This window comes from Pinus tabuliformis, chromosome 1_1, assembly GCF_031772625.1.
Source record: "Pinus tabuliformis cultivar Carrire ecotype Pingquan chromosome 1_1, CPIR1, whole genome shotgun sequence".
NCBI classification, from domain to species: Eukaryota; Viridiplantae; Streptophyta; class Pinopsida; order Pinales; family Pinaceae; genus Pinus; species Pinus tabuliformis.
Window position 1 is genome coordinate 968,552,447 of NC_142297.1, and position 72,089 is coordinate 968,624,535.

Genomic DNA, 72,089 nt, shown 5'->3' on the forward strand with positions numbered 1-72,089 from the left:
TTTCAACTTTCCTACAATTGACAACATTTTCCCTATCATATCCGAACACACCATAATTAAGTGTTCTATCCTATTGGTCCATTCTAGCACCCCAATACCCTCATGGAAATATCATCTTCTAACATAATTTAGAAACCATCAAACACTTCATGGAACTTTCCTTGGAATAATAGACCATTTCATATCAAAAAGCTCTTAGCTTGTCATTCATTTCGATACCTTGGTACCCGGTATAGGTCCCAAAATGGCTAAGATCTTGGATCTTTGTGACCAAGGCCTACAACCGTGCCATTTTTACCTTTCTTCTCCAAAAAATACACAAAAAAACCTTGCTAAGCATGTTCTTGGCACGAGTCTTGAGACTTTTGGGTCTTCCACATAAATCATCGCGAAAAAATAATTGTTTGCAATGTGTTCCTTATGTTGTGTCATATTTTTTCCATGCCACACAACATTCCAATATTTTGTTTATATTGTATGCCCGATGCTCAGTAACATAGTGCCTTGGTATGGGAGACCTACTATTTCCACATCATCTATCATATGTTGTCCATGTGGTGCCATGTCATATGCCACATCACCTCCTTTCCACGTGTCATCCACAAACACTCCATTTGGTCATCCAAAAAGGCCAAAACTGAGTTCCACGTGCCACCTCCTTAAGCTTCCACATTAGTGATCCCACCAATTTTCGTACACTTCACTGCCACCTATCTACTTACTGGGTTCCACACATACACCTCCTAGCCAAGACAAAAGGTTGAAATCTAGTTCTTTCGGTTAATCATTTAACTTAGTGAGCTACAAAATATCTAGATGCCTCCATATAAATGTGAATAAGGTTGATTCTGATGGCCAATACCCCGAAATGGGGCCCCAAAGGCCCTCAATCCTTAGGCACTATATCATAGCACTTTATGATTGGGGGTTGCGACTAGGTGTCTACTATGTCAGATATTGGGAAATTCCTTAATTTGTATATTTATGACATAGTTGGGATCCAATAATTTGTATTTGTTCCTTGCTTTGGTGGAATGTTGAAGAGGTTAAAGGTGGTTCCCAAAAAAAACCATGTGTTAGAAATTAGGACACTATTGAGGGGGGTTTAATTAGTATTGTAGGAATTTAAATTTTTCTTTCACTTGCAATGAAACTTAGGACACCAATAAAATTTCCAAAAATTTATTTATATGAGCATGAAAAGAAATAAGATATGTATCACAATGAAGACACCCGATTTCTTCAAATATTTCTTTCAATTTCTTCACAAGGAAAGCTACAACTAGTTGTTACAAAGTTCTCTGGCTACAACTAGCAAGAAGAAACTACTCCCTAATTTATCACCTACAACTGAAAGGAGCTACAAACCCTAGGTTTATCAACTACTACTGAAAGGAGATTCAACCCATAAGTATTTACCAACAACTATTGGAATGAGTTACAACCCTTGATTCACAAGCTACAGTTTGCATGACCTCAATTATTCATCTTTCAAACAATTTTCATACTCAAATCATGAAGCCAATCCTTTTTACAACATAAATCAATTGATCTCTTAAATGCTCATAAAAACCACCATTACAACACCTTCAACAATCTCTTATTACTAAACAATTTACCCTCATCTACAATTCCACAACTCTGTTCATCTTGACTTTGCAAATTCGACTTTGCTTATAATGAAATTTGGACTGATATTTTTGGAATTGAAAATCTAGCTCTCTCGAACTTGGAAACTTGCATGGATCTTGTCTTTTTGCATTTTTTATGCTTCTCTCAAGTCATATCAATGTGTTCTTCAACTCTTCAACCACTGCTCTATTGTTTGTTTGAGAAAAGCTGAGTTAAACTGATAAGTTTTGTAATTCTTGATTTTTATCATGATGTAGCTGAGGTTCTTCTAAATTTGGCATATTACCATATTTATCCAATTTTCCAAATCTACCTCCAATTCTCGTCCATGCTGCTAGATTCTTCTAACTCATTCATGCCTTTATTTTAGAGCTTTTGTGCTCTGCTGTTATGTTTGGAATAATTGCCAAATTCAAGTTGTCGAATCATACATGCCAAATATGGTGTATAGCTCAAAAATTATAAGTTGTTGACTCATCCATCCCAAATCCTAAAGGATTTATATAAAAAAATTGCCAAATTAACCTTTGTGGGCTCTCTTTATGTTATAGCACTGAGGGATTATTTTTCATTACAAACTCCTCTATGCTCTAGGTTTCAACAACACATAAAATCTCCACAAAATCGTTTCTGACATGCCTTCCATCACTTGAAATAATGTTTCCTGTCAACACTTTTCCTGTTTCCCAGGCCCATTATCCTGACTATTTCTTCCTTTGCACCTTTGTTATTCCTCTGGAGATTTATATTCCAGGATTTTTTCCTTTCGAGATTTTTTTCTTCTAGGATTTTCTTCCAGGAATTTTTTCGTCTAGGTAGTTTCTTCTGAGATTTCCTTCTGAATTCCTTCTAGAATTTACTTTTGGATTTTTACCGAGATTTACTTTTGGGTAAGTGCTTATTTGCAAGTCCTTCCTGACTATCATCATGTTGATGTCACCAATGCTACATGGAACCATCTAAGTGGTGACATGTGTCAATAATATTTTTCTCACTTGGGTACCTAAAATGATTAAATATGCATGCCATGTGTCCCTCCTATACATTATGCTCATGTCATCTCCAATCAATCAAATGTTGCCATGCATCCTGTTAGAGAGGAGAGAGAAAGGGTATGATCCTTGCATTTTGCAACCATTTTTCTTTATAAAGTTTTTAATAAAACCTTTGGGTTCAAGAATTTTTATACCTCTTTCACTGCCCTAGCTTCCTGGCTCTTAATTTCCCAAACCATTATCAATTGCTTTTTATATTTATCTTTCGGGGAAGGACCTTTCGGTTTGACCAAAGAATGGGTGTTATAAACTCTTGGAAAGTGAGGGGTTTTTTGAGTCATGTATGGTTTGTATATGATTTCAAAGGATGTACCAGTCTTGCGTATAGGTGGTTGAAAGTGTGGCTTGGCGAGGACACAGACAGTGTGTTGGATGTGTTAATGCTTCTGGTAGAGTACATTCGTGTTGGATTCAAAGGAATGCATCCAAGAAAATATCGATGGATGGAGAAGGAAAAAGTGAGGGAGAAATTTCCTCACTTACCAATTGACTAAAAAGTATTTTGGTGGTCCAAAAGCTCTTAGTGAGGAGGATTGATCTAGGTGGATATTCAGAAAAGTACCAATTGCATGACAAAAGGCTCAAAACTCAAAGTGGTAGAATCTAGATAAGCTTAGCATCGGATCAAAGAGCTCGTCATCCTAATTCCAACAATGTGAATGACACTCAAATTCGAGTCCAGATGACAAAGTTAGAGCAAGTCAAATTTTGAGTTTGACTTGTCTAGGTAGCAGGGAGAAGATGACATGGAAAAGTTTCAGTGAATAAGGGAGCGCCACATGGTAGGATGGCACTAGACACCACATATCGCATATCGGTGAAAAGGAGGATCACTTAAAGAAGAATCAATCCCTGGCCTTCCCAGATGTGATTGCGATATTGCATATCGTAGGCCAGAGGAGTTATGAATTAGCCCCAGTAGGACTTAGTTGCAATGTGATATACATCACATATCACAATCGAATGAAAAGGTGCTTGCAGTGTGGTTCGGGGGAAAAGTGTTGATTGCAATTTCGTGGTGGGTGTCAATTGCGATACTGTGATAAGGGGCCCGAACCTGAAATTTTATACAGTGTGATTAATAAACCCGACGAGTCTGCAGGTGTTGTAGAGTGCTAACCATTGCACTGAGGTTTTCACGCTGATTGCGATAATGCAACAGGAGTGCCTGATGTGAAGATATTATGTTATATGGTGAATCTTCTTGTCGAGTCCATAATTATTGCAGGATGTTGTGTCTGGGCATTGGATTGTTCGCCAATAAGCTAGAATTGCATATGAACCCGCTGCTGAGAGTCATGCGTCGTTGAAATGGGTTGTTGGATAGTGGCTTACTATTGTAGAAGGGTGGTTGTCGTGAATCCTTCAGGCCTGCTCCCACTTGCTAACCTTGGGTATTATGTTGAAACTGCCCCGATTTTGAGGGATGCCACCATGATCTTATATATATGACTGTTGTGTTGGAGAAAGGAGGGGAGGACTAGCCGAATACATAGATTTTGTTGCATACAACAGATCTTGACCCTGGCAGTAGGCCAAAACCTTGCCTTGAGCAGCAGGGAGGTTTTGAGAAGGTTGCAGAAGGCCCGATTGTCCAAATTGAGAGTTTGGATAGGCATTTTTGCACTATTTTTCCTCAGGAGTTTGGTGGTTTTGTCTATTTTCAAAGCTGGGCTCTCCATTCACTGCCCATACATCAGCTTGGAGGTATAAGGGTTGAAATTTCTTGTTGCTATAATTTTATCTCTTTTATGCCACTAATAAAAAGAAGGCCTCCCCACTATTGAGCAGGGCTCGTAGATGTAGTCCAAATTGGACAAACTCCGTAATAAAATAATTCTATCATGGTTTCTTGTGTTCTTCTGATTATTTTCACATTGTTTATGTGTTTTTAAGTTCCATGGTTAATTAACTCTGTTATATGTAATTCTGATGCATCTGTAAGTCAAAGATCTTGGATCATGAGGTATCATGCACATCAAATGGAGATTGTATGCGAAAGTTATGACCCAAGGAAGTTGATGTACCATATTACCCCAATGGGGCCCATAGTTTTGGTGCTTCATATCCTAGGGTTAGTTTTTTGGATATTTAAGGCTTTCCATTATTTCTCAATAACAAATAGGCCTTTGAGCCTCATTGTAACATAGTTCAGAGGCATGTAGCCACCACATCATCTCTCAAAAATAAGCTACCATTACCCGAGCTAGTTTATTTCCATTTTGTATGTAAGCATATTTCAATTGTTTGATATTCATGAAATGAAGTTTTATTTTGTTTGCATATTTGTATTTATGTTTATATCTATATTCTATTTCATTCCTGCATAAGTCTGGATCATCCATCTTTATATGTTGAATGCTTGTTGGATGCCTTTCTTCCTCTTGAGGAAGATATAGTGGAGGGAGGAAAGAGGAACTACTCCTAGTCTCTCCCTTAAATGCTCAAAGTGATCGCTTGGGAGAGGTTTGGTAAAAATATCAACTATTCTTTTGTAGATACATACCCTCTTGACTATCCAATTTTCAACTTTCTCTCTCAAGAAATGGTACTTGATTGGAATATGCTTTGTCTTTGAGTGAAAGACATGATTCTTTGACATGTTGATGGCATTTGTATTATCACAAATAATAGGAACAGGTTGATCATAAAACACTTGTACATCCTACAAAGTTTTCTTCATCCACAAGATTTGAGTGCAACAAGAATTTTCTTCTATATATTCTTCTCCAACAATAGATAGTGAGATTGAAGCTTGCTTCTTGCTCAACCATGAAACTAGACATTCTCCAAGAAATAAAGCACCACCACTAGTTCTCTTTCGATCATCAACATCACGTTCCAATTCAACATCAATATAAATAGTTAGTGAAAAATATTTACCTCTTATGTACCAAAGTCCATAGTTTATCATGGATTTGAGATGTATGATAATTCTCTTGGCTGGTAGAAGATGGCTCTATTTGGGGGTTGCTTGAAATCTTCCAACAATACTAATTGCTTGCATAATGTTAGGTCTTGAGGCTTTCAAATATAGGGGGTTTCTATAATATACCTATATTAATTCTAGTATACTTCTAGTTATTCATCAATATTGCAAAGTTTGCAACATGTCACCATTAGTGTGCTTACCAAAGAACACTCCTCCATGCCAAATTTCTTCAATACTTCCTTGGGATATGTTATCACTCAAAAATTTCCCTGGCTATTGAAGGAAATAAATGAGGTAACCTCATAACCTCTTTTAGATTGAGGCTGGCCCTTCAACTCGGAGAGGGATCTCTTCCTAAAAACTCAACTACCTTATGATCACTGTAATAGAAGTTTTTTTCCAATTGAGTTCAGCTGGCCAGGTTTAGATATAGGGATAAGTTGGTTGGGTGATCTTCAAAACCTTTGGGCATGGAGTACAAATATTAGACAAATCAGATCACAACTCCAATGAGCAGGTTGTAAAAAGCATGAAAGTCACAAGTCATTTGATTTTTTCGGAGATTTGGAAGAAAGAGAACTGAAGGAAAACTAGGTTTATAGATGACTAGAATAACACATATTAATGAATGATAATTTGAGAGACGAGCATCAATGAAATCCAATCTCATAAACTAAAATTCTCAGACATGGAAGAAGACAATTATATAATAGAGAAAATACTGACATGGAGAAGCAACACATGAATTTCCTACTAACTTCTCATTAAACATTGTGAATACATTCAAGATTGCTCAAAGATATTTGGACTACAAATGTTTTTGCAATAAAAGCCAACCTCGTTTCATTATTCATAAACTATTTATATAGTGCTTTACATAATAGTTTTCAAAATAATAGTCATCACATAATTATAGAAACAAAGATATTTAAAATTTATTTCAAGTTCATGTATGCAAAGATAAAATTAAAAATATTTTGTCTTTCCTAAAAGAACTGTCGGAAAATATGCTTGTATTTAGGCAAAAATAACTATCTGGTCAACTGCCTCCCTTGAGAGTAGAATAGGTCCTTAAACTGTAGATTAGAATCTATGTTAGCATAACATGTCCCTTTGCAACAATCCATCAAAACTACATCTTCGTTCTTCTTGAATTCTACTGGAAAATCTTTAGCCTTTAAAACTAGAATTGGTTCATTAATGCTGATCTTCTGCCTTTGAAATTGGAGTGACTGTAGTTTTTTCGCAAAACCTGTTGGTTTTCCATTTCAAAATACCGTCTCTGCTTTTATTATGGTTCAATAACTATCGACTCATATGCCTTCCACTTCTCTTTATGGTATTATTGGATAAGTTTCTGCCTTATTATTTCACCTATACTGCTTAGCCCCTTGTGCTTCATGTCGCAGTTGTCGACCCATCCATTTGTTAACACTTATGTGTTACACAATCAAAGCTTTACTCATCAAGAATTAAAGACATTACAAAACAACAAGTTCTGGTATCCTTTGGCCCTTTTCCTTTAGCCCCTTTTTGTATTTCTTCATCATAGGACTGAGGTTTGTGACCTGACACTTAGACTTAAGCCGCTAAGGTGTTTTGTTCATTTCTGAGGGATATTTTCCTTTGTTAAGTGATTTAGCACATGAGGTTATTTAAACTCTTATGACCATGTGATATTCCTAATATCAGAGCCCCTTCTCATCAGAACTTTTCAATCGGAGAAATAACTTTGGAGTTGCGACATTCCCACTTCTCTGATATGAGGTCATCATTTCCATGTGGCACTTCCTCAGTGGTGAAACATGTCACCCTGATTTCCCCCCTTAGGACCCCCAAAACTTCAAAACTATCTACCACATATCCTTCTGTACCACAACTTCATGCTGATGTCAAATGCCACTATAGCTTATTGGGACCAATCATATGCTTCCACGCATCCCGTTAGAAGAGAGAGAAAAGGCCCATCCACCTCTGGTTTCACAATGAAATCCTTTGTTATTTATTTATTAGCCTTCCCTTGTGTTTTAACACTATCGGCATTCCCTATCGTTTTTAAAACTATTGGCCTTCGTATATCACTACTTCTTAAGGTTGTCACATTCTCTTATTCGCCAATATGCCCTGAACCTTCGATGTGCCGATTTGCTAATTCGTCGATTAATGATATGATAAATGCTTTGATATGCTATGTGCCGATATGAAATCATTGATGTGCCATGGTCCTCCGATATGCGATTTTTGATTCACCCCAAACCTCTGATATTCCTTCCTTTCAAAGGCTTCAAACCCTTAAACTTCAATAGGCCATATCTTTTGATCCAGGAGTCCATTTGTGGACTTCCACATATCATTGGAAAGCTTGTTCCGAGAAATTTCTAATGGAGAGGATTTAATGTAGACTTTGAGTCCTTCTTCTTATTTGAAAATTACTACAAACTTCTCTGCTTATTTACTCATATTTCCAAAAAATGTTGTCATCCTTGTTATCAAGAAATTTTCCCTATTTATTACAATTTTAAATATTGACACTACAACTATTAGCATTTTCCAAAAAGGACTAAAAAATGTGAAATATTTATTGTCATAACAATATACTTGCTTTGTGAGATAAAAATTCCTTTGGAACTTTTTTCAGTTTTCAATCCAAGTGTTGGCTTAAGGGGGCCTGACCTAGGTTCAGAGTTGTTCATGCCAACCAAAAAAACCCTAACTGCTGGCCTTTTCGGGAACAACCTACATAGTGTAGGTTGCAGTCTCACCCAAAGTAGTATTGGGGGATGCTAGAACCAGGTTTTTTCATCCAGATATCGTGTGATAAGTAATCTGAAGCCCTTGTAGCTGAGATCTACCTTTGCACATATCAGTGTCTTCCTATGGCTCACTACTGCAACTCTATCCAAATGGCTTTCAGACCTTCGCAAAGGTCTATGATTAGGATTTTCAGACCTAAAAGAAGTAGACTTACAACTTTCGCATAGTAAATAACAACCCTAGATCTGCCTTCATGCAGATCTACCCATTCTGACTAGTTATATTACCAGATCTATCTAATGTCTTCGCGAAACCAGTTCATTACTTATCTTATGCATAGATATTAAAGATTTAATAGATTCACACAGAAGATACACTTTATTTCATATAAAACATATCTTTAAACAACAATGCATAAAATTAAACAAAAGTAAGAACAAGGCACAAATGCAAGATATTTGGTCCAAAATCAGTCTTTATTAGATTCAACATTCAAATTACAAACTCTTCCACCCTATACGCCCAACTGCAGGGGCTTGTGCACTCAAATGAAAACTTGCCAAGGTCTCCACACACTCAGCTGCAGGAGCCTTCCCATTTTGCCTAAGTACAGGAAATAAAGCTTTCCTTCCTTAGCACTTGTCCTTCGTTAAAATTTATGATATCTAGACTTGCTATGACTCAAATATTTATAGCCTTTCTAATACAATACCATGGCATGCGGCCTATGGGTGAGTCTCAAAATTAACCTATCACTTACCCATACAAGGGGCTAAAGCCCCTTTGAATCCTACTTAGCTGTACACTCCGCTTCCAAATTTCACGGAGACTTTACATTCTTTACAAAATGCTACTAAAAAATTGATTAAACTAACCCAAAATTGACCCGAGGGACCCTTTCCCAACAGGCGCCCAACACAAATATGGTGACTCACCCTCGAGTCACTCAGCTAGCTTCTAAACTTTGTGGTGGAGCTCACTGAACTGTTGCTTCAATGCGTTCGGCCCCGCGGTACTCTGTATTGCAGCCTTCTTCACTTCTTCGACTAGATTTTCAGTAGTTGGTCCCTCTACCGCAAGCTGCATCGTCTGATGAGTCTGTTGTAGATCTTTCAGCTTCTCCTGAATTGTCTAAGAAATTTGGCTGGCCTCGTCTGTCCAAGGTTGAATTCGAGCCTTTAACATTGATTCTTTTTTTTTGCAATTCCTGTACTTGTGCTTGTATCAGCTTCCCTTCCTGTAGGCGTGCGAAGAGCTAGACTGGCACCAATGTGCGCACAGTCGCCCTGATCTCATCATACTTCTACTGGGCCTCTATGATTTATGTGCTAAACCTTTGTAGGTTTGGGTCCTCTTGCAAAGTGTCCCATAATTCCATGGCCTGGTTAAAGAGAAAATCACATCCTTTAACTACAATCTCCAAAATATTCATATGTTCCTTAATGGCTACATTACACTGCTCCCTAACCTTTGGCGGAGTAGTTGGCTATAGCTTGCTATAATTATAATATCTTCAGCTGGAAGTCAAATGTGACTCTACCTATCTCTTCTTTTGATTCGCAGACTATAGAATCCAGTTTCCTGATCTTTGTTGTAGCTGTGGCATCTTTTGGAATATTTAACTCTAGGACTGAATTGCATGCTTGTGTGATTTCTGTTTCTATGTTCTGACTTCACGCTTCAAACTCTTCCTTTTCTTTTAGAGCCTAAGCCTCCTTAGCACACATCTGTTCATTGTTTACCCTAAATTCATTGATTACTGCAAGTGCGCACTCCTCTCTGATTCTAAGCTTGTCTGAGACCCCGTGATGCAACGCATGGAGAGTCTAAAGTGGCATCGCAGCTAAGTTCACCCCGATGTCTTTAATTGTGCTTAGCAGAGCACGACCTTCCTCTATTTCCACACATACTGATCCTTCTGTTAAGGAGATGACTAGGAGGTCCAGAGTCCTTTCCATCTCCAACATTTTCTCGCTCCCTTACACCCCGATCACTTGACTTACACTCACTTGAAGCTGACCTGTTTGAATCTGTAGCTTGCACAGATCCTTCTGGATGCTCCCTAGCATCTGCATGTATTGTTGTTCAAATTACTACCACAACTCCATTGTGGTGTCTCTGACTTTGTCCCTAATTTCGTCGAGATCCCCTTCTATGAGGATCATTGGGTCAATGCGTGCTTCTTTATCTTATTTGTGCTTCTTCCTTGGCCTGACAGTTCTCTCCTTACTGCACTTCTTCAATGTGAAGGGAGTTGTTAGGGTCCAACCCTAACCCCCTTATTTATGTAATAGGGTCGAGTCATAGTTATAGCTAGTTAAAGAGTCAATAAAGCCCATATTAATAATTGCAATTGGTTGACCCGCATTTAAAGAAGGGACCACAGTTAGTTGCAAATGGACCATGGTATTAGATAGATGGTATTAATAAGAACCATGGTACTAACCCATGGTATTGCATGCTTGAATCCTATATAAAGGATAGAGACTCCCCTTGAGGAGCGTCGTGTCTTATTTTGTAAGTGAACCTAGCTCTATTGGAGGTTGCCCCCTCGAAGAGGCAAGTGAACATTGCTTTCCTTTCTGAATAATAAAATACATGTTGTTATTTCTTATTGTTCTGTGTTTTGGGTATATTTCTTCACATATTTGGTATTTTGGTATCTTCTCATAGGTCAAGAGCATAACAAGTGGTATCAGAGCACTTTCCAGGGCCAGTGGGATCTCCATTTTTAGCAGTTTTTTTTTTGGCTAGAGATGTGTTTCGGCGTCTTTAAACCACAGGATCTGTCATTGAGCACATAAACCTATAGATTTGGGGAGGCATGCACGTAGGAAATAAAAGAGGTGGTCATGCTTTTTGGACTCCCTTGTAACCCTTGTGGATACCCCTTCGAGTAGTAGCGCATTAGATAGAACCACGCATGGACTATCTTCCAAGTACCCTTTGGGTATATCGGAAGCCCCCTAGGCTCTCTTGAAACCTTGCCATAGATAAATCGTCGGCCGTATTTCTACTACAGTACACCAAGAACAACACTCGGGGAGATTACTCGCGCGTATGATAGGGTAGTCGGGTTGTACGGCTAAGGGTACGGTTGATCCTCCCCGTTTAGTGCCCTGAAAGATTGGGCCAAGTACTACTGTCAGACCCTTATGTATATTGCGATTTGTAGCACCTGACACTCCTTGAGACCATAGTTCCCTTGTCTCTCTCTAGATCATGCATCATCTTTGCCAGATCAGATTTAGCAAGTCAAGTTCTATCGCAGTCACAACAATCAGTTCCACCATTCAGATCTATTAGATCCGTCATTCAGATCTATCAGATCCGCCAATCAGATCTATCAGATCCGCCATTTAGATCTACCAGTTTGGGTTTTGTAGCAGTCGCAACAATCAGATTTTCCATTCAGATCTAGCTGCAGGGGTTTGATCACTGCCAAATTCCTACTCATACTCTGTAGTTGAAGGTTTCTCCGACAGATCTAACTATTTTTGTGGCTCCTATACCTGGGGGCAATTCTCACAGGACATTGGGCAAAATTAACTTTTCTGGGAATTGGCTACTGTAGTATTCCTAAGCGGGGAGTAAAACTCCTTTCGGAGTAAAAAAAAAAAAGTCTGATAGCCTCCCAGGATGCTTATAGGAGACTTAGCCCATCAGAATCAGGTGGACAGGCTAAGCAAGGTGGTACCATTCACTTGTCAGCGTCAAAATTTCGGGTGGTCCCAATTTTTTTTCACAGTAACGACAAGTGCACCGAATCTGTGCATGGTACAAACCAGAGCTCAAGTTATGGCCCATGAGAAGATAGACACCTTTGAACAAAATTTGGAGGCATTAACGAAGCAGATCCAAACCTTAAATGACACAATCACAAAGGGCAAGTCTGGGGAACAATCAGAGGCATATGATTGTCTTGTTGGTCTTTCAATTATCTTGGCAACCCAAATTTTTTGGCATGTATAAATATGATAGATCTTATCCATGCTAGTTGTATTAAGAAAATAAGAAGTCTCCAATTCATTTGGTCTCCTCATTTCTTTCCTACACAAAAGTGGGTTTGTGAATTTGGCCTTCCAAGTTGTCTCAAAAAAGTAAACTGGTGACCAAATCCTCTCCTTATTTGACAATTTTCTTGTCTTTTAACCAAGTATTCCCTTGTTTTTGCCTCTACTTTCTTGGTTACTTTTGTCTTTGCCTTTCCATTCTTCTTGGTATTACCTTAGCTCATTGTATTCTTGGCTTGTGACTTATCTCAAAAACCCAAAGTTTTTGGAATGTAGAAGGACAATGTCGCATTTTCCCTATGTTGCTCATCTCAAGAAATTAGGAAATTTCAATTCATTTTCCTTTCTTATTTATTTCTTTTCCATTGGTGTGCATGCAAATTTTAGCTTCCAAGTTGTCACAAAAAAATGAAGTGTTGGTCAAAACCTCTCCTTAATTGACAATTTTAATGTTCGAATTTAGGCTTTTGTGATCCATACTTTGAATATTGAAAAATATTTCAGTTTTAATCACATCAAAAATATTTTGTCGACACATTTCGAACCATCTACTGTGGTTCATCTTTAGGACACGATGGAGAGTCAGATCTTGGCATCATATTAAATAAAGAGAGTGAGTTTTTAATGTTTTTCTAACAAAGCACTCCCTTGTGTTGATATTGGTCTCTCTCTATTTCTTGTTTTTTTCTTTTCCTTGTTGTTTTACATGGTCTTTCTCTTGTGTTTTGTTTAGCCCGTTTTCTTATTGCCTTGCAATTTATCTTTGTAAATCCAACTTTATGTGGAAGGGTGGTGACTCCTTTTCTCCATGACACTTGTCTCAAGGAAAATGAGAACCCCAAATTTATTATCTCTTATTCCTTGTCCATGGGTGGGCTTGCAAATATGGAATTCCAAGCTATCTTAAAAGAAGGAAGAGTTAGTGTGTAAGTTTTACACCCTTACAATAAAACAATGCACACTAAATTTTTATAAAATGTTCAAAGGAGAATAATATCATTAAAAAATAATACTAATATATTTACCTCGGGAAACATTAACTGAGAAAACCAAAAAACCTTAGAGTTGCACCTCTATTTCTCATTGTACTAAATTCACTATTTATAGTACAACGTGTAGGATTATGTAGCATCCAAAACCATAATCGGTTTACCCAAATGAGGTTTCAGCCCTAACTATTTAACCAAAATTATATTAGAATGGGATGAAATATCATTGGATGAAAAACACCCAAAACAAGCTAAAGTTGTAACAAAAATATCCCTAAAACCCCCAAGTGTTGGTCGGGGGGGGGTGTTTGGTGTGCTAGTTTCCTTTTCAATATGTCCAACATGATGTATGGTGTGTGGGACTAATTGTGCAAAGAGTATAGCACATTCCGAACTTAATGATCATAGAATCTCCTTATTTAACAATTTCTATATTTTTTTAACGTACACTCCCTTATGTTGTCACTTCTTGCACCCTTTTGGTTGCTTTAAGGTTTACCTTGCTATTCCATATTGTCTTTTCCTTGTGTTTTGTTTAGAATTTGGTCTTCTTACCTTGCAACTTATCTCAATAGCCCCAAATTTTTTCTATGTGGAAGGATGGTAGCTCATTTTCTCCATTCCCTTATCTCAAGGAAGCAGGAAACCTCAAATTATTTTGGTTCCTCACTTCTTCCTTATCCATGGGCAGTCTTACAAGTCATCTAAAAAAATTGAAATGGTGATTTAATCCTCTCAATTGAGAATTTTATCGTATTTCCACAAGTTCTCCCTTTTGATGTCATTTCCTCTACCTTGTTGGCCACTTTTTCTTCACCTTGAAATTCCATTCATCTCCTCCTCGTGTTTCATCTAGCCATTTGACTTCTTGACTTGCAACTTATCTTGAAAACATAAACTTTTTATTATGTGGAAGGATGGTAGTTTATTTTTTCCATGTGTAAGCACACCCCCTTAGCCTTAGGAGTGTATTTACTATTCTAACCCAACTTCCCTGGTACATTTAGGGAAATTGGGTACAATTTTTTGTGACTTTCCTCTAAGTTTTCCCAACTAAATTTGGGTGTCATCATTGTATTCACCTTGGTGAGACTTTTATGGTGATATAAATTTTGTCCCAATTGGACTCCAAGATTACAATTTATGGTCCTTTAACGTATTACTAATTCCATTGTCTCACCTCACCTCCTACCACGTGCACTCACATGGTTCTCACGTGGCATGCCAAATGTGGTCATATTATACATAAATACATACATACGTACACACACACACAGATATATAGACCTAACACTCACGCCTTTATCATTGGTGCTCGCATGTATTAACAATGGCCATCCCTTGCAATCCCTCGCCATCCAACAAACCAAATAAATGGACTTGATAAATGACCACAAAAGAAGAGAGCCCCCCCCCCCCCCCCCCAAAACCCCTTTTCTGACAACATAAAGGGGAAAGCCATGTTAGTTTCCTGGCCATGGATTTCGAAAGACTCAACCAAAAACTATGATTCAAGTGGGACTTCCCCCTCCCATTACATATGTCATACGGAAGAGGTCTCACCATCCTCCTAACTGTCGATTTTGTAAATCCATCCCCACCATCTAACTGAGATTGGATTCCACCCTCAACCATGATAGGTGGTTATATAGTTTGACGACCTAGCCCTCATGGCCAAGACCTCAAATTCAACACCCTGTCATCACAATTCCGTTTGACATTGCCACATGATGCATCGAGTGCATTATTGGCCTCTATCATTTTATCCATGTTCTCTGTGTACACTGTACCATGTGATTGAGGGCTAAACCTTCAACCCTCACTCATAACTTGTGTGTGTGGTGTACCTAGGTCGAACCCCAAATCTCTAGCCTTGGAATTGGTCACATCTGAACCATGCTTGACCCCAAACCCCTGGGTGCTCCATAACATTTGGGTATATAACACACACACACACACACATAATTTATATTTGATATGGAGGAATGTGAACTTAATTCATCTTGTCGAGGCCTATGGTGGTCTAGAATACATTTGGACTAGTATTCTATACATGTATCAAATACTTCAACTCAACCCTATTGCTTTGAGGACTATATAAATGTTATTGAGGCCATTTAAAGTTCAATATTTAGCCCTTACACCACTAATGTAGCATATTAACTTGTGCATGTAACCATGGCTAAGCGATTTAAGAATTAAGTCCAAAATATCAACACTTAACAATGTTTGCGCAAAAACACACACTCATAATATATGTGTGTGTGTGTGTGTGTGCACTTCTATAAATCATGTGCATATTCTCCCTCCTACACACAACCAGTAGCATAAAAAATCCATGTATTTTTACATTCATTGAAATTAGTTCCATACACCTCAAATTATCAATCATCCAGATGAATTTAATTAGTGTTGGAATATTGACATAGGTTTTCCTCTATAGGCTCTTTGTGTTTGGAGTCATCATTATTTCATCTCAATAGTTAAGTTCAACATTTAATTAGATTAACAAAAAATATTATACCTATACCCAGTGTTTACTCACACCAATCCACATAGTTGTAAACATACATACATGCATATATATATATATATATTTCGACAAATTAGCTGGCTCTGATACCATGTAGAAATTCCCACTTTAGATCACCTCGTAATGCAATATACTAAAGAAAAACACTTGATCTACTTCTACAAACAATTTAGCAGAAGCTTAATCAACCATGAGCAACATCAATAAGAACACATATAACTGATAAGAAGGAATCAATCACACATAACATAGAAGAATTTACCCAGGGAAAGAACTTGCCTAAAGCCCCATCTCTGTATTATCATACAAGTGGAAATATAGTTCGGATTACACAAAGCCTTAGCTCGGAAGCTATCCAACTCTCAATACAATCCCTCTGCTGCTCATAGATAGTCAAAGGCTTCTCACAAACCTTCTCCTCTTCACTCCAAGCCTCATATTTCTATGCACAGTTTTCCCGGGTCCTCCAATTGCAAATTGTGTGATTCTCACCTCACACACAACACTGACCTCTGAAATAACTGCACAAACCTGAAGGAGATAAATCCTCATCGTGGATGAGCTTCCTTTATAGGAAAAATATTCATCAAACTGATAGAGTGCCTTCTCTGATCTGAATTGGGTTTCTGACAGAACTGACATGCATCAATTATCCATGAGTGAATACATAATTATCTGAAAATAATAGTTGTCACATGCATGCAAGCATCAACAAACTATATCTCATTAATTTAAAAACTTGTTAAATTAATCTAACTGAACTTGACTAAGTTAAACTAAGTCAACTAATCCTCTCAATATAGAACTCATCCTTAATTCCTCAACCAGTGGAGTAAATCAAGGACACATTCCCCAATTAGTGGAGAAATAATTGCATGTTCTCACAAAGACTTCAAGTTTTCTTTTTCTTAACTAATTAACTCATGGAGAATTAATTAATTTATTTTCAAACAGCTGTTAAGTTCAAATTCGAATTTTACTTCCTATTTTTAGTCCAGGTACTGACTAAAATAGGAATCCATCCTGAACTGCTAAAAATAACGATTCTATTTTTAGCACTTCCATTTTTCATTCCCTGTTGCCCAATCCAGCATTGATACCCAAACTGCTATTTTTAGCATTTCTTGTTGCCATTTTCAACACTCCCTCTCAATTAGAAAGGCTTCAACTCAAACCTAATCCTGTACCTTTTGAATGTTCTGCATGCAACACTTCTACCAAGTGTGGTTGCTCCAACAACTCTCGGAACAAAAAAAACTCCCACTGACCTCTCTGTTGGGCTAGAAACATACTCTGATGCTGAAGCTCTACCTGTTGTTGACAAGTGATCCCTCTCCGAAATCTGAGCTACTGCAACACTCCATGCATCTCGCACTGTTGCACACCTCTCTGTGCGATCCTACACTGGTGCAACACTCCTGTGCCTCTTGCATTACTGTGGCCTGCTAGCTCTACACAGTCTTGGGACTCTTGCAATGTAGCTCTACTTGTCGCTCCATTCACATCTATCTCTACCCAATCAGTTAATCTTTATACTCCTCATCGAGGCTCCTATAGCAAAGTCGAATCAAAGAGGTTGGGTACCGCAAGGATCCTGCCCCTCCTCCTTGGGACGATCACTCCACATTGCCCCACCTCCTACCTAGAGGTATGGCTGCATGTGATCTCTCTGCCCACCTGGCTCGAATTTTCCCCCTACTGGAGGTCTCTTCATGAGTAGATGTCTCTACTCGATCTCCTCTCAGCTTCTCTAGTTGTGGCTGCTCCACAACCTCCTGAAGCTGCTGCACCAATTGTGGCTCCTCCACAATCGTCTAAGACTTCTTCTAGCGCTGCATGTTGAGAGGTAATATACTCTCCCTCTCAACCACCAAGTATCTAACATTTGCCTTGCTCCTCAAGGCTTTGCATGCATCTTGTACCTCAAGTGCATATAGGTTCTTGGCTAGCACACCAATCTGTTTCCACTTCTATTTCCTGCCATCACGAAATTTTCTAGAAAAAGAGCTGATTTTAAATCAGCGATATCTCCCTCATCCAAACTCTGATTCAACCAATTTTTTTTTTGAATTTGGGTATTTTTCGACAAGGAATCCAAATCTCCTATTTGTTTCTGAAAATTTTGTATAGAACTTTTTAGATATGCTCTGCAAACTCTTGGCCCAAAACTCAAAACTTCGAAATCTCCTCTAGTATATTGTTCTTCCTTGATCACCTGTGCTCCGATACCATGTAGAATTTTTCTACAAATAAGCTAGCTCTGATACCATGTAGAAATTCCCACTGTAGATCACCTGGTAATGCAATATACTAAAGCAAAACACTTGATATACTTCTACAAACAATTTAGCGGAAGCTTAATCAACCATGAGCAACATCAATAAGAACACATATAATTGATAAGAAGAAACCAATCACACATAACACAAAAGAATTTACCCAAGGAAAGCACCTGCCTAAAACCCCATCTCTGTATTATCATACAAGTGGAAATATAGTCCGGATTATACAAAGCCTTATCTTGGAAGCTATCCAGCTCTCAGTACAATCCCTCTGGTGATCATAGACAGTCAAAGGCTTCTCACAAACCTTCTCCTCTGCCCTCCAAGCCTTCTATTTCTATGCACAGTTTTCCTGGGTCCTCCAGCTGCAACCTGTGTGATTCCCACCTCACACACAACACTGATATATATATATATATGCAAATATTTCCCCTACATGAAACCAATCCTCACTTGTAGTTGTCACCCTTGAGCTAGATTCTAGAGACTAAGGGGAATTTTTCTTAGGGATTAAACTTCAACTTCTAATTGAAAAAATGGTTCTATAGGATCTCCCACCTCCACCCTCAAACTCTTTAAGTAGTCAACAATACGCAAGGATTCCAGAGACATGTTACCTCCACCCTTAAAATCACAACACAATGGTTCCATCCATCCTAGAAAATCCAGGACCCACTGTAAAAACAATCACAACAAAAGAGACCTTTAGAAATCCTCCTTTCAGGAATCTAAGGAGAAATTCTCCACCCTATCCATTAAGGGACTCCGGAGAAAACCATCTCTACCCTCTAGCTAACAAGGAATCAAGAGGCTATTGTTACTCACTTGAGTTTAATTTCTTCATGCTTTCTTTCCTTCTCCTCTGCATCCACAATCCTCTTTCCTTCCTGAGCTCCTCTTTCCCTTTCTTATTCCTAGGTTATACCCCTTGTTTTTACCCAACCATTCTAGGGTTCAAAACAACCTTCTCTCTTGTGTTCTAAACTGTTCCATTCATCTTTTTACTCTCTCCTTTTGTGTAGTCCTAGGCTGGTCGAATGAGATTTTCCTCCTGTCCACTTTGCAACCTTCAGACAATTTCTTATGTATACCAAAATATTTCCAACCTATCAAAATGGTGCCACCTTTCTCCATGTTCCCCAATTTTGTTTGCATTGGTTAATTTGTTATAGTGGGTGGCCATCACACCTTATGAACTGGAAGCTTTCCCATTTATCATTTAATTTCATCCTTTCTCCCTTGAAGATCTTTCCAAGGCAAGCATGGTTCCTTTTCCTTCTTCTTCAATTCAATTAATTTAGAAAACCAATCCATTTAAGGCACACCATCCAGCCTTCAATGGTTGTCATAAAACAAGTCAAACCTCTTTTAAATCCCAATAAAGTAACCCCCTTAGCTCTAGGATCCATGTCCCTGAACTCAACCCAATTTTCATTTATCAAATATTTGCATTGTATACCTTGGTGGAAAAGCAGGGTTGTCATAAACTCCTCCTTCTTGTGGGAACACCATAATTGGTGTTTGATTCCAATATACATTATAACAATAAATACTTAAAGGAATAAACACAACTATTATGGATCTTTACATATACAAATATTTTCATCTTTTACAATACATCGTATATGCATAGTGGTTTACCCAACCACTTAGTAAACATTTCTTGATTAATTCATCCATCTCCCAATGGCCCTTTTTAAAAATTTGTTGGTGCTTTTACTGAGGTCAATCCAAATTGGATTTGTTCCTCTTCTTTGGAGTGTTTCCTACCTCCAATTATCTAGCATTGTTCTCCTTGTGCTCCTTGCTCCTTCAGTGAATTGTTCTTAGCTCATTTCTTTTGGGCACACCCCCAAAATTCTTTTCATTCCAATCAGCTATGCTTACAACCAAAACCAATTTATTTTCTGGCCTTCCCTTCTTTTTTTCCTAGTCCCTCGGGAAATCCGATCACCCCCTTTCGTGCACTCACACACCTTCCAAGTTCAGGCAACCCCTTTCTACTTCCCAATCCATCGGGTAATACATTCCTTAGCATGGTTTCCTCGCATTGGAAAAGTCTCATAACTGAGGCATTTCCATACCTCGACACCTTTATATCAATCATGGCATTCATCATGGAAATCAATGAACACTATTAGGTACTAGTGTCCTACAATGGCCCTGTTCCTGAAATATTTTATAGACATATTGTTGCATGCTCTAATTCCTTTTGTTGCTAATTCTATCAATCTTGTAGCTAGCTCCAATGGTTATCAACGTCTTTTGACCAGGAAATCCCAGCGGTGTCAACGTTCCACATGAATTGCACCAACTATGTCACCTAACAAACAACCTTTTTTTTACTTTTTGAGTGAATACCTATTAAATTCGCATCTTTCTCATTGGAGGAGGGACAAAGGAACCATGAGCACAGAACAAAGGTGGATCCAAATGGTGGAACTAAGAGTGGGCATATTTTTCGAGACATAATTTCCTGAGAATATTTTTTTGTTTTTGTTTTGAGAATCATGAGGAAATTGAAATATTTCTTCGGAGGCTGATTTTTGACAAAGGCAGAAGCATATCAAGTTTATGCTCAAATTATTCAGTTTTTCGCAAGGAATCTAATGGTGTAATCAATTTCCTCATCTGAGAAACAGATCTTCAGTGAACTTGCAAGGAGAAATATTTTTAGAATCATGAGGAATCTAAAAGATTCCCTTGAGGCCAAATTTTCACTGTGATAGAATCATGCCAACTTTAAACTCAAACTAGCCAAAATTTTGCCAAGAGTTTAAAGGTGGGATCGGTTTCAGTATCTGAGTAGCAGATCTTTAGTCAACTTGTAGAGAGGAATCTTTGTGGGATCATGAAGAATCTGAAAGGTTCCCTGAGGGTCGAATTTTGACAGTGTTAGAACTAGGCCGACTTTATACTCATTTTACTCAGTTTCTTGCAAGGAGCATAGTAGTGAAGTCATATTTGTCGTCTGAGAAGCGAAATTCCAATCATACAATGAGAATGAATGTTTAGGAATCTTTAAGATTCTCGATGGCCAATATTTTGATGGTGTCAAAAAATTGGATGAGTTTACAGTCATTTTACATGATTTCACGCCACGAATTCAACGATGCGGTCGATTTCTTCAGTAGAGCTGTGCCTTTTCAGGCCATCCCCAAAAGTGGAGGTATATGATGCAATAATGCCATGTCTTTCTTTTGATTTGCTGAGATGATGTTTTTGATGTTAAGATCATGTTTACCATTCTGTTAGAGGATACTTGTATGTCACTTCATGTGAGAATTTGATATCTTGTCATCCTAAAATAAGGCCCATATGAGTGAGAGTTCCTATAGGAAAACATCTCGTGGAGAGACAGGCCACTCTAGTTGAGGGAGTTTATCCTTGTAATGACAAAGAATACACCATGTACTCATCATAATCTTGCAGCAATTAATGAAGTGACCTCCCCACTCTTGACACCAAGCCCAGAGACGTAACCCACACTTGGTGAACTTTGTTATCAACTTGTTTGTGTTATTTGATTTGATGGTTTTCATTATGTTTCCTCTTCTTTAAAGTATGCACATGTGGTTTTCCATACTCTTTCACATGAAATTATGCTAACATCACAAAATTAAAATATCTTCGTTAATTCGGGTAGTTGAGAGATCTGGATCATATATTCAAAAATACAAAATTTTTTTCTAGTCCAAATGTTGATTGGAAGAATGATCTACCCACCTGTAAGACATTGTCACTGGAATTATGTGAGGCTCCTTTGGGTCTAGCCATTGGGATAATTTTTATTACCCACATGTAGCTCGTACCCTTAACCCATCCCATATATATTACATATTTTAAATCCAATCGTATATATAATATAAATATTTCCAATTTGACATTGCCACCGAGATTATGTGAGACTTCATTGAACCTAGATGGTGCTTGGGATAATTTTTATCATCAATGAATAGCTCCTACCCTTAAATTCTCCTCACATATATCACATATTTGAAATTCAACTCTATATACAACATAAATATTTTCAATTTTCAAAGCAAAACCATGATTGAAATCTCTTAAAAATCCCAACATGATCCTTCTTCCTTATTCTCAAAGAGAATTTATGTATTTTTTTTCAAAATAATATACATGATCATATAACAATTCACTTCCCACTAAGTACCACACAAATATGTGAGGTTATGGATTCATGCTCAAATCCTTCATTATTGTCCCCTAAAGGATAGAGCATGCAAAAGGAGGAAGGAAGAAATCACTAGATTTAAATTGTTTTGTGACAAAGTCACTTGAGTTTATTTTGATTATAAATTTAGATACATAAATAGTGATAATATAGAAAATTCAAAGTCAATAGTGTTGTGGTGTTTTTTGGGTACATGGAATTTGCAGCCAATATAAAAATGCCCCATGTCATGTGGAATAAAAGTTGAGAAATGTCTCTTCATGGATCCAAAATCACCTGATTCGGGGTCATAGAAAATGATCAAAAATAATATAAGCTTATAAATAGCTCACAAAAGGGGGATGACACTCTGGTTAGAGTGTCTTCAAGGAATTCACTAATTAATGTGAAATGTGTGGAGGACAGATGTGATATGTCTCTACAAATGATCGTTTTGATCCCCGAGTCTGTCATCACACTACAACTCATCGTAAGCATTGATGCCATGAATTCTTGCACGATTGAAGTCAACAACAAGTCATTCTTGGAGTTAATCAGATATATATTATTCATAATATTGAGGATCAAGGATAACCCCCGAGGGTAATGGTGACAAGGTTTTGTAAGTTTTGTTTTGGTCCACAAAGGAAAATTTGGGATGAATGGTCTTGGGCATACGAAATCCCTGTGTACAAACATCTCGATACATGTAAGTTTATGTCTTACATAGGAATTCAAAGTGGGAATCTGTTGGGACAATGGAGTCCCTGAGTATAGAAGTTTATGTTTTATTTAGGAATTCAAAGTGTGCACCTATTGGGTCCATGGAATATTTGAGTATGGTGCACATTTATGTTTTACTTAGCAAGTTTTATTTAGGAATTCAAACTATGCACCTGTTGCATCTAGGGAATCTCTGAGTACGACGTAAGTTTATGTTTTACTTAACAATTTAAAATGGGTTTATGTTTGACACAAAACTAACCAATTGCCTAACAATATACATAATAATTATTGAGTTAACATGTTTAACTTGATATGTGTGTATGTGCATGCATGTGCATATATGTATGTATGCTTGTGTATTTATGTGAGTTAGTTTGAGCACATCTCTTTCTTATTTTCCAAGTTCCAGCATTAAATATTAAGGTTATATCTTTCTTTGCATTTTTGCACATGTGTAGCCAAATAGGAAAAGATGTATTTCTATGGATATCCTACCATGGGTTCTCAACAGATATTTTTTTTCTATAAATTGTTTTGTTTTGCCATCTCAAACATGTACTTATTAAATATAATAGTGTAACCCTATAACTCCTTTATTCTTTTAGGTGTAAATAGTTTCCCATGTTTCTAATGTATACTTGTTCTCTACATAAGGACCTCCTCGTAAGATTTTTTTTTTTTTAATTTTGTAGATATTTTTAATTATCTTTTGAGGAGTTGCAGAGTAAAGAATAATAAATTTGAGTCCCTTCATAGTTGGTTTAAGTAGAATGAGCCGATACACTAGGTATACAATCATAAAGGGTTTTATTTAACTGAAATAAGTCCTTGACATGATAATTCCCTTTCACTCTTAGCTAGTTAAAGGATACTCAAATATTTACTTAACAATGAAGATATGGTAGGGGTGGCTAGTGTGGTGGGGTAGGGGGCTACTCTATGGTTTTGGAGGGAAAATGAATTTATGTTATTTATGGAGCCTCGGCATAGCTTCCAATAACCGAGTGGAAATGTATGCCTTCCTTGAAAAACCCATCTTGGTCAAGAGTCATCCCATTAGCTCACATATCATAGTGGGGGGATCCAACAATACAATTAGACATCTCAACCTAGGAACTTCCCCCACATACCTTAAATTAAGTTTCCTTTATAAGAGATTTATGGAAATCCTTTCCTCCTTCCCTAAAACCCAAGCTAAGCGTGTGCTAAGAGAATTAAACACACAGGAAGAATCTCTAGCCAATCAAGTAGTCATTTTCTCCCAGCATGATGAAGGTTAATGGAACCATATAGGAAGTTTTGATTCCATAACTTTAAGAAAATTCAAATTAGAGGTGGTGTCAAAACTAAAGCAAGAACCACATGCATGAAGTTAGTTAATAAAAATCCACGTGGAAGAGATCATAGGCCATGTGTGATATTAAAGGTAACCTACAACTCCCTAGGTGGATGAAAAGTGGGGTAATGAAAAAGGACAACATATAGGATAATTAGATGGGGTTTCTAGATATGAAATTGGAAGTATTCATGCGAGGGAAGTGGCATAGTTATTTCTTAGCTGTGCTGAAAGTAGGTTGTCAATATTCTATGTGATCAACATGCTGGTGGTTGCTAAGTTGGGTATGGGATGTGATGGTTTGTGTGTGGACAAATAGGCACAATTACTTTGTAATCATTCTAGTGTTATTCCGCCCAAGTATTATATGTAATAAGAATGGATCTATTGGGGAGGCCAATAAGCAATTGGTAATAGGTATAACCAATTTCCATTGTCGGTTACTTTCAATGCTTTTCCATCCTCTTGGTGTTTACAGTTTTATCATGGTCACATGGTATGTTTACAACTAATGACAGATTGATAATTGGACCTCAGTTCATGACATAGTAGAAGATAAATCATCTTTTGACACAATCATTGTTGGCGGGTGAGGATGTTGGTAGAACCCTCGAATAGAGTCAGACACCATAGAAATAGAGGAGCAACTAGAGTTTTCCATCCTCGGCATGAGAATAGATAGGATTTCTGCCCAAGTCAATTCACTAATGGACATCCTATCCACACAATGAAACCAAAGACAAGAGCTAAGAGTGGAAATAAATGGGCTCAGAAAACAACTGCAAATTGTTCAAGCATGAAGGATTTTGAAAAACTATGGCCCTAGTTTCTTCTATCAATTATGCATATATTGCTTCAGCTATACTACCTTTGTTGAATTGGATAGCATCTATCGATAACATAAAAATATTATGTTATTAGTGTTGATGTTTGTTGTCTGTAATTTTTTCTATCCTAAAAAAATGTTGTAAAATTCATGGTGTTTTCTATAGGAAAATTATTTGAGACATTTATAGATGTATCTAATAAACCAACCTTTGGTTGAGGAGGTAAGTTAATTTTATACTTGCCCTAAAAATACCTTAGAAAAACATGCTACTTAAGTATTAGATGTAATTTTAATGTGCTATCACACAAAAACATGTTAATATAATTTCCCATGTTACTATTAGAATAAAAACAATAAATATATGGTAAATTAGATAAAAGAATTGATGTGAAGTTAAACTATTAAAAGGATGTTTAAAATATAACATTTTAGAGTTGTTTTTTTATTAGTCTTCCAAATTTTTTAAGAAACCGTTAAAATAAGTTTGATTTAATTTTCTTGATTATTACTTTTCTATATTATTTAGATATTAAAAACAAAAAATTAATTATAAATATTTTGTTAGGTCAATCCTCTTAGGTTTATCTTTCTATAGAGATTGAATGGAAATTTTAGTTGTTAAATTGAGAAAAAAAAAAGGACGAACAAATAAAATTTGAATCTAATATATCCAGAATGCGAGTGCTTTTTCATAAAAACTTAATTTAGTCAATCATAAACTTTAGACATATTTTGTTTTGTTTTCCATACATGAGTGATTTATTTGTGGGAAATTTGATTTTATCTCTCATGTGTTTAATCATTAATAAAATTCCCTAAAATTCTAGTGATTTTTATATAAAAATTTAATTTAATAAATAATAAACTGTTATGCATATTTTTTTCTTCATATATTTATAAAGTGATTTGTTTTCCAAAAGAAAAATCGTAATTTTATTAATTAAAACAAAATTACATGTTGCAGATGTTGTGGCGCATTCCATCAACAATCATTGACTGCTGATCAAAGTTCATGAAAGCAATAAAATAATGTATAAGTGGGGAAAGGTCATGCTTTTCGCCCTTTTTTCTTCTCAACCTTTTGCCACTCCCCTTGAGTCGGTAATGTAGATACAAGTGCTAGTGAAGTGTCATCCATAGGTTGGGGGTTGTCTTTATCAGCTTCTGAGGTGTCTGATAAGTGTTGTCATTTGGTTCCACTAGTGTCCATTGTTTCTGGTATCTTTGCTTGTTGAGAGTCCATCTGATCTTGTGGATTTAAATCCTCTGCTTCTGGTTCTTTATTCATCTAATTGTTCTCGTTGGGTATGACATTTTCAACATCCTCTTCCTCCTCCTCATCAAAGAGAAGTGGAGGAAATTGCCATCCCTTGGCTTGTTTCCCTGATTTCTTCTTCCTACGATTGTATTTTTTGGCTTCTAGACACGTGTTTTGTAGATGTCCTGTTTGTCGGCAAGTTTTGCATCTGAATGTTGTATTTTCATAATCTAAAACCTGTGGCCAGCACCTCTGTTTATGCTGCAGGTGAATTCAATCTGGCAGACCTCTGCTGAGATCTACTTCCACACAAATTCGTGTGAATGTGTAGATTCTTTCCTCTAGTCTTTGGGTGTCCATTTTGATATAACTCCCAATGGTGTTACTGATTCCTACAAGGACTTGTTGATTCCAAAGATGTATTGGGAGGTTGTGCAAGCGTACCCAAACTGGCATCCTTGAAACAACCATTGTGTTTGCATCAAATTCTAGAAACCATGGTGTGATGAAGAGACCCGTGGACCCCCAAAACCAAGGTCCTTCCCGTATTATAATATCTCTAGCCTCTGCTGAAGGGAAGTTCACTATGAAGAAACCCTTGGAGCAGAGATGTATTTCACATTGTGTAGTCCAGTTTGTGAAAATCCAATGAAATAGCTCAACAGGCTTGGGCCAAAAATAGTTGAATCTACAAATTATAGCTTGTTTTTCAAATATAGTACAATGCTCATCTGTTTCTAGTATATCTATGTTTAATTCTAGGGTATAATTCAGTTGCTCCACAATATATGGCCTTGGTTCCATACTTGCTTGTTTTGGTGTCACTGTGGATTTATTTTTCCCTTGGAGAATGTTTTTGAAAGATAGGCATCCATTTTTTTCCCCTGATGTGTTTCTGCGCTTTTTGCTGAGCAACTCCCAATTCCTTCTCCCCCATAAGGATTTTTATTGTTATCTGCCACACCACCTCTTAGTCTCAGATTGAGAATTATGGTTGATACAAGTGTGATTTTGTAGTCCATAAGAGGCTTGGAGTCCTGGAGTGCTATGCCCCCATGTATCAGATTTTGTAAACTGGTGGGGTAACCAACTTGTTGAGAAATAAGGTTCTTCATATGCATCACACTATCGGTTCCATGTACCCAAATCAAATGTGTTTTTCCGGTAGGGTATTTGACAAATACTTGGAAACAAAGGGTACTTACTAGAGATCTAGGTTTTGTTGCCATTTGGGAGTAGCTTGTCTGTGCAGCAGGAGTTGTGCTTCGGCTCATTGTGGGCTCTACGTTTCCTAACAGGGTTCCGGTGCCCTGTTCCCATTGACTTTCTTCCCATATCTGTGGGGAGGGACCAGTTGTGTGTGTGTTGTAGGGTATTATTGCCCTAACATTCAAACCATGTCCGATCCAATGGAGACCCTGTAGCGCTTTTCACTGAAGAGGGGAGGATTTTTTGTGGTCGGCTATTGCAGTCCAACTAGTTGGTCCAGCTTCCATCAACATCCCACTATCCCATTTGATTGTTCGCCTTATCGCACACCCTTTTCTGTGTGCCCTTGCAAGGCCCTTAGGTATCCATCCCCGATTTGGATGCGATTCAGCACTCTGACAATAGCGAGATACTCTGTACCTAGGGGATACCCTACATTTCCACAGCAACGACCATCTGCCTAGAACTGCCATCGCGCCAGTTTGATCTTACTTCCCCACGAGCTGTCCAATGGATGGAAGGTGTCAGTGGCACCTTTTCCCTTACTACTGTGCAGGAGGTCCCTGTTTTCATTATCCTTTTTCGTCTCAGATATTTCCCCCTGATCTCTGGTGGTCTTAAGAAGTAAGCGAAAACCCATATGACAGGCCTGCTTTGACCTTGTTCCCCTTGTGTGTATTCTTCCCCATGGGAAGTACTCCATTCCAATTCGCGTGCGAGCCAATGTCTCGGTTGTTTAGGTCGGATTGATGTTCCAGTGTGTGCCCCCTTGATGCCAGAGCTCTCTTGTGACCAGGTTCCTCGATTCCTTGGGTGCCATCCGAGGGGCACTTCTTGGCGGCCACTCTAGACCTCGTTTGCCCGCTCATTGAAACCCTAGCTCCCTCCATTTTCCACCAGTTCTCCCCACACAATGATCTTTATAAAGTGATTTATTCGTGGGGAAATTTTATTTTATTTATAATGTGTTATTATTAATAAACTTTAATATTAATATAATTTTTTTCAATTTATTAATTATTGGTTTGAATTTAATTTTGTAAAATATTTTAAGTTAAATATTAATATACATTTTTTTTTAATAACATTTTGTTTGGGTGATGAGAGGGAAGGAGTTAAAGTTGTAGAGTATCCATGAGGTTTAATATGTATGACAAACAACCAAGCTTAAGCTTATGCTTTGTACCAAGGGATTCAGGGGCAAAGAAAATCAGGTGGTTTCTCTCACTATTTTAGGAGGATCTCTCATTATCTGACATTTGGTCAAAGGCTCCTTTCCCAAAGATAAAATTTTAGAAAGTATTATGAAAAGAATCAGTAAAGTAGACGAAGTGTTACCTTTAATAGCATATTTCCATGTTTACCATGATCTTAATAAAAATGCTTATTTATGTGTTAAAGAAGGGTGTAAATTAAAATTAAGAGATTTAAAAATCAATGGCCAAATCAGGCGCTATCTTATTCCTTAGAGCTAAAATGATTGACATGGCACAATTATTAAGCACTGCATTATCAATGAGTAATAATATGACATATAAATTTTGCTTTTTGGTGGGTCAGTTTTGTAAGATATATACCTACAAAACCCTATCTTTTGTAGTCTAATTTGGAGTGACTCAAAAATTTTATAGTTTTGTTAAATAAGAAAGCTCAGTTTTTATTTTAATATAACTATATACGATCTGATGTATTTGCTATGATCTAAACAAAAACTTACATGTGTGTAGAATTTTCTTCCGGAATTATCACATCCATTGTTGTTAGAATCCACGTTTTGAGCCATTCACCGTGACTCACCATCAAGATAGATCTATAAATGTGAAGGACAGATCTCGCGAGAGTTGGACAAATAGAGGAGTGAGCTATGTGGGGAGTGAATTTTGTTAGCCGACCATGCCATTATTTATAATGATAATTTTAAATAAATTTTTTTAATGATAATTTTAATTAATTTTTCTTTTTCCATTTATTACTTTTCTTTTTATTAATTTTGTTTTATAATTTCAATTAATTCTAATTAATTTTAATTCTATTTTAGAATTTTAATAAGGATGTTTATATTTCTTTTTAAGATTTTAAAATTATTAATAATGTTAATATTCACAAATCATATAATTTAGGTTGAATTTTAATTTTGAAAAATTTCTTTAAAATTAATGGTAAAGTTGATATTAATATTAATATAATTTTGATTGAGATTATTTTAACTAATTTTAATTTATTTAATTAATGTTAATTATTTATTTATTTATTTATTAGAATAAAATTTTAAATTTTTAAAATAGATTTGTCTTTCGAATTGATTTTTAATTTTGTTAGATTAAGAATTAATTTTTAATTTGGAATAAATTTTTAGAATAAATTTGTCTTTTAAAATTTTTTAAATTATTAATAATGTTAATATTCATAATCATTTAATTTATGTTGAATTTTAATTTAGAAAAATTCTTTAACAATTAATGGTAAAGTTAATTTTAATATTAATGTAATTTTGGTTGAGATTATTTTAACTAATTATTTTAATTTAGTTAATTAATGTTAGTTTTAATTTGGCATAAATTTTTAGAATAGATTTTTTTTTTCGAAATGATTGATTTTAATTTTGTTAGTTTAAGAAATAATGTTCTAATAATAATATTATTCACTGATAATATTATTAATATTAATCTAAATTGTGAAATTATCTACTTTAAAAATAATTTTACTTAATTTTAATTTTTAATTTTTAACTAATACAACTTTATATTTTTAGTTGAAATCTGAATTAAAAAATTTTAGATTAGGGTTAGTGATTATTTAGGATATGAGGTGTGGGGGTTGAAAAGTAAGGATAGGAATGGAGGTGACCAGTGTAGTGAAAAGAGGAGAGGGAGAGATGACAAGAGAGGGCAGTCTAGGAGGTTAAAGAAGGAATCCAGTTGTCACTTATTTTCCATCCTTCATCCCAATTGAGGTTGTTTGGGTGTTTACCTATTTCTATGGCTTCTCTAAATTTTCTATGGTGATAATGATCGATTTTGGCCACCACACTCATGTTTTCTATACAGACATGATGATTGGTTTCGCTGGAATGCTCAACCAGGCTGGAGTTTTAGAGCGGTTGTGTATTATGTTGGCGGTATGTTCTTGAATCCTGGTAAGGATGGATCGACCGGTTTCCCCTATCTAGGTTTTTCCGCATGAACAAGGAACCATGTACACTCCTTTGTGGCATTTGGGATCAACTAGATCTTTGATCGATTTTAGGCAAGTGCTGATGGTATTCATGGGTTTAAAGGTGGTTGTAATATTGTTCTTTTTCAAAATGTACGCAATTTTGTCTGTTGTGCCTAATATGTAAGGGAGGTGAACCTTGCCTACATGGTCAACCTTATAAAACTTACATATAAATACAAAATTATCATTTAGAAAAAAAACATTAAACATTTTATATATATTTTGAATTTATCTTACTTCTTTTATAAAATTTTATATATTATTATATTTTAATAAAATAAAATAAAATAAAATTATAAAATCAGTAAATTAAATTAAAATATATATATATATATATATATATATATATATTATTTTAATTAAATTTATAACTATTAAATATATCTGATTTATTATATTATTTTCAATTTGGTTACGTCTTCAATAAAATTGTGTGTATTTTATTATATTTTAGTAAAATTTAAAAACACAAGCATAATATCATTAAACCGAAATCTTCCATTTCAACTTTTTTACTTAACCATTATTATCCAATAAACTTTATTTTTTACATAATCCTTAATTTTAATCTTCAATAATAGTTTACATGAATTCCAATTCTAACCCTTTTTCAAACAAATAAGGGACCGGAAGTAAAAGCATATGATATATTCCTCGAAAAATACTAACCTTTTGTAACATCATGTTCAATTTGCTTGGGAATATTGTTTCTTATTTGAATTTTTACTAGTAAATTGCATGCCTAATACTTTGATGCTACTTTTTCATAATTAATATAATAGAGGAGAGTAAATGTTAAAAATTATTAATCTATTAATTATATATAGAAAAATATTAATCTATTATATATATATATATAACAATTTTTTTTAATTATAGAAATTTCATCTTTATTTTATTATAGAAATTGTTATTTTATAAATAGCTTTTATTATAATGCCTTGATTTATCAATATCACATGTCCAATATATATATATTAATATGACTTTTTTTAATTAATTAATTTAAGATAAATTAATTAAAATACACAACTAACTTCAATTTTGATTTATGAATATTATGGCATATTCCTTGAACTTCAAATTTCTATTATCCATCTAGTAATACTAACAATTAATTTAAAATTTTGGAAGATTTATTTTAAAATAGTTTAAAAAAATATTTAACAATTTTTTTTAATTATGAAAATTTCATCTCTATTTTATTATAGAAATTGTTATTTTATAAATAGCTTTTATTATAATGCCGTGGCTTATCAATATCACATGCCCAATATAACATATATTAATATGACATTCTTTTAATTAATTAATTTAAGATAAATTAATCAACAAGTAACTTAACTTTTGATTTATGAATATTACTATAAATATTATGGCATATTCCTTGAACTTTAAATTTCTATCATCCATCTAGTAATACTAATAATTAATTTAAAATTTTGGAAGATTTATTTGAAAATAGTAAAAAAAAAATATAGCATATACTTATAGGAAAAAAAAAACAACAACAACTTTATATTATAAATTAAATAATAAAATATTTAAATAGCATGAAAAAGGGAAAAATAAGCAATTCTATCTTTTTAGATAATTAATTTTATCTTTTTAAAATAATTAAATATTTAATAAATAAATAAGTATTTTGAAAGAAAAATCTATATTTACAATGTATTCAATGTATAAGATAAAATGCCTATACAAATGAATGTTCTTTAGTATAAATGAGATAAAATGAGCATTATATAACCTATGACTAGGTTGATTTAACTATAACTAATGAGGGGTGATCTTTTAAAATAATCCTTTCTTTAAAAAAGTCTTCACCCTCAATGTTTCTAATAAGTGTTTTTACTTATGAATTGCTTATTTTCCTATGTAACTTCTTTTGGAGCACACTCTTCCACTTAAATAGGGATTCTGTAATGGTTTCATTTTGAAGAGAAAGAGAATATTGATCTATAACTTTTTCTAATTCAAGAATTAATTTTATTTCTTTGTCTAATTTTGAAAGTTTCCTTTACACTTTCATAGTTTTTCTTGGATTTTTTTAGGCAAGATACATGAAAGACCTTATGAATGCTAGACTAAAGCAAATCCACCTCATAAATCATGTCTCCAATCTTATGAAGGATCTTGTATTGTTCATAAAATTTTGGTTCTATTTTCTAATTCGCCTTTTGTTTGAGAGTAGATTGTTTCTATTGTTGTAGTCTCAACAATACCTAATCACCATCATCAAATGGTCTTTCACTTTGATGTTGATATGTTTGATGCTTCATTTTTTCATGAGCATTTGAAGGTTTTCTTCAAGTATTTCAATGTTTTTTCATTCTTTTCCATATGTGAGTCTATTGTTTATACTTTAGATTGTTCTTGAGAAAAGGATGTGATACTAGGAGCTAGGTATCCATAAAAAGCTTCAAATGGAGACATTTTAGTAGATGTGCAATAAGTGGTAATATATCACCATTCTACTAGATGAAACATTTGATCCCTTGAGATTATTTGTCTAAAGAATAGCAATGAAGATAACACTCTACACATTTGTAACTATTTTTGTTAATATGTTGAAATCATAGCTAATAGTGTTCTCATTATCTCCCATAGCTCTTTAAATTTCCAATGAAATTTGGATCTCGATGACTTACTATTACTTTAGGAAATCCATGAAGCCTATGAATCTCCTTTATGAACACTTCCTCAGGTTGTTTTATGGAAGTGCATATTTTTTGAGTCTATCCATGATCACAAAAATAACATCCGTGCTTCCTGATTTTGGTAAACCTTGAATAAAGTCTATTGGTATCTCCTCTTATTTTTTATTATGTAAGCATAAATGTTGAAGTGACCCTAGATACTTAATTATTTTTATTTTATTTCTTTCGCACACCTAATATTCTCTTACAAAAAATTGAATATCTATCTTCACTCCACACTAAAAAGTTATGAAACTGCCTTAATATTTATTGTTTCAAATTTGATTTAAGAAATAAAAATTATTTTACCTTTATATCAAAAAATATCTTTCATTGAATTCTAATATTCCATAAAAATCTATGTTTCTTTGCAAGATTATAATTTCTAATTAATATAAACCATCAAAATTAACAATTTATTTAAGAAATAATTAAAAATCTGAAAATGCTTTAAACAATAAAAATATTTAAAATTTTAAAAAAACATGCTAAAATTTTGGGAGCCATTACAATTTTTTTTAAATAATAACCATTTCTTTATAAAATAATTAATATAAATTTTATTTCCAATTAATATAAATTTATTAATATAAATTCTATTTCCCATTAATTTGAAGTCAGCATTAACTATAAAATGTTTTTACTAAATAATTAGTGAGTAGAAGATTTTATTCACACTTTACTTAATTAGAAATCTTACCTCATTTTACTTATAAATGGAAGTACAGATTACATATAAATACATGCTTTTAGCACTTAACAGGCTTAAACCACAATGTAACAATAACAATATTTCACTTCTTAAAGAAAAATGCAAACCCATTAATAATAAATGGCATTAACACTTGTAAAAAAATTTAAAAGGTTTGATATTTTGTTTGAGAGTGAAAGTGAATAACCAAGAAAGTTATGACATCATGATCCAATAGCCTCAAAGATTTTTAACTAGTGTAAGTCCATAAAACAATATTTTAGTATAATTATATTAATATATTTTAAAAATTTAATGGTATTTATAAATTAAATATTAATGTTTTAATTGTTTTAAGGGGGTGTTTTTCAATTTTGTAGGAAGAAATATTGCAACGTATTTTATGCTTTGAGTCGATTAAATTACGTCAAAAAAAAAAAAATTAAATTAAAAATAAATAAAATAATATTTACAATTACTACTAAAATATTTTGACTTGGGGGTAGCAGCGGGAAGGTTTACCTATTGCCCCGATGAAGAAATAAAGATTCAATCTTCATGGTACTTGGAGAGCGCTACAAATAACCAAATAGAATATTTGACGTTATGGCAGGGGATAGAGTTGGTCATTCTGAGGAAAATTCTACACTTGATGGTATTTGGGGACTCCATGGTCATCATCCAATAAGTAGTCAAATCCAAGAGAATCCCACCAATGTTCAGCTCCCAATTTTACAAAGGATTAGAATGCAAATTAGGAAATTTGACTAAGTGGAATTTCATCATGTTAAGAGGCATCTAAATTTCATAGCAGATGTGTTCACGAATAAAGGTGTGGCCCTGAACCAAGGAATGTTGGCACAGGACCAAAGCACATTTGTTATTTTTTAAACCTTTGCCATGAAATTAGAAATCAATCTTCATATAAATAGTGCTTCAATTGGAATAATAATAATTAAAGGACAAATCCCGCAATTGGAAAGGTTGATGGTATCATTTCAAACTTTGTCCTCAACCAATGATCCCTTACATTGTTGAACGACGACATAGATTTAATGCTAGGGCTCGAGCCTCCCAAACACCTGGATGAGGGTCACACTTGTTCATAAGTCTTGGTACAGATGGAGGATTAGCCTCTATTCCAGAAAATTCAAATGGGAACTACAGTTTAATACCTCCTTTGGAATGGTGAGGCGAACACACTTGAGTAGCAAAGTCTTAATGACATTGGTTGAAAATCGACATGGCGATAAAACGAGCAAGGAATGTTTGGACGTGGTAATGAATAAGGACGGACAATAAATTAAAGATTTTGAGTGGCTATGCTTGTTGATAGGCCTGGGTAGGTCAAGAGGAAGTTTATTTAAGATTAGTAAGGTCGCCATACTAAATATTGACGTTTTTTATTGGAATTGAGACTTTGTAGGTGTAGCTGTCACTCGAGGTGCTAGAGTGAAAATGGAAGGAACATTATAGAGTTCGCCTTCTAGGGAGAATGAAGAGGTCTCTCCCAACTGGGAAAATGAGGAAATCACTCGTAAGGTAGATTATATCTCTACAACCATGGAGCATATTATATCTTTGCTCAATTAGCAAGAAGAAATGGTGGCCACAGAAAGTCAAATTTAGTTGTAACTACTCAGCCAAAAAATAGACTTGCTTTAGAGAAAAATTGAAAGATTGCAGTGCAAAGTGGACAGAGTGGAAATTTGTCTGAGAAAATTGGAAGTTTCAAGCAACATGAGAGTGCACGAAAGTAGTGTTGGAAAGGATGCAAGGGAGCAGGTGAGCTCAATTCAGGTTCCTACTCGGGAACAACTGGCACAAGCGAGAGCATAGGTAAACGCGGGCCTGAACACTGGTTATGGTTCATCAAGTGGAGGCTAGTTACTTTTTATTTTGAATTATGTACTGAAAATATTTCTTAGTCTCAAGAGTTTTTTGGAAGGATTTAAGATGTTATCAATATAGTTATATAATAAATAGGTAGTGTAATAGAAATCAAGGCCATTTTTGGACCTATACAAGCTTAGTAGTTGTAATATCATTTGAATTTTTAAAAGGACCTGGCCTTGTAACTAGTTTGATTTAATACAAAAGCCTATCTATTTCATTAAAAAAATTGACTTAGTCAAATTACATAAAAATAAAAATAAATTAAATTAAATTAATAACTATAATTATAATTAATTATAATTCTGAACAAACCGACATCCAAAAAAATTGAAAATACATGAAAAAAATGAAAATACTTTTTTCATGTATTTTCAATTTTTTTCGATGTCGATCTACTTAGAAGTATGCAAAGTGAGTTCTTGTTGTATGTGGAATTTAATTATGTATCCAACAGGTGTCTACACTTGACATTTGAGTAAATTTATAAGGAGAGGGAGAGGGGGAGAGAGAGAGATATAGAGAGAGAGGGAGAGGGAGAGAGATAGAAAGGGAGGGAAGGAGAGAGGATATTCTTGAAGGATGATTGGGGGGAGAGAGAGAGAGAGGATATTCTTGAAGGAGTAGAGAGGTTTTAACAAGTCCATACTAGGAAGCAACATTCATAGGGAAATTCCATGGGAGTGTCCTTGAAAACAAAACCCCATCCAAATGAGTTGGAAAAGTTTGGAGACACCAACTAGGATACAGCCCTATTTCCCTTTTTTCCTTGGAGTTGTAGCAAAAGAGAAGCCTTGGGACCATATGCAAAAGATTTGGAATAATTGTTAACATAGATGAGAAGACCATTAGATAGGAAGAAATGTCAATAGCTAATATTTGTGTAGAATTGATCTTAGGAAATGGACTCTTAAATGATTTAATAATTTATATACGGAGATGGTCCTACATGTAATAAATGTATTCTGTTCAAATTCCTTTTAGGTGTACTACATATAAATCTTATGGACATATTAAAAGAGGTGTCCCTAAGAAAAATAAATTGGATGATGATTCACAAAAATAAGCCAAAGGAAAACCTAGATTCCATAGGAAACGACCCATAAAGAGCCTTGGGAAGAACATGGACTACAAGGAAAAATATAAGATATGTAGAGATTAGTTTGTTGAGTTCTCACTCTATTAAAGTTCAAGAAAATTCCGTGGTATGGGATGAATGGAAAGATAAAGGAAACACATTTCTTAAAACAGAAAGAATAGGGATCTAGAGACTCTATTATAGAAATATTTTCCTAAGAAAAAACAAGCAATATTCTCCAATCCTTTGCTAGGGCAAGGGAGGAAAGGAAATTAACACAAAAATTAAGGACTTTAACCTAAATCAACGAATCCATATGAAGTTTAAACATAAAGAGGAACAATTTTCCTTGCAAACTTGGCCAAAGGAGGAGAACTTCATAAATAGGATATAATCCAAATGCATGGGAAAAATGAAGGATTAAATTCTAAGAAGCTAACAGGGAATAATAAGAAAGAATATTTGAAAGGGGGTAGTGAAATTATAATTCATACTCTATTGAAGGGTCATATCAAGGATGAAAAGGAGTTTTCTTCATAAAGAAGAATAATATTTCATAAAATTAGGGAAGGTGACAACATAATTTTATACTATAGTTGTTTGAATAATGTACAAAACTCTAATGTGAAATATAATACTCCAAGCAGTAAGAATAAGTACCATTTAAGATCAAGAATGAAGTAAATCATATAGTAATTGAGTGGGAATTAGATGTTGGAAAATCTCAATCCTCTTCTCAATCAACTTAAGGAAGAATATCTTTCCTCACCTTAGGCCAATAAAGACATGAAAAAAATAAAGAAGGAAAAATAAACAAAAAAATATGGTTCTTTTAAAGTAAGGAAGGCTCCCTAAAGATTAAGATTGAATTTCCTTTCCTTAACACACATGGGGTGGATAAGTCCATTAAAAAAGATCCATTAAGAGGGTATTGGAGAAGTATAATATTGATGTCCTTTTGTTACATTAAACAATCAAAAGGGAAGAGGAAAATAAATGAAATGCAACCCATTTATTTCAAGGATGGGATTCTAATTTATTGGGAGCACAAGGAAGTCTAGAGGATAGCTAACTTTATGGAAAGACTTGTTAGATAAATTAGAGTCCCCTTTCCTAAATTCTTCCATTTTGTAATTTTTTTATAAACAAAGTTCAACAACAACTTCTCAGTGGTCAACATTTATGCTCTCTACTTTGAGAGAGGAATAGTGAGAAGGTTTGCTTAATAATCAAATGTTTCAAGGAAGGAATACCATATGCGAAGGAGATATCATTTTTTTCTTGTTGTGCCGAAAGACGCTCTACATCCCAGTACATGAGGGAGATCTTGTCACGTAACGCTACATTAAAAAAATTAATATATATATGTGTGTGTGTGTGTGTGTGTGTGTGTGTGTGTGTGTGTGTGAGCTAATATATGTATATGTGAGATATGTTGTGCATAACGATACTTTAAAAAAATTTAATAAGGTTACTTTAAAAATCAATGTCATCCATAAATAAAATACTTCAATTTTCACCTTTATTTTAAATCAAACTTTATATAGTGAGATAAAGTAATTAAAATAAAAAATAAACAATTACTTTTTAGTATGATAGATATATGTAATTCCTTCATTGAGTTGAGTTATAATGTCTATAGTATGCTAGAAATGTGTAACGTAACATAATGTAAACATTTTAACTCACTGAAAATAAAATAAAAATAATCCTATAAAAAAATGACTCATGGTATTGACCCATGGCTTTAAGAACCAATGATATTGACCTATGGTATTCATGTGGAATATAGCCTATTTAATGAGGGGATTAAACTATCCTAGATTTGTCTTAGTTTGATGTTATATTTAGATACATAATTAGTTGTTGAAAATGATGATGTTGAATCTATGTAGTTTGTAAAGGTAAAAAAAAAAAAAAAAAACATTGCTTCTATTATAATATAAAAATATTACACATACTTAGTCCATAGCTTCATCCATCCAGTCAAAACATAGTGTTGGATAAGAAAGGTTCCAGAGTAATATAAAATAAATAACCAAATTTTCCAACAACAATTATGAAATTGTCCATATCAACACAAAGTAAAACATTATCTGAGTATTGTGATTCTAAATTGTAGCAAAAATGCAAATTCTAAAAACCATAAATCATCAGAATAACTACAAAATCGTCATTGAATCCTGCTTGTGGAGTGGCTTCATGTTCAGGGCAGGCTGAGGCAACCCTCCTCCAGGACTTTGTTTTCAACCAAGTACCTATATTGCATTGTACCAGAAGATCTTCCCAGGTCAGCCTTGGAGAGGTTGTCAGCCATTGAATTACATTCCTGATATACATGTGAGATGGTGTACGAGAGTAGCAGACTTAGGATGTGCTTGATCCTCTTGAGCCACCCCAGGAGAAGGGGGGAAGAATCCAGTAGTTCCCCTGATGCCATCAATCAATGCCTTCGAGTCACCATAGATATTTAGAGAGTTAATGTTCTTATGGATAGCAAACCAAAGCATCCCCCATAAATCCATAGCCTCCACCTTGGTGTTGGAACCAGAGCCACCATGCCACCATAAATGATATTGAGTTCCCTAGTCAATGCGCAGCACCGCACCACATCCACAGTCTCCATGTTGGGTAGAACCATCAAAGAAACCAACAGGGGTATGATAAGCAAAGGGCCTCATCCTATAGGATCGATCAACAACATTTTTAGTATCGTATGAGGTGGCCTTCATCCAAGTTATAATTTTGTGTATCATCCAGAAATAATCAAATTCTCATCCCTCAAATATGAACCCGTTTTGAGCCCTCCAAATTTCCCAGATGATGAATAGAGGGAGAGTCCTATAATTCTTCTGACCATTCATCTAGTCTATCATGAACTCTTCAAAATTGCACATCCTCCTGAAAGTGAATTGAAAAGCATCAGCGAAAAAATTCCAGATTCGAATAGAGAATGTACACCGGAATAACATATGTTGTGTTGTCTCAGAGTTTAAAGGTAACAATTTTTTATGGATATGTTTGTGTTGGACATTTGTCTGGATATGATTGGAGGTGGGGTAACTATTAGGAAAAATACAATTATTACATTTTGTCTAATATTTCTACCTACCCCCATCCCCTTTTTACTAGGTTATATTTGGTAAAATATAGTACTATAATATTACATTTTACCCAATATTTCCCCTCAACAGGTCCACTTCTTACTGTAATTTTTCTTTATATTTGAACTTTAAAAGTAAACAAACTCAACTATAAAATTAGTACTGGTGATGGGGAATATTGAGTAAAATGAAATATTTAGGCTCGAGTGTGATGGGAAATGTTAGGTAAAATGTAATAATATTACATTTTAATTAGTATTTCCCCCAACCCATTTTTTATTGGGTGAGGGTGGTAATAAATATTGGGTAACATATAATATTGTAATATTATATTTTATCCAAGATTTCCCCTCACCCGATTCGCTTTTTATTAAAAATGGTCTTTATATTTGAGGTTCATAAGTAAACTTAACTCCTATGTATTTGATCCTAGTATGATAAACATTTTGTAATTTTTAACATTTTGATTTGACAAAAATAACATAAAATTAAAAACAAAAAATATGAATTTAATAATTATATTTATAAATAATAATTAAACCATCCTAGATCCATCTTAACTTCAGATCTACCAAGCCCTGAGAGGGATCAAATTTCTTAAGATGAAAATCTCTTTTAAAGTGAAAAGAGATTTGATGTCTTCCGGTGCTAGGTAGATCCCAAGTTAACATGATCTAGGCTCGTCATTGAATAATGGTGAAATATGGGGGAAGAGAGAAGAATGGATTGATGGACTGATTTTTTTCTCCAAAATACTCGAAGAAGAGAACATTTGTGATATATATATATATATATATATATATATATATATATATATATATATATATATATATATATATATATATGAGAGTGAATGAACTATTGGAGGAAATTTGGAGGATTAAATCATGGACAAGAATTAGTGATTCATGTAGAAAACCTCTAGCACCTTTCAAGTATGATCCCTCCTAGATAAATCATGAAATATAAGGAGATGATTCACCAATTTATGGTAACTAGTTAATGAAAATAAAAAATCATTCTTTTGTGAAACAAATGCAATACAATTTAGTACAACTAAAAAACTTCATTGAAATAGGATTTTTACAAATTCAAGGGATCCAATGAGGCATTGTTGAAATGAGCTTTTGAAAATTCAAGGAATGTAGGAAAATTGGAATAAGATTACAAAGACTATAGTGTGAATTATTTCTTAGAAGGAGGGAATTTTATTTTAAAATCATGGGATGAAGTTTAAAAATATATAACTACTGAAAAGGCAGGAGGAGAATTGGAGAGTCAAAAATAGATTTGTATCGATGAAGTAAGGATATGAAAATTCAAGGTTTTTCATAATGATGACAATATGAAAAGGAGATATAATGTCATTTAGAAGTTGTAGAAGGAAAATGAGGATAGTGTGTCCTCATCAAAGATATATATGGGGAATGGTTGATATATTTTAAAGATTATTTAAAGAATCCCATACAATTAACACAGTCAAGTTGGTGGTTATATCTTAATTATTACTAGAAACTTTCTAAACTAAGAACATAAGGATGGTTTGGTCGATGAAGTAAGAAGGAACTAATAATTATGGTGTACTCTTTTAAAGATGGTAAGATTCCAAATTTAGTTGGCTTTCTAATTGATTTTTTCATGGGGTTATATGATTTACATGAAGTTGATCTATTAAAGGAAATGGAGTTGAGATAATAAGGAAATACGTTAGGTCCCTTTAAGGCCATATTTGTTACAGGCATCCCAAAAATGTTTTTTCCTACTACTTTTGAGGATTTTAGACCCATAGAACTATGCAACACAGTCTACAAAATCATAACTAAATTGATTGCATCCCGGATCAATATAATAATATTTGAGACTAAACCCTTCAAATTCTTAAGAAAGAAGCATATTCATGGTGTTGTGCAAGATGTCATACATTTTCCAATATGTATAAGGTTTCCCAATCTTCCTCTAAACCTTTAAGACAATGAAACCTTTGAAGTTATTGGAAATAAGTTGGGACAACTCTTAGATAAGTCTAATTCAAGATTGAGCATGTACTTGGTTGTAGAGATCTGTGTATAAGAAAGCCTTGGATAAGGTCAAACTGAGGCCATATAACTTTGAACAAATAATTGGAATCATGTACATCCACTAGACTATGAAAAACTTCCCTTCAAGTATAGTGGAGATACAAGTATGGACATTTCAACAAGAATTGTTAGAAGAAAACTCTATCCCTAGTCTTGGAGAAAGATGAATAGTTTCAAATAGTGTCAAATCCCTTGAACGGAAGTAAAAGGAAACCCGTCGTTTCTTCATAACCAAACAATGAAGCCAAATGTGGCCCAAGTCAATTTTTTTTTAAGGAATAACATAAGAAAAGGAAGTGTGCCATGAGAATGCATAAATAGAAGAAAACTTTTCTAAATAAGCAACAATAAATAAAGTTAAAAATTTTAAATGGCACCTAAAAAAATAAGTACAATTATAAGAATTGGGACACAACATAAGGAGCAACCTCTTCCCACATATCTTTCCCTAGGGTTTTCTAAAAAGTGGAGTTCACCTTTTCCCTCTAAGGAGAAAAGGAGGTCTAGTTAAAATAAGGGGAATGGGTTGTTGTGAAGAAGTGAAAAGAAAAAGTACAAGGATATTGTCAAACAAAATGAGAGTATCATGGTCAATTCTCAAAAAATGACAACCTTGTGTAAAAGCTTCTCAGTCAAAGAAAATTCAAGATAACCAAATTAGGGAAGCCCTAGATCTAAAATGATCTAGGATATGAAAAAGAGCTTAACAATTGCAAAAGGTATAAGTTTATTGTGCAAATAAAATTGCATTTTGTTGATGTGATGTGTGTTACAAGTGCAACTAGGGTTAAATTTTATGTAACCTTTTTAATATGTGATAATAGAAAAATGTATTGGTGTGTGAGAAATTGTAATCTCGAAATTGTCATTACTATGCACCATATAGATAGTAATCACAAAATAACTAAAAGAATTATTATTTTGCAAAGCTAAAAGTAAAACTATTATAAACATTACATAAATAAGGTAATATTTCTATGCAAATGGCTGAAAATAATTCTCTTAGATATATCCCACTTTTTAGTATTGAACCCATCTCTATTATCTTCATTTGTGCTTATATTTACTATATGTAATTATTCTAAATTACAAAAAAAAAAAAAATCAAAAACATTTTTTTTACAGTGGGAAAACTTATCATAACACAATTTTCAAACCAACAGTGAGGACAACTATCACTAGTTGTTATCCTAAAATGCAGATTGACTCATCACCATTCTTCAAGGAAAACGAGGCCACCTGGAATTACCCATTGATAATACATAAAAGGGAAGACTTTCACTCCTAACAAATGTTTCTGGATCTTAGGCCATTAACATGTTTCCTTATGTCCTAAAAAAATAAGCTCATAACAAAATAAAACCAATTAAAATAAACATTCAAATTTAAATTTATTAAATATTATAAAAAATAAAAATACATAAATTTTATTACATTTAAAAATTTGAAATTAGAACAATTATATTTTAATCTTTTACAACATGATAATGAATTAATTTTTTTAATACTATAAACACTTATAAATTTCACCTTGTTTCACTTTATACAATAAAGCAAAACTTTAAATAGTTCAAAAGCTCCAACAAAATGAAAAGGATTCCAGTAATGAGATTTATGTGCGTTAATAGGGTAAATATACCACTTACTTTCTTCCAAGGAAAAATAAATGTTCATTTTCTACCATAGACTAGACGGGTTTAAATGGTTTTATAACGCGGAAGCGGAAGTGAAGGAGTGCGAGTAAGGTGCACTGATTACCCTTACAACCGATACTCCAGGAGAGGTGGGTATTTACATATATAATCAATATTTTTGCTTTTAGTGGATTCTTTGAATGGCGAATACGTCTGGGCTTGGATCCTTTTCAAAAAGATGGAACAGCTCACTCCCAATAGGAGCCATCCAAAAAAATGATATTGATTACTTGCTTTATATTATATAACTATTATCATTATAATTATATTAAATAAAATATACACGGTGAATATGGATTGTGAATATGGAGTATTGCGAACAAATTTTAAAACACGTTTACATAAATTAATTTTGGCTTTCATTAGATTTTGGAAAAGATTAAAAATGTGTTTTAATATTCAAATAAAAGAGAAATATTTTCGGCCTGGAGTATGCCGTAAAACTGCTTCTGCTTGGCTAAGAGCTCGTCTTCCTCGGACGTAAGGAAACAGGTTAACGGCCCAAGACCCAGAGGCATCTGGCAGGAGTGAGAGCCTGCTCCCGATTACGGACCACCAGTAGGGTTATGTCAGGTGGCGTGGTTTTCCTATTTAACAGTGATGAGTCAACCCAGCATTCGCGGATAGCAGCCAGAGATGGCTGTACTCACTGTTGGTTTGACACCTGAGTTGATAGGTTTTACCACCTTCGGAAAAAAAAAAAAGAGAAATATTTATAATTTAATAGGATTAAAAATGTGTTTTTAAAAGCTAAATTTTTTTAATTTAATAGGTGTGAGATGTGTAATATGAATAATGTTTACACATTATAAAAAAAATTATATTTTTAATTTAAATAATTAAAATTATATTTATTTATTTTTTTCTATTTTACACATATGTATTTATGAGTTTGATGATCAAGATTGAGTGGTTGAATGATTTAATAATAAATTCTAATTTCATGTAAAAGAAGTATATTTTACATTTATTATGGAATAACATATTTTTGTAATAATTTATCATATAAAAATGTGAAATTATAGTATTCCAGTATGTTATTGGGATGTAATTTTCCACATAGTATCTAATAGAGTTTAGGGAGTTTCATGAGACACATCAAAATATCAAAGTTTTATTTTTGTGAAGTAGTGAAAAATTTGTGGTGATGCTTTTTGTAAGTTTGGAGAATTCTTATTATAATAAATATGTTAGTACATTTCTATAAAAAAATTTCCAATTGGGATTTTCCCATGTAAAATTGGTGTGTCTTTTCATTTTGTCTCCTTTTTATTATTTATTAAGTGTTATTATTAAGCATAGGAGGTTAGATTAGTAAAGTTCTATTATTTTATATTGTTATATGTTTATGTATATTTTTAATATTCTAGCATGGTAGCAGAGCACACTGTTATTTTCTACTTCTTTTAGCAAGAAGATTTTGGTAACAACATTTTCTTCCGTTTGAGCACTTATTATCTTATAGATTTATTACTAAATCTCGTAGCAATTAAAATTTATAATTATATCAAAGAATTTTTTCTATAATATTATAGTTTTTCAAAAGTCTAATTTCAACATTGGAGCACTTATTATTTTATAGATTTATTATTAAATCTCATAGCAATTAAAATTTATAATTATATCAAAGAATTTTTTCTACAATATTATAGTTTTTCAAAAGTCTAATTTCAACATTGGCTCTAGAAAAGTGAACTCAACCAGGAATGACTATTGGTTTGTTAACTTAGGTTTTGTTTTGCCTATTTTTTAATTAGTTTTCTTAAACTAGCTTTGTTTTTTTTTAACCTAAAGTTTTTAAAAAAACCTTTTGAGTTTCAGGTTTACCATTTTTTTGCCATGATAGCTAAATGTAATGATTTCTTTTGAATATGATATCTTTAGCTACATACATCCATTTTTGGTTTTTTTTCTTTTTTCTTTTTTATAGGTTCTATTTTTCAATATCTAGCTATTGAGCCCTTCCTCTCCGTATTTGTGCAATGTATGCCCATGTACAAAATCCATATTGTCGTGCACATATGTGGTTTACTGTAGTTTATGTTGAATATTCTTTGGTTTCTTGTTGCATATTTTTTTGGGTTGTTTTCAAATCTAATCTGTTTTTTTTTTTTTGTTTGTTGTAAACACTTTTTTTTATGTGGTCAACTTCATATCTGATTTTTTTAAAATTCTCTAGGTGAAATTTTTCTCCTCTATGGTTGCTTAAGGGTTGTGTTTCCATGGATTTCTTTTGAGTATGTGTGAAAGTTTTCACACAACAAAAAGGCAAGTGCTCAGAACCTGTTCATCTATTTTTTTGTATTTCTTGGTCCAAACATATCTGGTGGGGTGCCTTGCATTCTCATAAACCAATCCAATTGTGATTGGGCCAGCCCACGTGGTCCCACCTTGCCTCTGCTTATGTGGACTTACGCTATTGAACTGGTTGGGATATATGGTAATTGAAAATTGATTTAAGTTTAATTAACAATCAACTCGGCTGTACTTGGTGTTGATCCTCCGTTGGACACCTGTTCTCCTCGAACTTGGCAAACCCTACCTCGCTTTTTGTTACCCGGTTCGCGCCTTTGCGGTCATTCTTGCCTTCGACGCTTAGTCTCAGTGGTCTCTGTATCGTTTTGGCTCCGCCTCTGAGTTGTTTCGGTCTGTGATGAAACCCCTTTGGATTTCCGCCGGTTCTGTGGTGATATGATGTTGCTCAGCTATACCTTGTCGTTACTATGTGGGTCTATCCAGCTCCTGGTTTTGTTGATAAGTTGCTATGGTTCCACCATGCGTTCATTTCGTTTTCATGTCGGTAAGAACTATCCTTTGTTCGCTTTTGTGGTTACTGTCTGGTCTGGCCTTCTTGACAAATCTGTGATTTTAGACTATAGCGTAATAATGCTCGGCCCGCTCAGTTCGACAGTTGCACAGGTCGATGGAATTCCAGTTTAGTTCTTCTCCGACGCTCGGCTCTTTGGACAAGGTATGTCACAGTTCCATGCTATAATTTCTTTTCCTCTGTTTGCACCGAGACTAACGTTCTGCAGCCCCTCTGTGGACAGGGGTCTCTGTTTCGGGGTTCTGTTGGCCTACTGTTCCGGCACACTGTCAGGTATGTCTATTCTCCTTTCTGCATACTCAGGGTTTTCATTTACAGTCGTTATGGCATCAATTTCTCATGCGAGGGTTTTGTGGGAAAGAAACCCTGACCTTCCACCTTCTCTGTCTTTTACAGGTGTGGCCGGCTCCCGTATCTTCGCAATGGCTTCCGTCGATTCCTTCCGGGTAGTCCTGCTCTCGTTTTACTTTCTTGTAATGGTTCTTGGTCCTGGTCACGATTACAGTCGCTTGTTATGTGAAATGTCTGTCTATTTGTTGAGTCTGGACTTTCTGGGTTTGTCAAACCCTTGGCCGCAACGTAGGAGGGTTTGTGGGTCGGTTGCAACTCTATTCGGCTACACCTCGATGCACAGTCTATGTAATTTTTATGCAGAAAAATATATTGTAATATTAAGTGATAGATAAACTCGTTCACTGATAGTTCTGGTTGCTTACCCGGTTAGTGTGGTTGTCTAGTTTGACCCTTTGTGGGTGCTGGTTCTTTCCGCCTTTTGTTCACTTTCTTCTCTGCCAGTTCGTAGCTTCTTGAATACTGTAAAACACTGTTGATATATTTAAATAAAAATGAAATAGTTACACAACACTGTATATACAGGCTTTTGTTACTGAGGACATATATATATGAACAATTTGTTTGCTTGTGCACTGAATAAGATGAAGGAAAATGTATATTTCTTTATTCTCATGTAAATGCTCCGTTGCTGAACCCCTCTGGGTTATCTTGCTTGTCTTTTTATACAATGTTTTCAGGCAGTTTGATAACTGCTGGTAGTTATTCAATTACAGTTTGTTTTGCAGTTACTATAGGCATGATTTTCTTGACTATCAATTAGTTTACTTTGTCTGCCTTTTTACCATAGGGATTCGTTGTTAATCACCTACTGACCCTAACCTACTATTATCGTTTCTAACTAGAACCTATTACAATATTTTAAATATAATGAACAGAAATTTTAAATAACAGAAAGTTAATAATGTAGTTGACCATGAAAGAAATAAAACAAAAACATAGGAACTTGACAGACTTGTTGTCCGTTCAGTGAACTGTGTCTCATTCCCAATCTTTTTCAGAAACTTTGTTCGCCCTCTCTCGGTCTTCACCCTGTTGACCAGATGCTCCTGCATCAGGCTGCCGGGGTAAAAGAGAACTCATGGCTCCGTCCCATGAGCTCCTCCACCGAGTAGCCAGCCTTCTGAATCTGTGCCTCGTCGAGCCAGGAGTTGTCCTCCATTGGACGGTCCTTCCACTTGACGAGGTAACGCAGATACTCCTTCCTGCGCGTCTTCTTGGCTACCTGTGTGCTGAGGATTCCTTCGATTTCATGGGTCCGGACCGAAGGCAACTGTTTCTTCCAAAGACTGCTCTCGAACTGGGTGTCCCGTTGTGGCTGTACCATCCTATCATCTTCCGCCTGGGCATGATATGGGAACAGGTCTGCCACGTTGAATATAGGTGATATACCTATATCAGGTGGCAACTGAATTTCATATGCATTAGCTGAAAATTTTCGCAGAATTTTGCATGGACCGATTTTCTTGAATTTCAATTTGTTATATGTTCCCTTAGGAAACCGTTCCCGGCGCAGATGCGCAAGGACTTCGTCTCCAATCTCAAAATGTACCTCTCGCCGCTTTACGTCTGCATGCTGTTTGTATTTCTGCGTGCTGTCCTGCAATCTTAATTTGACCTTTTCATGCAGTTCGCTCATTGCTTCAGCAAAATCTTCCCCATCTGCACTTCTCCGTTCTAGCTATCCCAAATTTCGTAGTTCATGTACCCCTCGAGGATGCATACCATACAAAATCTGAAATGGGCTAAATCCGGTGCTCCGATTGGGCGAATCGTTATAAGCGAATTCTGCCTGGGCAAGAGCTCGATCCCATAATCGCGAGTTTTCTCCTGTCAAACTTCGTAACAAGTTGCCCAAACTCCTGTTCACCACCTCTGTCTGTCCATCAGTCTGCGGGTGATACGCAGAACTGAAATTTAACTGCGTGCCCAACTTTTTCCACAGGGTACGCCAAAAATGTCCTGTGAACTTCACATCCCTGTCTGATACAATAGTTCTAGGTAAGCCATGTAATCGAACTACTTCTGTAAAGAAGAGGTGTGCCACGTTTGTGGCGTCGCTAGTCTTCCGGCAAGGAATGAAATGAGCCATTTTCGAGAACCTATCCACCACCACCATCACTGAATCATATCCCCGCTGCGTTCTAGGCAATCCTAGGACAAAGTCAATGCTGACCGAATCCCACGGCCTGCTCGGAACAGGTAGGGGGGTGTACAGTCCAGTGTTCTGGCTGTGTCCTTTCGCCAGTTGGCAGATTTTACACCTGGTCACATACCTCTGCACGTCCCGGCTCATTTTTGGCCAATAATAAAAATGCCCGAGCTGCTCCAACGTTTTATCGATGCCAAAATGTCCCGCTAGTCCGCCACTGTGTTTCTCTCTTACTAAATTTTCCCTCATCGAACAGTCTGGAACACATAGCTGTCCTCCTCGAAACAATAATCCTTCCTGTAAATTGAAATCTAGCCATGGGCTCGTATTCCTTAATACGGGATTTTGGCATGCTTCAAAAGCTTCCTTGAAATCCGCGTCCATCTGGTACAAATCCTTCAAGTACTCAAATCCCATCACCTGTATGCCACTTTCTTGTAAGAGCAAGGCTCTTCTGCTTAAAGCATCCGCCACTTTGTTGGCTTGCCCACTTATGTGCTTCAACACAAAATTAAAACTCTGCAAGTATTCCACCCACTTGGCATGTTTATGGTTCAATTTGTGCTGCTGCGTTACATATTGTAACGCTGAATTATCAGAGAACAAGACGAATTCATTGCCCAGTAAGTAGTGCCTCCAATGTTTTAAAGCTTGAACCACTGCATAGAACTCTTTGTCATATGACGAATACTTCTGCCGACTCTCATTTAGTTTTTCACTAAAAAACGCCACCGGTCTGTCCTCTTGACTGAGCACAGTGCCAATAGCTGTCTCGCTTGCATCACAACGATCCTGAAAAGGTTTGCTAAAATCGAGCAGTCTCAAGATCGGCCTCTCCGTTATTTTCCGCTTCAGAAGTTGGAAACTGTTTTCTGCCGCCTTGGTCCAACAAAAAGGTTGGCTGGCCTTTTTGATGGTCTCTAGCATTGGTGCGCAGATCTCACTAAAATTCTTAATGAATTTTCGATAAAAACTTGCTAAACCGTGAAAGCTACGTACCTCAAACAAATTCTTAGGTGACGGCCAACTTATGATCACTGCAATCTTTTCTGGGTCCATCTTTAACTCGTTCTCTGCAACTACAAATCCCAGATAGATTAACTCCTTCTGCAAGAAAGTGCATTTCTTCAAATTTATAAGCAGTTTGTTCTGCTGCAGCTTCTCGAATACCCTTCGAATATGCTGAAGGTGCTCTCTTTTCGTCCTGCTGAAAATTAAAATATCGTCCAGATAGACTATCACAAATTTTCCAATAAATTCCTTTAACATTTCATTCATCAGTCTCATAAAAGTACTCGGAGCGTTACTCAACCCAAATGGCATGACCAGCCATTCGTACAGTCCTTCGTTGGTCTTGAAGGCTGTCTTCCATTCGTCTCCCTCTCTAATTCTGATCTGATGGTACCCGCTTTTCAGATCTATTTTTGTAAAGTAAGCTGCCCCACTAAGACAGTCCATCATGTCGTCCATTCTAGGCAAGGGAAACCTGTATCGAATCGTAATTTTGTTTATAGCCCGCGAATCTGTGCACATTCGCCATTCTCCACCTTTCTTGGGTGCAAGGACTGTTGGTACTGCACAGGGGCTCAGACTTTCTCTGATCAGTCCCTTATCCAACAACTCCTGCACTTGTTTGCGTACTTCTTCATTGTCCTTTGGACTCATCCTGTACGCTGCCTTGTTCGGTAAGCTTGCTCCTGGTATAAAATCAATGTGATGGCTGATACTCCTTTTGGGAGGCAATTTATCAGGTAACTCATCAGCCGCAATGTCTTGAAATTCTTCCAACAGCTCCTGTATTTCCTTGGGCAACTCTGATTTTTCCAAGTTCAACAATACTGGCTTCATCCTCCTCACAACTGCAAAATTAACTTCATTTTCCTCAATCTGTTTTATAAACTGTTTTCCTCCAATCAACAGCGCCTTTGTTCCGCTTGATTCTGCTGTGTCTTCCTCTTTGATGGGTACAAGTGTGTGTTTTACCCCATCCTTGGTAAATTTATAACAGTTGGTCTTTCCATCGTGTGTCACCTTCCTATCATACTGCCATGGTCTTCCAAGCAGTATATGGCACACGTCCATTGGCATAATATCACAGACCACTGTATCGTGGTACTTGCCAATGTGAAACTCTACCTCACATTGTTCATCAACCAACAGCTGGTGGCCTTTCTGTAGCCACGACACCTTGTAAGGTGTGGGGTGCTTCAGCCGCTTCAACCCCAGTTTTTCCACCATCTCAGTGGCAACCAAGTTATCCGTACTCCCGCTGTCTATTATCACTTTGCAGCACTTTCCATGCGATTTACAGACTGTCCGGAACAGTGCTTTCCGCTGTGTTGGTTCAGCCACCTCTTTGGCTGGTTTTAACAGCACTTTATTCAAAATCAAAGCTTCTCCCGTTTCCGCCATGTCTTCCACCTCCCGGGGTTGTGCTTCAGCTTCTTCAGGCTGTGCCATAAGTGTTCCCCTCTGACCTGCCTGTTCAACTTCTGGACATTCAAAGGATCTGTGCCCCCATTTATGGCACCTGTAGCACTGGACACCAGTCCCTCTTCCGCGGCCATTCCCTCGTCTTTGCTGATATGACCGACCTCCTCTGGTGTTATCTCCTTTTTCTGCTGTCCCTGAAGTTTTAGAACTGCTGCCTTCTTCGTTGTTCGCAGCATTCCTTCCTCTGCCGTAGGACTGTCCCCGTCCTCTGCCATTTCCTCTCCCTCTCCTGTTGTTCTGTTTTCTGTTGATTTTTTCCTCAGCCTTTACAGCACTCTGAAAGGCTTCTTCAATATTCCGGGGAGAAAGAATACTGATTTCATCCAATATCTCCATCCTCAATCCATTTACGTACCTTGCTGTTTTTTCTGGGTTATCATCAGTATAACCAGCACGTAAATTCACTCGGTAAAACTCTTCCGTGTACTCCTTGACAGTCATTCCCTTCTGTCTTAAATTCTGTACTCGCCGATATAATTCCACCTGGTAGTCTTTTGGCAGAAATCTTCCCTTCAATTTCGCCACCATCCTTGACCATTGTCGTATCGGCAACTTATTCATTTGTTTTCTGTCCGCTTGGACACTGTCCCACCACAAGAGTGCGTGTCCCTTTAACTTAGTGGCAGCGAACCTAACTCTTTTATCCTCACTGACTTCTTCATTCTCAAAATATTTGTCGAGTTCGCTTATCCAGTCCAACAGGACATCTGCGGACAGACTACCATCGTAATTAGAAATCTCTGTTTTGGGTTTGCTGCTGGCCAATAAAACTGAACGCAGCAGTCTCAATTCCGGAGCTTCTTTGTCTGACCCGTCTGTAGCAGTTACTACTTCCTCCTCACTGTTATCTCCAAGTTCCGGGTCTCTTCGCCTACCCACCTCCACTGCTTCCAAACGAGCTGTAAGAACTCTAATCTGTTCCCTCAATCCTTCATCTGCTCCCCTACGTGCACCTCTTCCACGTCCTCGTCTTGGTGCTTCCATCCTCTCTTATTTCTAAAAAAAAAACTGCTCTGATACCACTTGATGGGGCCAGCCCACGTGGTCCCGCCTTGCCTCTGCTTATGTGGACTTACGCTATTGAACTGGTTGGGATATATGGTAATTGAAAATTGATTTAAGTTTAATTAACAATCAACTCGGCTGTACTTGGTGTTGATCCTCCGTTGGACACCTGTTCTCCTCGAGCTTGGCAAACCCTACCTCGCTTTTTGTTACCCGGTTCGTGCCTTTGCGGTCATTCTTGCCTTCGACGCTTAGTCTCAGTGGTCTCTGTATCGTTTTGGCTCCGCCTCTGAGTTGTTTCGGTCTGTGATGAAACCCCTTTGGATTTCCGCCGGTTCTGTGGTGATATGATGTTGCTCAGCTATACCTTGTCGTTACTGTGTGGGTCTATCCGGCTCCTGGTTTTGTTGATAAGTTGCTATGGTTCCACCGTGCGTTCATTTCGTTTTCATGTCGGTAAGAACTATCCTTTGTTCGCTTTTGTGGTTACTGTCTGGTCTGGCCTTCTTGACAAATCTGTGATTAATGACTATAGCGTAATAATGCTCGGTCCGCTCAGTTCGACAGTTGCACAGGTCGATGGAATTCCAGTTTAGTTCTTCTCCGACGCTCGGCTCTTTGGACAAGGTATGTCACAGTTCCATGCTATAATTTCTTTTCCTCTGTTTGCACCGAGACTAACGTTCTGCAGCCCCTCTGTGGACAGGGGTCTCTGTTTCGGGGTTCTGTTGGCCTACTGTTCCGGCACACTGTCAGGTATGTCTATTCTCCTTTCTGCATACTCAGGGTTTTCATTTACAGTCGTTATGGCATCAATTTCTCATGCGAGGGTTTTGTGGGAAAGAAACCCTGACCTTCCACCTTCTCTGTCTTTTACAGGTGTGGCCGGCTCCTGTATCTTCGCAATGGCTTCCGTCGATTCCTTCCGGGTAGTCCTGCTCTCGTTTTACTTTCTTGTAATGGTTCTTGGTCCTGGTCACGATTACAGTGGCTTGTTATGTGAAATGTCTGTCTATTTGTTGAGTCTGGACTTTCTGGGTTTGTCAAACCCTTGGCCGCAACGTAGGAGGGTTTGTGGGTCGGTTGCAAATCTATTCGGCTACACCTCGATGCACAGTCTCTGTAATTTTTATGCAGAAAAAATATATTGTAATATTAAGTGATAGATAAACTTGTTCACTGATAGTTCTGGTTGCTTACCCGGTTAGTGTGGTTGTCTAGTTTGACCCTTTGTGGGTGCTGGTTCTTTCCGCCTTTTGTTCACTTTCTTCTCTGCCAGTTCGTAGCTTCTTGAATATTGTAAAACACTGTTGATATATTTAAATAAAAATGAAATAGTTACACAGCACTGTATATACAGGCTTTTGTTACTGAGGACATATATATATATGAACAATTTGTTTGCTTGTGCACTGAATAAGATGAAGGAAAATGTATATTTCTTTATTCTCATGTAAATGCTCCGTTTCTGAACCCCTCTAGGTTATCTTGCTTGTCTTTTTATACAATGTTTTCAGGCAGTTTGATAACTGCTGGTAGTTATTCAATTACAGTTTGTTTTGCAGTTACTATAGGCATGATTTTCTTGACTATCAATTAGTTTACTTTGTCTGCCTTTTTACCATAGGGATTCGTTGTTAATCGCCTACTGACCCTAACCTACTATTATCGTTTCTAACTAGAACCTATTACAATATTTTAAATATAATGAACAGAAATTTTAAATAACAGAAAGTTAATAATGTAGTTGACCATGAAAGAAATAAAACAAAAACATAGGAACTTGACAGACTTGCTGTCTGTTCAGTGAACTGTGTCTCATTCCCAATCTTTTTCAGAAACTTTGTTCGCCCTCTCTCGGTCTTCACCCTGTTGACCAGATGCTCCTGCATCAAATTGGAATCCACTTTGTGGGGGTGACTTAGCTCTCGGGTATATATTTTATAAATCACTCTAGGGTTACAATGTTGGTTTAAGGGTTTCAGAATTAGTATGTGTTTTTGTGTTTTCTATTCATGTTCATACCCTTGCATGTTTAATATCATGTACGACCATAATGACCCATTTTTTTGAGGGTTTCCTCATCTAGCGATTCTACCTTTCTGAAATTCCTTCCAATCTCAAACCTCTGGTATCATAAAGTTTATATGGTATGGTAAGTTCATTGGTAAAAGGTTTTACTTTATATTATTATATCAAATACATTATTATAATCATCATATTACTGGTATCTAGGTTGTTTTTTTTTTTTTTAATTATCATATTACTTGTACATGATTTTTTTTATTTTTTATTTTTTATTTTTAGGTTTCATATTTTTATAATAAAATATTATCTGGTTATATCATAGGATTTCTTTTTTCAAAGATTTTTTGTTTTATTTTTATAGAAAATAGTTTATTATTATAATACATTTATTATTATTATTATTTAGATTTGGTTTTCTGTATAATAAGTTTGTTTTTTTATTAAGTGTTATGTTTATTAAATAATCTTTTTAGTTGTATTTAATCTTCTCATAATAAATCTATTAAAAAAAAATTCAACTGTAAATATATTAATTCAAAAACTAATAATTATTCAAATAACAAGGGTTATTGAATATTTTTGAACTAGAGAACTTTGATGGTAAGTTTGCCATAAATATGAAAGTATTTCAATTTTTTTCTTCTATTCAGCAAGCCCATGATCTTTATTTCTAAAGGTTTAGTTTCTATTTTTCAATCACCATTATAATGTCAGATTTAGTTTCTATTCCTATATTGGTGGTCTCTAGCTACCTTCCATGGAAAAGAAATATGGTGGATGTTCCTAGGATTAATAACCTATGGAATTTGATCAATTGTGAACACAAGAACCTACTTATGATGAAGACTTGGCAATATGGGAAGAACAATCTAAACAAGAAAGAGGACACATTTGGAAAATTATTTCAAACACTCTTTAGGATCATATGATAGTTGAGGACAATCCAATTGAGGTATGGAAAGTATTAGCCTCTTTGTATGACAAGATTGATGATGTTACTACCTAATCCCTGGAGATGAAATATATTTATATGATTCGTCAAGAAATCCTTACCTTGTAGTCTAGTATTTCTTCGTTGTAGATAGAACAAGGATTGAAAAATAAGTATCAAGCTTTGAAAGAAGATCATGTTGAATGGTTGTGTTATCAACTGTCAACATCAGTCATTGAACACTCTTAATATTCATCTAGCTTGCATTGATTGGAAGCTACATATGGCCTTGGAAGAGAGGAAGGTAAGCCCTAGATGCCCAACAATTATTGAGGAAAATGGATATAGAGGATTGTGATTTTGATCATGAAACCATCATCATTTGATTATCCTTGTCATGTTGATTCCAATGGTATGTCACACACCTCCTAACTCCTTGTAGTTGAGTACATATGCTTCTTCAAAGTCGAACCCACTTTTTGTGATCAAGAAGCCCTAGAGGAGATACTATAAGAATTTTTTGTTTATTAAAGAAAGTTAAATTAAAATGGGCCTATCCTAGTCAAAGTCAAAAGATAATTTTATCAAGGATAATTATCAAAAATAATTGATAAGTCAGCCTCCAAAAGAAATTAGTTTTGGCTCCAAAATATTAAAATTTGAAATTCAAAAACAAATTTTTCTAAGGTCAACTTCCCTCCATTTTTTATCAAGTCAGCCCCTTCCTAGAAGCCTCCATGACCTCTATAAAAGGGAGCCCATTTTACCTTCATTAGTAATGAACTCTCACACATTAGATCTGACACATCTTTGTGGTTTCTCTATGACCTTGTGGAGTCACGCCAAGATAAAGAGGACGCCAAGTCAGAAAATTATTTTTGGATTAAATGTTTATCCTTTTGTTATTATTCTATGCTGGGGTTATGGAGTGTATATGAGATAGAACTTCTATCTTATGAGGAGATTTTGTCCAATTTTTTAAGCCTAATTTATGTCTTTCCCTTGATACATAAGCCAACTTATGAGACGCAAAAAAAATTGTGGGTTTAGTTACATTTTCATCCCTCCAAGGAATCATATTTGAGGCTTCTATTCAATCATGTGAGGTAAATTTTATCGACTCTTCAAATCCATCATCTTTGCGGCCTTCTTGAATTCGTATCTTTGTGGCATACCTCTCTTGGTTCCTAAGGATCAAGTGTTGAGGCTAATCTGAGGCTATTTTGAGCCTCTTTTGCAAACCTAATTTGTGTTTCCAATGTAACATTGGCTAGCCTTTTGTATTTGACTTAGCTCGGTAGTATTGAGGCCCATATGAAGTTCGTTTCTAAGCATAATCAACTCTCCAAAGGGTCCTTTTTGAGTCACGAATCTTGGATTACTTCAAAGATTAATATAAGTATATTTTGGAGGTATATCAATAGTTATTGTTCAATGTTACAAGGCAGACCTATGTTTTGGTTAGGGAAACTTGAGGCTTTATTGATCTCATTTGTTTTCAAGGCATGTTAAGGATCCATTATGTGACTAGCTTCTACAACTCAATGCTGAAATTTGATTAGTCCTCCCTAGGAGTTTTGTGGTAGAATATCATTGAGTCATCATGATTTCTCAAAGCATGATGTACTTCATATGTTGAGGTATTTTCTAGGGTATGCAAGGGTTAGCCTTCTCATCAATTTGAGGTATCCTTTAGAAGTAAAGTTGTCATTGGAGGCAAGATTTTTGTGGACAACTTGCACTGAAAATTGTTTTCAAGACCAAGGTATGTCTGGGGTTCATTCTTGTGACAGTCACCCACTTTAAATTGGTTTCAAATTTGGTTACGGAAAGACCACTCTACACAGGGATATCTGGACATATTGATCATAGACATAAGGAAGTCTCCAGTATATGATCAGTGGTTACTCAGGGGTAAACTCTTCATCAACAAGTGCATCTTCAGAATAGGATAATTAGCAAGGTCATGTGGTACATCCTTCATCAAGGTATGAAACAGGATTTGTGAATTGTTTTATTTATGATTATGAAGTTGAAAATATACAAGGGGTAGTATTGTAGATTGGTAGTTGACATAGTTTGGCTCATCAATGTATAATTGAAGCATACATCAGTTGACATTAAACAATGTGAGGCTGAGAGCTAATGACTGACACTTGAGTTTGCATGTTATGATTTGATGCACTGATAAGCAATAAGGTTATATACCTAGGGGGGATAATATGGGGTACCAAGGGTGGTACCCAAGGTAATAATGTAATAATGGGATGGGCCATAGTAATAAATAAGGTGGTTAACCCATGTCATGTAAGGGACCACAAGTAGTTAATAATAATGTAATGGGCCCATGGTATTAGTGGATGGTATGAGAAAACCATGGTAATGATGCATGGTATTTATGTATGAGGCCTATATAGAGGCTAAAGACTCCACATGGAGAGATAGGAAGAGAAGTATTCTTGTATGAACAGGCATATGGCTTGTGGAGTGTTCTCCTTCCTTAAGGAGTGAATGTATGGTGTTGCCCTACCTTAAGGGTTTGATCAATAAAGTGAATCATTTCTATATATTTCTATCTTATTGTTTATGGGTTTGTTTATATCAGATCTACAACAATTGGTATCAGAGCTCTTTCTTGGGCAAACCGTGGAGAATTTTTTTTTTTTCATTTTTGCAGGGATTTTTTGGGTGGCGAATTTGCAGATCAGATCTGTACATTTTGGTGCAAGATCTGCAGAATCTAATTGCAGATCTGTATTCCTTGTGCAAAAATATCCGATTTAAAAAAAAAAAATCGATTGAATCGGAGTCCGGATGAAGGAGATATCACTGATTTAAAAATCAGTGGGGTTGCAGACAATTTTCAGGGCAGCGAGTTTGCGGCGCAGATCTAGACGTCCTGGTGCAAGATCTACAAAATCTAATTGTAGATCTGAATTTTTTGAGAAAAATCACCCAATTTCAAAAAAAAAAATCAGTCGAATCGGAGTCCGGATGAGGGAGATATAGCTGATTTAAAATCAGCTCTTTTTGCAGAAATTTTGGTGACGGCGGGAGAGTTGCAGCGCAGATCTGGAATTCTAGTGCCTGGATCAAGATTTCTACCACATGGGCAGATGCAGAATGATTGTTCCATTTCCGAAAACAGGTTATAATAGGGATTCTGAGTAATATTGACGGATCTGTGACCATTTCAATTTTTCACCAATATTTTTGTGATGGCGGGCCTAGATCGGAGTTCGAGGAACTTGTATAAATTTGACGGTTCTCACACGTCAACATGGCTAGCACAAATGGAGCAGTATTTCAGATTGAATCATATCCTAGATGATTGGACTAAGCTTAGTGTGGTGACCATGTACTTGGACAATGAACGATCGCTATGGGCGGAATGGCATCAATGTTGCAATGGACCTTTTCAGAATTGGGATGCCTTCAAAAAAGCTCTTATAGAGTGCTTTGACTGTAAATCAAATCTTGTGGATAAGCACACATAGACCGACACACAACCTAGCAAAGCTTTTGTTTTTACAGGAAAGAAGGAAACTAAGGAACCAAAAGGGTTATTTTTGGCTGGTATCTCTGTATTGCAGGTTCATGGATTGATTCAGAAGGAGAAAATCATTGTGTCTATCAATCCGAGTTGCAAACAAAATCTTATAAATGTTAACTTGGAAAAGAAATTGCAAGTCCCAGCAAAACAAATTGAACATACAAAGGTTGATGATAAGGATGTTCAAATCTATAAGGATTTGAAGCTTTCTATGGATAAGTATGTGTTTCATGGTATTTTTTATGCTTCAGATATGGATAACATGGATGTTGTTTTGGGCTACCCTTGGATGGAATCCGTGGGTACTATCAATATTAATGTGCAGAAGAAATTCCTGAAGCTATGGTATAAAAATAAGAAATTACATTACAGGATATTTCCATCCATAAACAGGTAGAACACATGGAGGCTGAAGCAGAAGATGTTCAAGGGACTGACATATCAGATGATGAGCAGTTGATGGTCGACAATCAAACACAAACAAAGGCTGAAGCAGAACAGGTTACAGGTGCTGACACATCTGACGAGGGTTCAGTGGTTGAAGTCATATTAGAAAAGAAGCCACGACAACAGGCACCACAGTAGGGGGAATTAAAGAAAAAGACACCGTGGGTTAAAACTTCAACATATCATCACCCACATCACCCCACAAGAAAACAACCAACAAGATGGCAACCAACTAGCCACAAGGACAACAACCCCCGTATGATGGATAGCAAGGAGCCTAGATCCACCTACTACACATCAACACAGAAGAGCTGCCATGGTCAACTTCCATCTCAAGCGAGCGAGGCACCAACAAGATCGAGGGTTCACCTTTCTCTTGGATGGCTAGATGCACGTGCATGGTATCAGTGGACTACTCTTTTGAGTAGATCTTATTATTTGTGTTCTTCCCATGTTTCGGGGACGAAACATGCTTAGGGGGGTGGAATGTTATATACCTAGGGGGGATAATATGGGGTACCAAGGGTGGTACCCAAGGTAATAATGTAATAATGGGATGGGCCATAGTAATAAATAAGGTGGTTAACCCATGTCATGTAAGGGACCACAAGTAGTTAATAATAATGTAATGGGCCCATGGTATTAGTGGATGGTATGAGGAAACCATGGTAATGATGCATGGTATTGTATGTATGAGGCCTATATAGAGGCTAAAGACTCCACATGGAGAGATAGGAAGAGAAGTATTCTTGTATGAACAGGCATATGGCTTGTGGAGTGTTCTCCTTCCTTAAGGAGTGAATGTATGGTGTTGCCCTACCTTAAGGGTTTGATCAATAAAGTGAATCATTTCTATATATTTCTATCTTATTGTTTATGGGTTTGTTTATATCAGATCTACAACAAGTATCTTCTACTATGAACTTTTTTTGGGGTTTGAAATTGTCATTGCTAAGCATCAATATGGAGAGAAGATATTGTATCATATGGTGCTCATATTTGTATGCATATTTATGAGCCTAGATTTATAATTGATGGTTGTGTCCAAATAACGAGGGTTTATCAGTTACATATGATGCTTGAGAAGAAATGTTGAGGTAATGTTTTGGCATAGTTATTTATACAAGGTCTTACAGTGAGAATACGATGAAATTGATGAGCTAAGGTTTTCATATTGAATAATGATATTTATCAGTCTAAGATGATTGGGTAAAATGGTATAATGAATGGGTTGTTTGGACTTGATGTTATTCATGAGAAGAGTTTTATTGTTGTTGATTTGGCATGGCAATAAAATTGTCTTGTTTATTGTATATCATTGGTACAAATATGTTATTGAAGTAGAATTAATTGTTAAGCGAGCAGAAATTACATTGCAATTTGATGTTATTTATTAAAAAGAGGTGGATCCAGTCTAAAAATATATGAAATGTGGTCAAGTGTGGTGAATTGAAGGTTAGATCCTTCAGGGAAGGTGGTGTCTTGCTGAGTAGGCTGGCAGGGTGGTGCAAGGTGGAGATTAAAGTCTCCTTCAGATTGAGCCTGAGAACACTTTAGGGTTGCAGGGTGGTGCTAGGATAGGTTGGATCTTATGTAGGGTGTTGGAACATAATTTTAGTTGGAACTGATAAAACCATGGTATTGGAGTATCCTTCTAGTTGGAGCTGCTAAACCAAGGCATTGGAGCGTTCTTCTAGTTGGAAATGGTAAATCAGGGTGTTGGATCATATTTTTAGTTGGAGCTGATAAGTATGGGGCTTGGAGCCTCCTTCTAGTTGTAGCTGGAGAATATTAGAAGTTGGACCTCCCTATTGATGTAAATTTTAAAGACCTGTATTAAGAAGCGTTTTATGGTTTTTATCCCAGAAGTGTTTCCATTTTAAAATCTCATGTCTATTGTCTTTGATATTTTGCATTTTTTAATGGTGTTATTGATTTATGTTTTGACTTGATGTTAATGTTAATTATTGATTTGAATATTAAAATTTAACTAATTGAAGTAAAATATTTATTCACGCCCCTCTCAATATTTCCAATATATCATGATTGCTTGTTGATAGAACTGATTGAAAAGGATGAGACTATTCAAAATTAGGACTGCAAACATAACCTTGAGTTTAGAGTCAGTCGTCTATAGAATGTTGAGATGAAGACTAATGAAATTGAGCATCCATACTCATCTACTGATGATATTGATTGTACTCCAATTGATTATAATACTATTGATGTTAATGTTTCCATTTCTTCACATGGTCTATTGACCACTCATCATGTTGATTCTCCCATATTTTAAAAGCATACTACAAATATTGGGTCCTGGTCATTGAGAAAGATGGGCTATACTGGAGGTTGACCTGGGAATAATCTAAAAGGCATCACTTATATTATTATCCTTGATATACATACATATAGAGAAGGTCTTTGGATAAAGTACTAATTCCTCACTTCCTACATCCAATCATGATGAATCTCAACAGGTGTTATTTGTTGTAGGAGGAGTTCAAACTAGGTTTTTCAAAGAGCCAACCTCTATGGACTAGGTTGAACAGAATGAAGAGATGATTGACAATTTCATTACAAACTTCCTCATAACTTTTGTTGATGTACAAGGTCATTCTACTCATGTTAGTAAATCAAAGCATGATCCTGTGCCTATTCCATATCTTCATCCTCATGAGAATCAAAGGAATTTATCAAGGAATTAAAATTATTGGAAACATGGTATTTGTGCTTTCATATTTTTGTAACAAAGATGTGAAAGTAAGAACCATGGAACAATACCAAATATTAGAATAGATTGTGGTTAGAGTGATGAAAGATCGTGTAGTGAATTTGATAGATGCTTAAGGACTTCATATCATTGCGTATCATCCATTGTTATTGGGAGATATAGTTTTCTATATTCTTGTGTTTGATCAACATTGATGGTAACATTGTTCAAAGTTATTCACGAGTATTGCTTGTTACTAGTGACAATGTTCAAACTTCTTCAAGACTGTTTTTTGTGCAAGCTTCCTCAAAAATTTTGCCTTCTTATGAGTGAAAATGTTCAGACTTATTCAACAATATTGCTTGTTTTTTATGACAATAGTCAAACTTCTTCAGGAGTATTAATTGCCCATACTTCCTCAGAAGTGTTATTGGTTACTTGTGACAATGATCATAATTCTTTGGATATTTTCACCACATCCATGATGGAGGTGAAGTTAATATTACTTCTAAAGTTGTTTGGAATGCGGGAAGTTTTCATCAAGTGGGGGGCTGTTAATGTAATGTCATCTTCCTCCATAAATGTTGCATCTCCCTAGTCAGCATTACGGGGGAGTGTTGGAATGTATCCCATTGGAAGGTAATAATGTAAAGGTTATGTCTAAAGAAACTCTAATTGGATGTAAAATAGGTATATCCCACATTTATCATGGAGTAAAATACCCTTGTAATAATGTATTATATAAAGAGGTGAAACTAAATGATCTCACATGTATTATTGGGATGTAATTCCTCAATATATATTTGTATATAATAGAGGTTAGGGAGTCTCATAAAACATAAAATAATATATCAAAGTTGTATCTTTGTAAAGTAGTGAAGCATTTGTAGTGATGCCCTTTGTAAGATTCGAGAATTCTGAAGATAATAAAGACGTTATTACCTTCCCGTGAATGTTTCCCCAGTTGGATTTTACCACAAAAATCAGGTGTGTCATTTTCTTTTGTCTCATTTATGTTATTGATTAAGTGTTTTTATTATGCATAGGTTATTACATTAGAAAAGTTATGATGTTTTATATTGTTATATGTTTTTGCATATTTTCAACATTCTAACAACAAGAGAGGTGCATCTTATGGTTTATTTTGGATGCTTTTTGTTAAATGTGTTGGGTGAATGGTAACATTACAATGTAATCAAAAAGTTGCACGAAAGTCTCTCTCCATACTCGATGAATGTGAAGTTAAGATAGATACATGCTTGTAAAAAAAATTCCACCATAAAAATATGTCATATAATAAAACTTGGTAGAAAATAATTATGAATACATGATACAAAATATTCCACTTTAACTTACAGATTATTACTTATATAAGGAACTACCTTGTAAATCCATTATTTACAAATGTGTCATGTTTAATTGTGAAAACAAAGTATTCAAATTACTTTAAAAATAAAAAAAAAAATTAACTAAAATACCAAACTCATCTTTAACCCTTTTCACCTTCTTAAGAATTTCAAAGTGCATAGAGGCAAATTTCTTCCTTGGTCAATATCATTCTTTATTAAGATGCCTCTAAAAACCATTCCAAATATAATTTAAAGAAGAATGGTCATTAATTTTGTGGATTTTTTTTATTTTTTTTGAAAGTGGGATAATGAAGATTGATTAGTCAATAAAACTTTATACTACATTATAACTACTACTATACTATTATTGTATTTTTATACTACCCCTTTAACTACGTAAGTTTTAGTTGCTCAATTTCAAAGTTGTGGACAAGCATCATAAAAAGATGTGCTTACATGGTAACATAATGCCACTCACTGTAGAACTTATGGGAAATATTGAATTATGTGTCTCTTTTATTCATAAATGGTTTTGAATGAAAAAAATAGAACTTTGTTATCAGTTGAATTTTCAACTCTTTAGCCTATGCCATTTATATATGATTTGAATTTGTCCAAATTGTTTTTTTTTATTTGAATATGAGAATCAAATTGTTTATTGTTTATGTTTTTCTCTATATATATTTTGTGTTGCTACTATCATATAAATTTTATTTAATCTATCTCTTTTTTTCATTAGATTCTACTTTTTCGGTAAAGTGATATCAATCTTTTGAGAATTATCATTTCAAAGAGTGTCAAATAAAATTATATAAGATATGATAAAAATAAAACTTCACTAATTTTATCTTTCATAACAACTAATTTCACTATTACATGAACTCTCTTAATTTAAGTAACATAATGATACAAAAGTAAATGTTGCAGTAGTAGTTTCCACTATTAAGGTTTGTAATTTAAGTGTTTCTTTTGGATTACAAGCCTCTAAATTGATGTGATAACATCCTCCTCACTCCAATATTAACATCACTGGTGGTTTGAATGTCATTCTTTGTAAATCATATTGGATTTATGATCGTTATTTGTGTGATGTTATAGAATACAGTTATAGTGATATATATTTGTGATTTGTTTTGACCCATATTAACACTCATTTTCTCATGTATATGTGTGTGTGTTAATGTTAATGTTGGGTGTATATGTTGTGAATAATCCCACATTTTGAACAATTGTGAGATGGAGATGATTTATGACGCATTGTTCAAACTAAAAACTTTGTCAATTTAAAATTTAGATTTAAAGTGCAAGTTCTTAGTGTGATGTGATAACATCATCCTTTAATTGAGTAACAATATCACTTGGGATTCCTCACATGGAGATCTACTAGCGAGTGAAAATTAACTAATTTACAACAATTTAGATTGTTTTCAAGCCATCATGGGCACTCTCCTCCTTTAATTATTGTCTCAACTATGGAAAACAAATGAATGGGTTAAACCATTAATAGTTTGGTTTGTCAATTCATCCAAAGCAATATGACTCTCATCATGTTGCATCATACATGGACCTTCTATTTATTGGAATATCATTTATAAATTATTATGATGAGATAACAAATGAAGGTTGACTACTTTTTCTTTTCTATTGGATTTGCAGTGATAGATAAAGTAAAATAAATGTTTTTTAACCATTTAAAATCCAAGAAAAATCATTAAAAAAAATAACTTAATTTAGGAAGGCTGTAATTTTGCAATCATGAAACCAAAACACATTGATTTAATTTTTATTATATTTTGGGATAAGAAATTATAGGAAAACTAAATTCATCATTTTTAACTAGTATAATTCAAGAAATATATATATTTTAAAACTATTTCTCTCCTCAATCCTTGGAAGGCTATACATTTGTACTGCATGAACCCAAAAATAATTGAATTTTGAACTAAATGGGATGGATCAACTAGTTGTCACTGATGTTGTTGGGATTTTGGCTAACTTAATATGAGTAGGCGTCTATTTCAAACTCCCTTGGGTGAGGCACACTAGTCTACACCAATAAGTTTACTAGGGATGTCATCTATGAATGTGGGAAAGAATCCCTTGCGTTTGCCTACAAGGTTTTCCTTGGAATACACACTTACCCACGCACACCCACACACAACCCTATGGGTTTGCTCAAATAGTTTGAATTGACCAGTTTCAAGGAAGGGATAAGGGAGGTCATGGTTAAAGTTTTCAGAGTCTTTTGCGTTAGTACATGATGTACTCCAATGTCATTTACCTTGGGTGCCATTCATAGAATAACAAAGCACTTGGAGGGGTCTAATATTAAGATGGATCTATGCTAGTTTGTTTATAAAATGTTTGGAAAAATCTTCATAATGTGTATAATATACTAAACTAGATTAAAGAATAATAATATAAAAATAATTTAAATCAGTTATTTAACTATTAAAGTAGTTGTCTCTTTCCAAATGAGTCATGACTCTAATAATTATATGTAGAGATATGTTACCCTACTACATGTTAGGGAATTACCACCCATCTATTGCACAAGTGTCGTGCTTTACCATGAGCATGAATTCTCCATAGTCCATTTACAATTTGCAATCTCAGCTACCCATCACCATTCTCTCTCGTGTTTCATTCCTTTCTTAAACAACCACATGTAGAGAGAGTCATTTACTAACTCAATTGCCACACTTTAACATTGAAAATCCACAAAAATTCATGAGGAGTTCCAAAACATAAAGGAAGTTTGTGGGGTCTATAAGAAACACCACTTCCACTACAAAGTATAATGATGATATAAAAGAGTTGATGGAGGTAATGGTTGGTTCTCAAAAAATTGAATGAGATGGGCACAATGATCTACAAAAAATTGATCAAGTGGATGCAAAAGTTAACTTTGAAAAAAGTGAGTTGGAAAGAACCATGACCCACTCAAAATGGAAGTCAAACAATTGAAAAATGATAATAAGGGAATAAGTATCCCAAGTTCTCACTTTTCTTTTCCACCTCCACAACATTCATCTAGTATGGGTTCCTTTAACAGTTTCACACAAAAGATAAAATTAATGTGCCAAGATTTTATAGAAAGGAGGATAGAGAGGGCACAAGATGGATAAATAAACTCAAACACTAATATGTGATAGATCGAATAGATTATGATGAAGAGAAAATTAAATTTTCATATTTTCACATGTTGAAATTGACTCATAATTAGGACTTGTGGTGGAAAATAGAATCCCTAACATTAGCAAGAGACTAGGATATATTCAAAAATAATATTTTCAAAATATTTTAGGATATAGAAGAGAAGAAAGTCTTGGTCATTGCAGCAATCCAATATGATGGTGGAGTATTTTTCTAATTAACATGTAATATCTATGCATGTGCTAGACCCATTAGATGATTTCCTACTATAGATTACCATATTAGGGTTAAAAGAGAATATTAAAAGAGAACTTGAATTGAAAAGTATCAAGGATGTACATCAATCATGACAAATAGAAAAACTCATTAAACATAAAATAATGTCCTATTAGCGATCCCCTTGGCCCCATTTTGAAAACCAAGCTCAAAATGTATTCCCCCTAACAAAAGGATTCTATCATGAGACATAAAGAATGAACAAAATCGGCGTTTAAATGGCATGCATAGTAATTAGATTCTAGGTCACAAATGCAAAGAAAAGGAATTATATATATGCAAAGTACATAATAGTGATAGCAACAAAGAGGAATAAATAGAAGATATATATTCATATGATGTGCCAAACAAAGGATTGGAGTAAGGAATCCAAAATCACTAAAGAATATAGATATAAAAATATCATTTCAAGAATATTGTTTGCCATGATGATAGCCATTTTTCAACCCCAAACACTTAAAGTTTTTGGTTATATTAAGAAAAAAAGGTTAATAATACTTATAGATTATGGTAGTTCACATAATTTGAAGATGCTAAAGTAGCAAAACATTTAAGTATCTCCATATACCCTACCTCCAATTTTCAAGTCACAATATTGAGGGACAATACTATTTCATGCAACGGGAAATGTTGTAAGATAGAATTGTCTATTCATGATTAAAATTAAACTCTTTTATGTATGTCATGATAATTTGGGGAGTAGATATAGCTTTGTAAGCCCAACAGTTTTCCACGGTTGGGATATCAGGGTTAAATTTACAAAAACAACTCTTAATATTTCATGAAATGAACAAAAGGAAAAACATAAGTTTCATGGAATCCAAATACGCACCCTCAATAGGGTATTTTTTGGGGTGAAATATAGCTAAAAGTTGATTTTTTATGATAATATTTTGAGGCGGGAAAATGTTCAGTAGTATTTAAATATATCATATTTCACCTTATTTCAAAACCCTATTAGTATTTTTGGGTGCAAACAAGCACACCATATATCTCATAAGGAATCATATTTGTGTATTTTCAAGAAAAGGTGACAAATTTTCACTATAGATAGTTTTCAATCCCATGGTTTGGGTATCCCATGGTATTTGATGTGATGAAGCATATTTAAAAGTTAAACCATGGATAGTTTTCAAGTATATGGTACTGGGTGGCTCATGGTATTCATCTAGGATATTTGATGTGATTAGACCTATTTAAAAATTTGGTATACTCCATTGTAAGATGCATCAAGTGGGAATATTGGCCAATGAGAATGAAATTATCTCTTATGTTTTCCCATCACACTTCGTGTTAAAATCCATGATATAAAGAAAATGCATTTTAACTTTCAGGTTTGTATTTGTGTACTAAGAGAGACTCTATGACCAATATTGAGGGAGATGTTGTCCTAAAACATTATATTTGAAAATAACAAAATAATACTTACATTAACAAATAAAAAAATGGTAATTAAAAAAAAATCAATCTAAACCATGAACAAAATACTCCCATATCGTCCCAGGGGGCAGCTCAATTGGTGATCAAAGTAATGTGAAATCTATGAAATCTAAGAGATCTGAGGCTCAAATCCCCCTAGTTGTGACCCAATTTATGGAGAGGAGGACAGGTCATAGATCCCCAAAGGTTTACTAGTGTCTATGTGTTAGGCGGGCTATTTGGTTCCTTTGGGATACAAAAAAAAAAAAAAAAAAAAAAAAATCCATGTCTACCTTAATTTTACATCACTTTAAATAGAGAGATAATAAATAAAAAAATCAATGCACGCGCTCTCATGCACACACACACACTCCATTTACATCCCATGCATTTATTCTTTTTACTTCTCAATATGAGGTGTTATTGATGGGCATAATTGATCATATCTCAACAAGAGGAAACAAATCAATCTATGGTTCTTTAATCTACCCAAGTTGTTTGGTATGGTTGTCTCTGATGGGTTTAATGGCTCCGTTAGCCAAAGGTTTTTTTCCAAAAGAGAAGGGAAATCTATCCTAATGTCCTATACTGATATTTAAAAATTGCTAAAAGGAAAAATGTAACAAAAGAATTATATACATATATATAAATTGTAAAATCACTAGAAGTAACACTCGACTGGTGAGGAAAGATATTTAGCATAAGTTGTAAAAGAATTTAAGAAGAAATTTACTAATATTTAAAAATTGCTAAAAAGAAAAATGTAACAAAAGAATTATATACATATATATAAATTATAAAATCACTAGAAATAACGCTCGACTAGTGAGAAAAGATATTTAGCATAAGTTGTAAAAGAATTTAAGAAGAAATTTAAATTATGAGTGAAATAAACTCGACTTCAAGTATGAACAGAAAAATAAGATGGAAATAATCCATATCACAACTAACTTATCGTCCTCTTAAACAATATGAAACGAGTCTCAAATTATTTTAATTATTTCACACTAGAAATATTAAAAGGAAAAAATAAAAAAAATACTAGTTAACTATCTTAGCCAAGTGCTAAAACAGATTAAATGACTATATTTGTTTTCTCATTCATAAAATAATCATTCATTGACTAATGAACTAGGGAAATGTAATTCATGAAAATGAAGGACTACAACTTATGATTCAAAACACAAAATAGTCACATTGTCATTTCTATTTTCATTAGAAGTGTACATTAGATAACTTTAATATATGAAAATTATTCCATGAACTAAAGCACACATTACATAGACCCAAACTAATTCTTGTAGATACCAGGAAAAAGAATTAACAAAGGTAGGAAAGATGAATTAAAGAAAATTAGTCTTTGATTCCTGAAACACATTCAGGTATGTAACAATAATAAAATATCCAATAAACTCACAAAACACAGTAAAAAAAGTTACTAACAAGTATAAATAGAAATAGAGTATGAAATTCTAATGAATGGGGGAGGAAGGAAAAGATGAAACATGAAGGTTGGAAATTGAAATTTTGTTTTTTTGTTTTGTATTAAATTCCTTTAATGAAAAAAATGTAGTCGTTAAAAGAAATGTTAAAAGATAAACACCTATGTTTTTTTACATTAAAGGCATTTAATACAAAACAAACAAAACAAAATTTCATTGCCAACATTCATGAGTTTCATCTTTTCCATCCTCCCCCATTCATTATAATTTCATACTGAGCTATGATAACACAAAATTAACTAATGTCTAAAATAAAAACATGGTTCTCTAAAAAATAGGAAACATTGTTTATCCAATAAGTTTGACCTTATGGATCATATCAAATTTTTCTTAAAAGTAAACAAGTTCCAATAAATAATTGTAATAGAAGATCTTGTCTCATCAAGACATATTAACTGCATGGACTCGATTCGACATATTTGGAAACCAAGGTTGAGTTGCATATCTATACTAGACACTTGGACTAGATTCGACATATTTGGAAACCAAGGCTGAGTTGCATATCTACACTAGACACCTGTAAAATATAAAATGAATTAAATTAACAACCCATATCTTTTTAAAAAGTGGCTACAAAATATTGATTCTATATCTACTAATAAAATCAGTAAAACAAATTAAACAGATATTTGTACCTCAAAAAATATATTAAAACTTAAAAGAAAATAAATTGAACATCAATTATTTGGCACCAACAAGATTTTGTAAATCTAAAGTAATAAAGATATTAACTCCAGAGTATTTAATCTTTCTTTTCATCCAACTATAGCTTTTTTTTTCAATTTTGTAAGTTGTTTGTTATGTTTCTCAACCATAGATTGGTTTCGCAGCTTTAGGCATTGGTTTTCCCGTTGTAATTCACTGATTTTATGCTTGATAAGTGGCACCAACACATTATATTTATCCATCCATAACCATTTCTTCAAACACCTATGTGAACCATGTTCATGTTGATAGTCATTTTTAGACCTAGTCCCAAAATCATCAAGTTGGTTGAGATTAGACTCACACCTGAAATCCTTATATGGTTTTCCTTTTCAAGCTTTTGTTCTTCTGAAATATGAATTAGAATAGGATCAGAAGAGCCTAAACTCTTTTTAGATTTATTTCTAATTGCATGAGCTATTTTTCGTGCCAAATTCTGACTTTAAAATTGATTCTGTTTGGTCAAGTTCTCCTCATGATTGATTATTTCATCCATAATGTTATGTCGAGGGTTATGTTCGACACAATGGACAGACAAGTTCGACTTAGAATTACAAGCATCGGGTAGTGTAGGATCGTAATTTTCTCCCAAATGACCAATTTAAAACATTTTAGTTGTTCTACTATTAATGCGAGTAAAGGATGGGTCTACGAGCTCATCATCGATAGTATTTGTCAAGTTTAGCTTAGATGGTTCATCAAGGTCTTCAGCGTTGAGTTCTAATGAGTAGATAAGGTCTAGGTTTCAGGAACATCTACATAAATATCCCTCTGAATATCAAAAACCTTACTAGGAATCCTCTCCACTTTGTTTGCTAGAATTTCACCATAATTATTTATGAGAAGAAAACCCTCCCAAGAGTCTCCCAATTGTGAAAGTGTAATTTTGATAAGGAATTGTATTAATCCATAATGGAAAAAGTTTCTATCAAGTTTCTTGAACCATCAATGATAAAGCTTAGCCATTTTAGTAAGACTCTTATATAGGTAATAGAGGATATTAAGCTAATGAT